Source organism: Phoxinus phoxinus, assembly GCF_949152265.1.
Source record: "Phoxinus phoxinus genome assembly, chromosome: 14".
Classification (NCBI taxonomy): domain Eukaryota; kingdom Metazoa; phylum Chordata; class Actinopteri; order Cypriniformes; family Leuciscidae; genus Phoxinus; species Phoxinus phoxinus.
The window spans coordinates 25,639,959-25,712,047 of NC_136889.1; the positions used below are offsets into that span (position 1 = coordinate 25,639,959).

Genomic DNA, 72,089 nt, shown 5'->3' on the forward strand with positions numbered 1-72,089 from the left:
TTTTCCACAAACTGTGTAGGCCTATGCTTGCAAATTGTATAATATCCAAGGTAAACATTTCTAGTAATTGTGCAGTTAATTCTCATTCGTATTTTCAGAAAGTTTTGGATTATGTAGGCTATCCTCTCCCCAAATTTGTCACTAATAAAACACAAAAATAATTTAAAGAGAAGGCTTATATTGACCTTTTAAGATTTTGTTTGCACCTTGGAAATTAGGTTTTGATGTGGCAGTACAAACTTTATAATCTATCCAAAACCAAATGTTGTCTTTCATATTTCGTCTGTAACATATCGTCTTTTATAATATAGCCTATATTAGGGCATAAATGTTAATTTGCAGTTTAAAATGTTGCTTATACAAAGACATTTTATTTCAACGTATTCAGTCGATTTTTACTCATCTCAGTAGGCAATAGATATTTCATTCACACACACAGACGCGCGAGCTGTAACGTTAGTAAACAAACGCATGCACATGTGCCGTTCATTCATTCAAACACAGAAACGCGATTCAAATTTAAACAGTCTTTTGCGGATTACAGACACCAGTTCATATCGCGATTAGAACAAAGCACTTACTGATGATCTGCAGCTGGATCCGTTGTTAGGCTACTCCAGCACGTTTGAGGTAAAATTTCCAGGATAATCACGATATTATTAGCAGAGCTATTCCTCACAGCGAGTGTGTTGTCCAGCTGTTGTGGGCGTTGACTGGTTTGCATGTGTTGCTTCAGATCATCTGCGTTTGAATAGCGCGCGCACTGTCGATGGGCGTGTCACATTAGCGGAGTAATGAGGTGCCAGAACGATAATGAGCACAGCTGATCTCTCGCTCTTTATATATAGATTACATAAACAGAGAATATTTGTTTTAGTTTTGAATTAGATAATTTAAAACTACACACTTAAATGATTACAGAGATATATAGCTCATGTCTGAGTGAATAGTATTCGCTGAGTTTTGTTTGAGTTTAGAGAAGTGCTTCAGAAAAAAAGTTCACGGAGACGGAGAGGCAGAAAGCACTCCCTGTTTACTTTCTTTATTTTACAAAAGCACAATGTTTTATTTCGATTGTAAGTGGACACATAAAAAAGTAGACATTTAACAGCTTATTTTTCCATATTTCTTAAGTCTGTATGACCAAAACCGACGGAGTATTTTAGGTCTATTTTGCTGCTATGTAAAAAAAAACGAGCAAAACGCGCCCGCGCGTTTGCCGACCTCAGGGGGTTAAGCTTGCACTTCAGAGGCTACGACCTTTGTTCCCTAAGCCACCAAGGTAATTTATTAAGGAACTGATATATTGGGGACCCCACTGCTGGAATGGATCAAGCAGTGTTGAACAAGTTAACCTACTTTTTTTCTTTTCTTTAACCCCCTGAGGTCGGCAAACGCGCGGGCGCGTTTTGCTCGTTTTTTTTTACATAGCAGCAAAATAGACCTAAAATACTCCGTCGGTTTTGGTCATACAGACTTAAGAAATATGAAAAAATTAGCTGTTAAATGTCTACTTTTTTATGTGTCCACTTACAATCGAAATAAAACATTGTGCTTTTGTAAAATAAAGAAAGTAAACAGGGAGTGCTTTATGCCTCTCCGTCTCCGTGAACTTTTTTTCTGAAGCACTTCTCTAAACTCAAATAAAACTCAGCGAATACTATTCACTCAGACATGAGCTATATATCTCTATAATCATTTAAGTGTGTAGTTTTAAATTATCTAATTCAAATCTAAAACAAATATTCTCTGTTTATGTAATCTATATAAAAAGAGCGAGAGATCAGCTGTGCTCATTATCTTTCTGGCACCTCATTACTCCGCTAATGTGACACGCCCATCGAGAGCGCGCGCTATTCAAACACAGATAATCTGGAGCAACACATGCAAACCAGTCAACGCCCACAACAGCTGGACAACACACTCGCTGTGTGGAATAGCTCTGCTAATAATATCGTGATTATCCTGGAAATTTTACCTCAAACGTGCTGGAGTAGCCGAACAACGGACCCAGCTGCAGATCATCAGTAAGTGCTTTGTTCTAATCGCGATATGAACTGGTGTCTGTAATCCGCAAAAGACTGTTTAAATTTGAATCGCGTTTCTGTGTTTGAATGAATGAACGGCACATGTGCATGCGTTTGTTTACTAACGTTACAGCTCGCGCGTGTCTGTGTGTGTGAATGAAATATCTATTGCCTACTGAGATGAGTAAAAATCGACTGAATACGTTGAAATAAAATGTCTTTGTATAAGCAACGTTTTAAACTGCAAATTAACATTTATGCCCTAATATAGGCTATATTATAAAAGACGATATGTTACAGACGAAATATGAAAGAAGTTTGTACTGCCACATCAAAACCTAATTTCCAAGGTGCAAACAAAATCTTAAAAGGTCAATATAAGCCTTCTCTTTAAATTATTTTTGTGTTTTATTAGTGACAAATTTGGGGAGAGGATAGCCTACATAATCCAAAACTTTCTGAAAATACGAATGAGAATTAACTGCACAATTACTAGAAATGTTTACCTTGGATATTATACAATTTGCAAGCATTACACAGTTTGTGGAAAAATACACTTTTTTTTCAAGATGTTTCCAACTCTGAACCAATTCTGTAGATGTGTGTGTGTATGTATGTATGTGTATGTATGTGTATGTATATATATATATATATATATATATATATATATATATATATATATATATATATGTGTGTGTTGTCTTTGCATTCTGTGTGGCTCAGTGACACACTCAGTGAAAGGCTCATTAGTATGCAGCATTAGCAGCTCTTCTTTGTCTTCTCCAGGTGTGAATGAGGACATTATTCATGACCTTCTTGGATCATTCACGCCCCCCTGCATATTGCCTTTCCAAACAAAAAGTGTCTTACAAAATTTAAATCAATCTATTGTTTAATGTGAACGATTAGCCCGGATGATTTTCAGATCATTTTGAAGTAAATACTCTAGCCGACAACATCCATTAGTCAACAGTATTGTGGGAATATGTGAAGTTGGTCGTTTGTGGTCTTATATCAGAACATTTAAGTTTGAGTTTTTTGAATAACCACGCATAAATAATATTCTCTCAAAAATGCAAACATGTACATACATGTTGCTCACATATTATGATAGTCATGTTCGTGCTAAATAGAGTGTAATTACACCTTTGCCATTAATATGTTTATAAGCAACTGAAAAAAATAAAAATATCAGGGCATTTCAAAACATCTCAAGGACCCCAAAAACACCTTAGACTCCAGAGGGTTAAAGGTGCTTCATGGTTGACAAAGACATGAGTGAAATAAATGCTTTGAATGACGTTTTCCCTGAGTCTGATGTTCTTCTTTGCTGGTACCATGTACTCCAAGTAAGACGTTTTTTTTCCCCCTTAAATTTAATGATTCATTATTTTAATGATACTTGTCTAATCCATTACATATGTCATGGTCCACAGGCCGTTGTTCGGTGGTTGATGAAGTCAGATTCCGGTGTTAGTGGGCCACAGAATTCAAGTATCCGGAAAGAAATTATTGATTACTTCAAAAAAATGAAAGCTTGTCCTATGGTATTTGAATTTCAAATTGTAATGGTTGTATTGTAATATGTACATAATATAGAATTTGTATAATTTTTAATAATTGTAATGCTTAATTTTTTTGTCATCATTTACTTACCCTCATGTTGTTCCAACCCTGTATGAGTTTCTTTCATCTGTTCAACACAAAAGAAGATATTTTGAAGAATGTTGGTAATTAAACAATTGATGGACCCTATTGAATTCCATAGTAGAAGAAGAAAAAAATACCAAGAAAGTCAATGGGTGTCGTCAACTGTCTGGTTACCAACTGTCACGGGTATGGTGCGGATGAAGACAAAGGCAAAGGCACAAAGCTCCAATTCAAACTTTTACTATAATAAAGCTTACACAAAACGGAAACACTCACGATACACTGTAACATAATCAAACATTGACCGACAACTGAAGGGAGAAAGACAGGAACTAAATACAGAGGATGACGAGGGTACAACAGGTGAAGACAATGAAGGGTGATTAACTGATTAACTAAACAGGTGACGAAAATGAACTAATGAAAATGACGACAGAGATGACGAAAAACACTGAATGAGAAAAAACAACCTAAAAGTCCATAGAAACAACAGAAAACACATTAACAATGTGACAGAACCCCCCCCTCCCCCCAGGCGCGTCCTCGCGCCGTAAAACATCCAAAGGGGTGGGAGGGTGGGCGCCCTGGAGGCTGATGAACAGGTGGCCGATCTGGAGCAGGAAGCCTCCAGGGCGGAGCAGGACGTGCAGGTGGGCAGGGCGGAGCAGGATGAGGGCGTGGCCATGGCGGAGCAGACGGACCCTCAGGCGTCCATGGTGGTGAGGACCCTTCGGGCGGCCACGGCGGAGACGACCCTTCGGGCGGCCACGGTGGTGAGGACCCTTCGGGCGACCACGGCGGTGAGGACCCTTCGGGCGGCCATGGCGGTGAGGACCCTTCGGGCGGCCATGGCGGTGAGGACCCTTCGGGCGGCCATGGCGGTGAGGACCCTTCGGGCGGCCATGGCGGTGAGGACCCTTCGGGCGGCCATGGCGGTGAGGACCCTTCGGGCGGCCATGGCGGTGAGGACCCTTCGGGCGGCCATGGCGGTGAGGACCCTTCGGGCGGCCATGGCGGTGAGGACCCTTCGGGCGGCCATGGCGGTGAGGACCCTTCGGGCGGCCATGGCGGTGAGGACCCTTCGGGCGGCCATGGCGGTGAGGACCCTTCGGGCGGCCATGGCGACCGTGTCGGCAGGGCCTCCACGATCCCCTCAGAGGGCTTATTGCCCCCCCCCAAAATTTTCTTGGGGAGGTCAGCACTGGACTGGACCCGCGGCGAAGAGGACTCTGAGCTGACCGGGGCCAGCGGCGAAGGCGGTCCTGGGCTGGACGGGACCAGCGGCGAAGGCTCTGGGCTGAACGGGACCAGTGGCGAAGGCCCTGGGCTGGACGGGACCAGCGGTGCAGGAAGCTCTGGGCTGGACGGGACCAGCGGTGCAGGAAGCTCTGGGCTGGACGGGACCAGCGGTGCAGGAAGCTCTGGGCTGGACGGGACCAGCGGTGCAGGAAGCTCTGGGCTGGACGGGACCAGCGGTGCAGGAAGCTCTGGGCTGGACGGGACCAGCGGTGCAGGAAGCTCTGGGCTGGACGGGACCAGCGGTGCAGGAAGCTCAGGGCTGGACGGGACCAGCGGTGCAGGAAGCTCTGGGCTGGACGGGACCAGCGGTGCAGGAAGCTCTGGGCTGGACGGGACCAGCGGTACAGGAAGCTCTGGACTGGACGGAACCAGCGGTGCAGGAAGCTCTGGGCTGGACGGGACCAGCGGTGCAGGAAGCTCTGGGCTGGACGGGACCAGCGGTGCAGGAAGCTCTGGGCTGGACGGGACCAGCGGTGCAGGAAGCTCTGGGCTGGACGGGACCAGCGGTGCAGGAAGCTCTGGGCTGGACGGGACCAGCGGTGCAGGAAGCTCTGGGCTGGACGGGACCAGCGGTGCAGGAAGCTCTGGGCTGGACGGGACCAGCGGTGCAGGAAGCTCTGTGCTGGGCAGCGATGAGGGCTCTGTGCTGGGCAGCGATGAGGGCTCTGTGCTGGGCAGCGATGAGGGCTCTGTGCTGGGTAGCGATGAGGGCTCTGTGCTGGGCAGCGATGAGGGCTCTGTGCTGGGCAGCGATGAGGGCTCTGTGCTGGGCAGCGATGAGGGCTCTGACGCAGGGTCAGCGGGCTCAAGATCTGGCTGGACGCGAAGATCTGGCTGGACGTCTCCCACCGTGAGTGAGGAACCACACACCCAAAGTGCTCTGTCCATAAACTCAATAAAAGGTCTATCTAAGTCCCTGAGCAGCAATATCTGGGCTAGTGGATCATCAAGTCCTCTCCAGAACCGTTGCTTCAAAAACTCCTCCTCCCAGTAAACATCCAGATGAAGATGAAGGTAGACTTCCACAAACTCCTCCAAAGAACTCCCATTCTGATTAAACAGAAATGCTTCCATAGCGTTTTTGGTCGGTCAATCTGTCACGGGTATGGTGCGGATGAAGACAAAGGCAAAGGCACAAAGCTCCAATTCAAACTTTTACTATAATAAAGCTTACACAAAACGGAAACACTCACGATACACTGTAACATAATCAAACATTGACCGACAACTGAAGGGAGAAAGACAGGAACTAAATACAGAGGATGACGAGGGTACAACAGGTGAAGACAATGAAGGGTGATTAACTGATTAACTAAACAGGTGACGAAAATGAACTAATGAAAATGACGACAGAGATGACGAAAAACACTGAATGAGAAAAAACAACCTAAAAGTCCATAGAAACAACAGAAAACACATTAACAATGTGACACCAACATTCTACAAAATATTTTATTTTGTGTTCAACAGAAGAAAGAAACTCATACAGGTTTGGAACAACACAAGGGTGAGTAAATAATGTCAGCATTTTCATTTTTCTGTGAATTATCCCTTTAAGTCTGAAATGTTTGAATGTATACCCTTTGCACCTTCAATTTTTTGACCAAGAGGTTTTTTTTCACTATACATTGTGTACTTTTCCATTCATGTTCATGTTCCATTCATCCAATGTTTTTAAAAAACACAGAAAAGGCAAAATACTATAGATATTATAGAATCCTATAGATATTTTATCATGTATATTACTAAGCTTTTATCTTTGTTGCCTTTTTTGCTTGTAGACTCACCATACCTCTTTTTGTTAATTGCAGAAGGCTGATTTTGACAGAGTGGCAAAACAATTCCTAAAGGAATTTTCTCACTACAAAGGGCTTTGCAATTATTTCCAGAGGTACTGGGAACCAATAAGTCATATATGGGCTGATTATGGACGTTGTTATAACCATGGGAATTCAGAGACCAACAATTTGATAGAAAGGTAGGTTCCACTTTATTTCGATAGTCCACTTTAGACATTCTATTAACTATAATTCTCTCTTTAGAGTATTAGTAGACTGTAGTAGATTGTCAGTAGGCTGTTAGGTTATGGTTAGGTGTTAGGGTTCGGGTCCGGGTTAGAATAAATTGACTTTTAGTTGCCAAGTTACTTATAGCCAGAAGACCATCCCATCCCGACTACCCCATATTGACCATTTCTGTTGGAGGACCATCAAAATAAAGTGTTAGCAGATATTAAGCATACAGTGTACTAATACTCTAATGGGTCCCACTTTATATTAGTGGCTTTAACTACTATGTACTAACATTGAAATTAATAATTTGATACAATGGACTTATTGTGTACATATATGTTTTTACATTGTACTTATATTTTTAAAATACCTGCATGTAATTACAGCGGTAATTAATTTATGTAATTACACTGTTGACCTGTCCCTTACACCTTAAACCACCCTTAAACCTACCCATACCAGCACACCTGTCCCTAACCTTACCCGTATCACACCTCAATAGCAGAAAACGTATTTACAATACAACATGAACACAATAAGTACATTGTACTTATTTTTCGATGTAATTACATAGCCACTTAATATAAAGTGGGACCCTCTAATGACAGTTAGTTGACATGTAGATGCAAAGTTACTCGTTGTTAGTAGAATGTCTAAATTGTTTTTCTTTTATTCAGGTTCTTCCATCGACTGAAATACCAATTCTTATCTGGGATAAGAAATCGACGTTTGGATGACTTGCTTGACGTCCTTCTTTGCAAGACAGAGACTTACTTTCAGGTGATTAAACACTTGCAATCAGCTGGAAGAATGGCAAACTGTGTTGCCATGAAGTTGGAGGAAACATTTAACAAAGCAACTAGAATGATGGAAAAAGGCTGGATTGACCACATTACAAGAGAATCATTGGAAATATATGTGTATAATGTGCCATACGAACAAGACTCCTCACTTTCCTACAGAACCTGCCCAGCAGAGTGTTTCTGCAGTTGCCCTGTGGGTTTGAAAGGTGAAGTATGCAAACATTTGGTGTTGCTAGATATACTCAAAGATAAGGATGATGCATTCCCTGAACTTGCTCTTCAGCTGGAAGCTCACGCAAGAGCTGTACAAGACAAAGGTCACTTCAGTGTCTGTTCTGAGGTAAAGATGGAAATCGACGTCGAAAGCCTTTGTGGGAGAGGAACATATCACACAGATTTGGAAACCTATTCTTGTACCTGTTGCACATTCTCATATCATGGCATATGTCCCTGCCTTATTTTAGCACAACAGTTGTTTGGCATGACCATTAATGAAAACATTTGCTGTTCTGTGAATCAATCTAACAATGCTGATGTGTATTTTGAGAAACAAGACACAAGTTCAGACTTCCGGAGACTAGAAGATGTTCTTGAAATTGTCAAAAGATGGCAGACTGTTCCAGAGAACATCAAAAGCCAAATAAATGATCTCTATGTTAACGTGCAACAAGAAGACAGAAGTCTTTTGGCAAAAAGGCATTGTACCAATGACACTTCAAGAAAGATACAGCACTCTTCCCATGCAATGCAAAAAAAAGAAAAAAGACTTCCAAGGTTTCCAAAAAAACCTGCATTTCTGACACAAATTCAGGAGGGTTTAAAAGAAGAAAGAGACAACCCAAAAAAAGTAGGAAAATGAAAGAAAATGTGAATACAGGATTGGGTGCAGAATATCTTGTATGAAATTTTGGAATCAAACGAAGAGTTGATTTTAGTGTGGCCAAATGTTTTGTTTAACTTGATGTTAATTTCAAAACAATACTGTTTTCGGAAGAATCTGCAAAGCTGTTTTCAATGTGATGCATGTTGTGTGATAAAAAGAGATTCCGTCAATGTACATTTTATAGTTTAGATCTATTATTAATTATTACCGTTACAGTACCATTGCAATGTGGCTATGTTTGTGTTCTTAAGAAGGAATCATACGCCTTTCAACAAATAAAACATTTTTAATTATTCCACATATTAAAGATGTAAGAAATTTATTTTACTTATGCGGATTTGCATTTTTGACAAAATTATTAATATAACACAAATATCAGGGTATTTTACAGAAATAAAAGGCCCCTGATTCAATTAGTCCTCGATTAATTGGGTAAATTTTGAAGAGATGAACCATCTGTATAAACAAAATGTCAAACATAAAAGGTTATTGTCAGATTTAACAACCTAAACATTTCACGAACAGTTTGGTGCTGCATGACATTTCTTTGTTCTGTTTTCATTTTAGACTGTCAGAGATGAAAGCTAACACTCCATCCACTGCCTGCGGACCAAATGTGTGGGTTAATAAACTGAAAGCCGATCTAGAATCCAGGCTTGATTGCAAGTTGGCACGTACACTAGCCAGAGTTGTCCTTTAATGAAAAGAAAAAGATGAAACAGTTAATAAAATTACATCAAATATCACCAATACAGTATCTCTGGATTTTAAAAAAAAGTACTGTACCTGGTTACTTCTGCATTGTGGTCACTTATGTCTTTACGTACCAACTTTGGACTGACATTTTGACACAGGCTTTTAGTTAAACCAGTGGCTAGGTCTGAAGCCTCTCCTTCTGTTAGGGCACTAAAAATGCTTGTCTTAGTCTTCATTTTCTTGGGAAGATTGAGGACTAATTCAGGCAGATTTGTTTTGCGCCCCTTAAGAAAAATGAACAGTGGTGCATTAGGACTAAAATAAAACTAATAGAGAGATGAAAACAAATATAAAACACAACTGATAACTTAATATATCTACCCAATCAATTTAAAAATGAACTTACTCCTAGCAGATCTCTGAAAACATTAGAGGACATATTTTCCCCTTCTATTCTGCGCTGAATTTCTTCATTACTGACGGCATACAGGGACTTTCTCTGACCAGTGAGGGCTAAGCGTCCAAAAACTTTGATGCCTTCAATGTCGTCTGTGGGGTTATTCAAAGGACAATCTCCACTGTCTCTTGCCTCAATTTCCTCATTTTTAAAACCTGCATCCTTGTCAGTGTCAAAATTTTGTGGCTGTCCTTCTTCCTTGCTGTCTTGCTTTTTTTCCCTATCTGATGCATCACTTGCCTTTCTTTTTGTACCCTTTGATTGTTTTTTTTTTCCTTCCACTTTTTCTGTGTTGTGAGTTTCCCTTTTCTCTTCTTCCTCTTGTTTCTTCTCGACCTCTGGAGGTCTTGTTCTTTCCTCTGTCTGCTTACTTTCTCTTTGCAGATGATCGAAGATATTGTTTCCCTCACCTGCTAATTGAAGCATCAGCATAAACAGCAATGCCATTCTAATCTCAGGAGGACTAATTATTACCTCTATAGAAAACATTAAAATAGGTGTACAACTAAACTTGTACTGGGATACATCATCCTCTATACTGTACATCTACAATTTGTGGACTCTACCAAGAGTTATGAAGTCATACATAAGGAACAGACCCAAACATATTATTAACTAATAACATTCCCCTCTTGCCTCTGCGAAACATACCCTTGTAACTTTCTGAGACTTTCTGAGTCTAAATACATAAAAAATATTTTCCCCTAAGACAAGAGCTATGATGTAAAAAGATAGCATGCACACAAAATTTGTAATGAAAAAAAGTGCATTACCAGAGGTCAAATACCTTCAGTAGTTGAAGCACTATTAGACTATTAAAAAGACCGTTCCAAAAACAAACTGTACAGCACTGCATAACATGCATATAACATACCCTTATTCAAACTACCCATTTAATAAAAAAAAAAAATCCTTAAATTTGCTTTGAAATATAGCATGTAACATTATATACTTGTTTTGATTTTTGTGGGAGTTTTACTACCGTTTGCACAACTTGCCCTTTTAGCCTATACATTTTATACAGTGTGTTGAATAGCTGTTTGTTCTTGGAATTGAAATTACTTACAAATTACACAGATGCCACATGGTGTTCGCTGACATCTTAAATGGCTGTGTGCACCGCATTCCTGACAGCACACCTAAAAGTGAAACAATGCTTGTTTTATTTTATTTTATTAATTACAGTATTAAATAGATTCTTCCATTTACCTTCTCTTTCACCAGGACCCTCCAGCACACTGTGCACTTTACACCTCTCTCTGCAGGGAAAAAAATTATGATCAAAATATTATATGCAAATCATATATTAAGAATCAAATGAGTAGTTTTGTCTTGGCCATGAGATATTAATTTGTCCATGAGGCGTGACATTCTTATTGTCACGAGTTGACAAGGAAGAGGAGAAGCAATGATCCAAAACCGTTCGGTCTGTGCAGTGCTGCTTCACTTTGAACATAATGTAGACATGATCTTGTTGTCATGACATATCACATTCCCACTAATTATGTAATTAATATTAATTAATTAACCCTTGCCGCTGTCGCTTCTCGCCACTGGCTTGCTTAGATGGGAACACTTGATATTAAACAATATTATTGATCTGCCTGCATTGACACCATTGATTGAGAACTGAAGTGAGCTGGATGATGACATCACTGTTTCTCCAGACCTGCTGTATAGATAAATGAACTAAATTAATAACTAATGATTTTTTTACAACAGAATGAATCAATACTGATCTTATTCAAGCTGGACACTTTTTTCTTCAACAGCTGCTGTACAGCCAAAATTATGTTCCCTCTATCAATGTAAAGCTGCTTTGACACAATCTGCATTGTAAAATAATGTAATGTAAAAGCGCTATATAAATAAAGTTGACTTGACTTGATCTAATAACTCATGGTCACGACCAAACTAAGTGAACCGAACATGTCCCCCCAAATGTATAATTTGTATGTTTTGCTTTAGTTTTTATGAAAGGGAGCACCTAAAGAGGAGAACAGAATTTTGCAGAACTGTGCCCTCAGCTGGGGTATATCCACAGAGGCATATCCATCCACGAAACCTTTTCCCTCAAGCAGGGCCTGAGCAAACTAAAATATATATTACTTTTAATGTGAATTTTAAATACTTGATCAGAATGCATAAAAATAAAAGTACATCGACAAATTTTAGAAAATTAGAAAAAAATTACCATTAGCACATGGACCCCACAAGAATGTCCATCCTCTTGTCGTGGGTGGGGCACATCATTCCATGTCCATTTCAGGGCACATCCTTTAGCTTGGGCAAAAGAACTGAAAAAATAAAGCTTAATTTTAGGTATTTGTTCTGAATTTTAAGCATCATTCAATATTGTTGAGACAGTAAAGACATCATTTTCAAAACCATGCACTTTGAAATCCGTTTTCAAAAGCTTGTGTTTTCAGGCTCCCAAAAAGCTGTTGTCATGTAACTGCACGGACAAATGGACTAAATGATTACAGCCTTGAAATATAGGGATACTATCAAAATCTTACTGTTATTTATTGTTAATCTACTACCTCCAATTCTTCAGAATCCTGTTTTTCTTGCCATTGGTTTCACCAAATGGATCCATGTGACTTCTTGCTTTGTGAGGTCACAGAACGTCTCGGGTTACGACTGTAACCCTTGTTCCCTGAGGAGGGAACGAGACACTGCGTCGTTGAAAACGACTCTTTGGGGACGCTCCCTTAGCGTGCGTCTCTGAAATATGAATGAAACTAATCCAATCCTGATTGGTGTTGTGTCGTGACGTAACATGTGACGGCATAACCGGATGTATAAAGTCACGCCGGCACACACACACATTAGCCTCGCGATGAAGCAAGTCGCTCACAGGCGTTTAAAGGGCGTGGCAAAACGACGCAGTGTCTCGTTCCCTCCTCAGGGAACAAGGGTTACAGTCGTAACCCGAGACGTTCCCTTTCGTAGGGAACTCGCACTGCGTCGTTGAAAACGACTCTTTGGGGATCGAATACCCACTAGGCCACGCACCGAAAAAAGGCCTGCCCTAGAGTGAAACTGATCTCAGGCACTTAGCTAGGACGAGAGCACATGTGCGCCAGGCGTACTAGGGAGGTGCAGACTATAAAATCTGATAAAAGTGTGTGGGGTAGCCCAACCGGCTGCCTCACAGATCTCCTGGAGGGGCACTCCCGAGAGGAGGGCCCTAGAGGACGCAATGCCTCTAGTAGAATGAGCCCTTACGGCCAAAGGTGAAGGCAAATTGCGCACCTTGTAGGCCGAAGTAATAGCCTGAACAATCCAATTGCTCACAGTTTGTTTGGATGCCGGGAGCCCCTTTTTAGGTGACCCAAAACACACTAACAGTTGGTCCGACCTCCTCCAAGAAGAGGACCTCTCAAGGTAAACACTCAAGGCTCTAACCGGGCAGAGCAAGTGAAGCCTCTCCTCTTCTGCCGACACATGAGGTGGAGGATGAAAGGCTTGCAGGACCGTGGACCGTGCTACGTTAGAAGGCACTTTAGGCACGTAGCCAGGTCTCGGGTGCAAGATGGCCTTAACTCCGCCTGGGGCAAACTCCAAGCAGGCTGGCGTTACTGCCAGGGCTTGAAGATCTCCCACCCTCTTAAGAGAAGTAATAGCTAAAAGAAAGGCCATCTTGAATGTAAGGTCCTTGGGCGAAGCCGACTGAAGGGGTTCGAAGGGAGCCAGGGATAGCCCTTCGAGAACCACTGCCAGGTCCCAGGATGGAACCCTGGACCTGATTGTCGGTCTCATCCTCCAAGTACCACGGAGAAAACGTACGACCAGTTGGTGCCTCCCCAGAGGCCCATCACTCAGTGGTGCATGGAAAGCCGCAATGGCAGCCACGTACACCTTCAGTGTGGACGGGGAGAGACCCGCGGAGAAACGATCTTGGAGAAACTCCAGAACTGAAGCCACTGGGCAGTTAACTGGATCTAACTCATGTTCTCTACACCAAGTGGAAAAGACATTCCACTTGAGGCCATATAATCTCCTAGTAGACGGAGCCCTAGAGCTAAGTATGGTTTCAACCACCCCAGCTGATAGACCAGCATCTAGGTACTGAGCCCCCTCAGGGGCCAGACCCACAATTTCCACAGCTCCGGCCGAGGGTGGAATATTGTTCCCTCCGCCTGAGACAACAGATCCCTCCTCAGAGGAATCTGCCATGGCGGAGCTATCAGGAGTGAAATTATATCTGAAAACCATACTCGGGCCGGCCACAACGGGGTTACCAGAAGAAGACTGATGCCCTCCTGACGGACCCTCTCCAGGACTCCCGGGAGCAGAGCGATCGGGGGAAAAGCGTACAGGCGAAGCCTCGGCCAGGCCTGTACCATGGCATCCAACCCCAGTGGGGCTGGATGAGTGAGGGAGAACCAAAGTGGACAGTGGGACGTCTCTCGAGACGCAAACAGATCCACTTCCATTGGTCCAAACCTCTGCCATATCAACTTCACCACCTCTGGGTGAAGTCTCCATTCCCCGGGCCTCAGCCCCTGCCTCGACAGGATGTCTGCTCCCTGATTCTGAACCCCTGGGATATATATTGCTCTGATAGATAATATTTTCCCCTGGGACCATAGAATAATCTGATGCGCCAGTCTGGATAGAGGGCGCGATCTGAGTCCCCCTTGTCGGTTCAGATAAGCTACCACTGATGTATTGTCTGAACGTATCAGGACGTGGTAACCCTTGATGTCTGGGAGGAAGCTCCTCAGAGCCCTGAACACAGCCAACATTTCTAGGCAATTTATATGCCAAGAAAGATGATGGTCCTGCCACAGACCCCTGGCAAAGCGGCCGTCCATGACCGCGCCCCAGCCAGTGAGGGAAGCGTCTGTCGAAACGGATTTCCGGCGACATGACGCTCCTAACACTGGCCCTTGGGACAGGAACCAAGGTTTCTTCCATATAGATAGGGAACGAAGGCATCTGCGCGTAACCCTGATTATACGGAACGGATTCCCCTTCGGGGAAAACCCTTTGGTTTTCAGCCACCACTGAAGGGGCCTCATGTGTAGAAGGCCCAAAGGAATTATGTTGGATGCCGCTGCCATGAGGCCCAGCAGTCTTTGAAATCGCTTTACAGTGATGGCCTGGCCTAGCTTCATCCCCGACACCATGGCCAGGATTGATTCGACACGCGCGGGAGACATATGTGCCCGCATCGTAACCGAATCCCATACCACGCCCAGAAACATCGTTTTCTGAGCTGGTTCCAACACGCTTTTCTTCGTGTTGAGCCTTAACCCCAGGTTCTGAATGTGGCCAAGGACGACATCTCGATGTCGAACTGCCATTTCCCGAGACTGGGCCAATATGAGCCAGTCGTCGATGTAATTCAGTATACGAATGCCCTGAAGCCTCAGTGGAGCCAGAGCTGCATCCATACACTTGGTGAACGTGCGGGGAGAGAGTGCTAGGCCGAACGGAAGAACCCGATATTGGTACGCTTCGCCCCCGAAAGCGAACCTCAGGAACCTCCTGTGACATGGAAGGATGGAGACATGAAAATAGGCGTCTTTTAGATCTATCGTGACAAACCAATCCTCGGATCTGATTTGATTCACGATGATGGGAATAGTGAGCATCTTGAACCTGAATCTCCTCAGAGAGCGATTCAACTGCCTTAGATCTAAAATCGGCCTCAGCCCGCCATCCTTCTTGGGAACTATAAAGTACCGGCTGTAAAACCCTGACTCCTTGTCTGGTAGGGGAACACTTTCTATGGCCCCTTTCACCAGTAGAGTCTGTACCTCTTGTTCCATAACCCGAGCCTGTTCTGGAACCACTGCAGTCAGTACCACCCCAGCGAACTTGGGGGGTCGGTGACCGAACTGCAGTCTGTACCCATTTTTTATTATATTCAGGACCCACATAGATATATTCGGAAGGCGTTGCCATTCTTCTACAAAATCTACTAAGGGAACCAGCCCCTCGGGACTGGCCTCGGGTGTTTTTCGAGCACTGTTCTCGACCTCCTGAAACGGAGGACCGGCAGGAAGAAGTCGAGAAGGATTTTGTGACCATAGTCGATGCTCTCTTGCAAGCTTTCTGGGCGAACGCCACGGTGTGCGTTCGCTGGAAATCGATGCGGCCCGAAGCGTCCAGGACGGCGGGAGAACATCTTTTTCCAGAGGGCCCCGCTGTGAGAACAACCTCGATTGCGCCACAGCGGGGGGGGGCAGCCCTCCGAGGTCCTACCACTCCGGTTAGGACCTCTTTCCCGAAGCCCTCTTCGCCTGAAGGACGGCCCTCAGGTCGCCCTTCTGGTTAGAGGACTTCGATTGAGAGCGTTTCCTCTGTTGCCAAGCTCCCGGAGGAGGGGCTCTAGAAGAAACGCTCTCTCTCTGATCCTGGCGGTGGGAGCTAGTTGACGGCTGGGGCTGGCCACCTGAGCCAGCCCTCCTAGACCCAGATTTCGAGCGGCGAGGGAGATACTGCTGAAACGCCGCTGATTGTTTTTTCACGGGCTTCTGCGCCGTGAGCGAGCGCTACAGAACCTTCAGATGAAGAACGAGAAAGTGCCGCAGCAGTCTCGTTCCCCTCTGAAAGATCCTTTTGCGATCCCCACGATCTAAGCCGCCGCGCCGCCTCAACGGACGCGGGACCCGAACCGCGGGGATCGCGAGCCTGGCCATCATCATTGAAAATGGCCAAGCGGGAGCGCAGCACTCTAATGGGAAGTGCTTCACAGTGTTCACAGGCAGCTCCCTCGAGAGCTGCCTGTGCATGCTGCGCTCCCAAACAATATACACACATTAAATGCGTGTCCCCACCCGTGAGAAAACGAGGGCAGGGGTGCACACACTTTGTATATTGTTCACTCGCCATGACAGGGATTTTTGTAACAGACAAACAACACCAAATAAGACAGACAGTTTTCACAAAGAACGCTTGCTGAAGAGCGAAAGCTAATGTGTGTGTGTGCCGGCGTGACTTTATACATCCGGTTATGCCGTCACATGTTACGTCACGACACAACACCAATCAGGATTGGATTAGTTTCATTCATATTTCAGAGACGCACGCTAAGGGAGCGTCCCCAAAGAGTCGTTTTCAACGACGCAGTGCGAGTTCCCTACGAAAGGGAACTACAAAATAAGATCAGAAAATTAGGAGATTAAAGATTAAAAAAGGAGATTAAAATAATTATCTAATACAAATCCTCATGTGATATATATAAATATATATATATATATATATATATATATATATATATATATATATATATATATTTTACAGTTTTCACAAGGTAACAGTCAATTGTAAGAAATATTAGTTATATTGTATTTAGTCTGGTATGGTTTCCTACCGAACCAAGCCTGGCGTATTCAGAACGTTATAATTTGGCCCATACTTACAAAAAGGGTCCAGTGATTTTCATTTTCCAGGAGGGCACCTATAACTTTAGTGTAGGTTTTAAATAGGTCTTTCTGGAAAGATATAATTATTAATTCAATCAAAAGTAACCAGTTTTATGTGGAACATCATGTGTGCTTTTTTAAAGGGGCTCTAGGAAGTGAATGGGCTCTGTGGCCATGAAGTGAACTCCAGCCAGCAACTTATTGCTTGTGCTTGCGGTCTTGCACGCAATCCATAGTGATTCGAGCAAGCCTTGGCCAAAACAGTAGCCGATATCACGTCGACAGATGACGTTCATTAAAATTACACTTAAGATTTTCCCGGCAAAACCGCCCTGAGTCGTTAAAATCAGAATAGAGACTTTCATATACAACCTGAAGTAGGGAAAGGTCTCTTTTTTTATTTATTTTTAAGTTTCACTAAAATCTGTTCACAATAAAAATAAAATAAACAAAATGATTAAAACATGAAAATTATTACGTATAGCCCCTTTAAATAATATAAGGCTGAAGGTTGTAACTTTTTCAAAGTTAAAACATTCTCCTTTTGCAGCAAAATATGCAGAGACAATTTAGTATGCAAACCATCTGTGTGTTGATTCTGATGTAAACAATTACATAAACATTATTATAAAATAGTAATATTCACAAATAAATGGAATATGGTCAAAGACAAAATACTTTGTCCCATAATGTTTAATAGTGCAGCTTCCATATTTCTTTTTTGCACTCCATATAAGGGTGAACCTTGGTAAATTCAGACTGTATGTCATTGCTATGAACATTTACAGTGCCTCATTAGGTAAGCAATGTATCAGTAGTGCACAGCATAAATTAGTAAATCCCCTCTGAACAATACAAAAGATGTATTTTCTTAATGACTGCTAATATAACTTGAAATGTATTAAAGATATGCTTTCTAAAGAAATAGAAAAATAAGTTATTAATATCCGTAAAATAATAAAATTAGCCAATTTTGTGCAGAAAGGAGGAGTACACCCTAGATTTAATTCCACAAATGTATAATATAGTAGTACTTAGTATGTCTTCCTTAATTTTAAATAAACTGCTCAGACACTTTTTGGAACAGAGTGAACATGATCATGACAAATTATCACATCTCTCCTGTTTAAATCCTAGATGAGGAACTCCTTAAATGCTCTGATCTTTAATGAGGAGTGTTGCTAAACTTGTCTCTACAAAATCCCTCACAGGTGCTTAAGTGTGTTAAGATTGGGTGAAATACATGTCCACAGAAGGTTTTCACCTTGGGAGAATGTTACGTCATTGTCATGTTGAAAAAATGCCCAACAACGCAGGGAATAGGCAATGAGGAGAGGGTAGCATCTTATGTTTCAAGCTTTTGTATTACATCACACTGAGATGTGATTTCATGACAGCATTGATAAAGCACAGCTCACTCACACCTTCAGAACTCATGCATCCCTATATAAGAGCTTTACTACCACTGAACTTCACTGTGGGAACCAGACACTTCTCACTGTACTCCTCCTCTAGCAACAGCATAATATTTTGGATGCTGTTAGATGCAAAATTATTGACTTGGTCTCATGAGACCTGAATAAGGATTCACAGAAGTCTATATTTTCTAAATATGGTCCTTGGAAAAGGCTAATTGACTTTATTTGTGTTTTAGCTACAGTAAGTCCAGTGTGGACAATAACCATACATGTACTGTAATTTCCTCAGGCTGCATCTAAATCTGTGAGATAAAGACACACTCTTTGTGGCAGTTCTCCCGTTATTAGACATTCTCTGCTAAAACTTTAGTTTTTACAATAGTTGCATGTCAAATTAACAAAATTGTTTTGTTATGAGTATTACAGCATTTCTCTGTTTTTGATACCAATATTTGTAGTTTTAACCAAAAAAATTGATTATAATCACATTTTTTTGTTGTAAATATAACAAAATATTCTGTTTATTAGTTTACAAAAGTTCACTGTGATTTAAACAAAAAATATGTTTTGGGGTTTACAATACTTTTCTGTAGGGATTTTACAGTTTTTCTGTAAATTTCACGGTAATTTTTTACAGTGAAGAATATGCAGCTTAAATATTTAGATGGGCAAATGTCTTTGATTGCATTTTATATGTTAGATAATATATTCTTAGGTATGTAAATATTTACTGCACCTTGCAGAAGTAGTGGCTTTTAACCCGCTGCGATCCAGACAGAATCTTAGTCATGGATTGTGTACAAATATTGTACACATCCTTGAATTTCTTAAGGAGAAAAGGAAAAGCCGATAAATACATATATATATATATATATATATATATACAGACATACATTATATATTACATACCTTGCAGGTGATACTCATGAGAGCATCCATTACCTATTGATAATAACTTTAGTTAGAACCCGAAAAAATCATAAAATTCTGAAAGGTACCTGCATTTAATAATACACTAATGACTCACCGAATCTGGTATATAGCCTGGCTCATACAGTGCTTTTAAATGGGCAGCTGAAATGCTATTTGGCCCAACACAGCCCACTAAGGACTCCCAAGGTTGTATATCTGTATAGGGTATGTATATAAAAGTCATTAACACAAATTTAAAAGGGCATGCATGTATATGAGATGGAATGTGCACCCTTACTAGTCATGTTGAATCATACGTTGAAAGCTGGAAAACAAGAATGTCACAGTTCATTAGGAAGTATTTCTATAAACAATTTAAAGGGGCTATATGTAAGAATTTTCATATATTAATCACTTTTTTATTGCCAATGTTTACTATGATGCTTAAAAAACAAGACCTTCCCTGACTTCCTAGGTTGTCTGTGGAAGCATGTAGAATAACATGGGTTAGTGAATTCCACATACTTCAAGAATAAAATAGAAATGTGGGTTAAGCTAATTAATTATATAAATGAAGGCAAAAGTATCCAAAACACTGTAAAATGTGACTACAGTGCAGGGTGCAGCATAGCTAAGTTATTTATCCTTAAACTAAGTATTAAGATTTATAGTTACAATTGCAGTAGCGCTTCCTACAATACAAAATAGTAGATTTATTTAATCCAACACTGTAATAAATAAAAAACACAAAGATTTCAATTAACTTATAATTTGACCGTAACTACAGTAGAAATGTTGAAGAATTTGCTTACCATGCTAATTTATGGGAATAATGACAGATTTGGGTAATTTAATACAAATTATTATTTAATTATGACACTATAATAAAATGATCATGATAGTCCTGGAACAACATTGGCGAAACAAACCCCATATTGAACTGGCCATGATGGTCCTGGATCAACATTAGCGAATCTACCCCATATTGAACTGACCATGATGGTCCTGGAACAACATTAGCGAATCTACCCCATATTGAATTGACCATGATGGTCCTGGAACAACATTAGCGAATCTACCCCGTATTGAAATGGTCATGATGGTCCTGGAAAAACATTAGCGAATCTACCCCATATTGAAATGACCATGATGGTCCTGGATCAACATTAGCGAATCTACCCCCTATTGAAATGGTCATGATGGTCCTGGATCAACATTAGCGAATCTACCCCATATTGAACTGACCATGATGGTCCTGGATCAAAATTAGCGAATCTACCCCCTATTGAACTGACCATGATGGTCCTGGATCAAAATTAGCGAATCTACCCCCTATTGAAATGGTCATGATGGTCCTGGATCAAAATTAGCGAATCTACCCCCTATTGAAATAGTCATGATGGTCCTGGATCAACATTAGCGAATCTACCCCATATTGAACTGACCATGATGGTCCTGGAACAACATCGGCGAATCTACCCCCTATTGAAATGGTCATGATGGTCCTGGATCAACATTAGCGAATCTACCCCATATTGAAATGACAATGATGGTCCTGGATCAACATCAGCGAATCTACCCCCTATTGAAATGGTCATGATGGTCCTGGATCAACATTAGCGAATCTACCCCATATTGAAATGACAATGATGGTCCTGGATCAACATTAACGAATCTACCCCATATTGAAATGGTCATGATGGTCCTGGATCAACATTAGCGAATCTACCCCATATTGAAATGACCATGATGGTCCTGGAACAACATTAGCGAATCTACCCCATATTGAACTGACCATGATGGTCCTGGAACAACATCAGCGAATCTACCCCCTATTGAAATGGTCATGATGGTCCTGGATCAACATTAGCGAATCTACCCCATATTGAAATGACAATGATGGTCCTGGATCAACATCAGCGAATCTACCCCCTATTGAAATGGTCATGATGGTCCTGGATCAACATTAGCGAATCTACCCCATATTGAAATGACAATGATGGTCCTGGATCAACATTAACGAATCTACCCCATATTGAAATGGTCATGATGGTCCTGGATCAACATTATCGAATATACCCCATATTGAACTGACCATGATGGTCCTGGAACAACATCAGCGAATCTACCCCCTATTGAAATGACCATGATGGTCCTGGAACAACATCAGCGAATCTACCCCCTATTGAAATGGTCATGATGGTCCTGGATCAACATAAGCGAATCTACCCCATATTGAAATGACAATGGTCCTGGATCAACATTAGCGAATCTACCCCATATTGAAATGGTCATGATGGTCCTGGGTGAACATTAGCGAATCTACCCCGTATTGAAATGGTCATGATGGTCCTGGGTGAACATTAGCGAATCTACCCTTCATTGAAATGGTCATGATGGTCCTGGGTGAACATTAGCGAATCTACCCCGTATTGAAATGGTCATGATGGTCCTGGATCAACATTAGCGAATCTACCCCCTATTGAAATGGTCATGATGGTCCTGGATCAACATTAGCGAATCTATCCCGTATTGAAATGACAATGATGGTCCTGGATCAACATTAGCGAATCTATCCCGTATTGAAATGACAATGATGGTCCTGGATCAACATTAGCGAATCTACCCCATATTGAAATGGTCATGATGGTCCTGGGTGAACATTAGCGAATCTACCCCGTATTGAAATGGTCATGATGGTCCTGGATCAACATTAGCGAATCTATCCCGTATTGAAATGACAATGATGGTCCTGGATCAACATTAGCGAATCTATCCCGTATTGAAATGACAATGGTCCTGGATCAACATTAGCGAATCTACCCCATATTGAAATGACAATGATGGTCCTGGATCAACATTAGCGAATCTATCCCGTATTGAAATGACAATGGTCCTGGATCAACATTAGCGAATCTACCCCATATTGAAATGGTCATGATGGTCCTGGGTGAACATTAGCGAATCTACCCCGTATTGAAATGGTCATGATGGTCCTGGGTGAACATTAGCGAATCTACCCCGTATTGAAATGGTCATGATGGTCCTGGATCAACATTAGCGAATCTACCCCATATTGAAATGGTCATGATGGTCCTGGATCAACATTAGCGAATCTACCCCATATTGAAATGACAATGATGGTCCTGGATCAACATTAGCGAATCTACCCCATATTGAAATGGTCATGATGGTCCTGGATCAACATTAGCGAATCTACCCCGTATTGAAATGGTCATGATGGTCCTGAATCAACATTAGCGAATCTACCCCCTATTGAAATGGTCATGATGGTCCTGGGTGAACATTAGCGAATCTACCCCGTATTGAAATGGTCATGATGGTCCTGGATCAACATTAGCGAATCTACCCCATATTGAAATGGTCATGAATGTCCTGGATCAACATTAGCGAATCTACCCCGTATTGAAATGGTCATGATGGTCCTGGATCAACATTAGCGAATCTACCCCGTATTGAAATGGTCATGATGGTCCTGGATCAACATTAGCGAATCTACCCCCTATTGAAATGGTCATGATGGTCCTGGGTGAACATTAGCGAATCTACCCCGTATTGAAATGGTCATGATGGTCCTGGATCAACATTAGCGAATCTACCCCATATTGAAATGGTCATGATGGTCCTGGATCAACATTAGCGAATCTACCCCGTATTGAAATGGTCATGATGGTCCTGGATCAACATTAGCGAATCTACCCCCTATTGAAATGACAATGATGGTCCTGGATCAACATTAGCGAATCTACCCCATATTGAAATTACGATAGCAATGATCAAAATATAGATTACGATCAGTTTCAAAAATAAATTATTCTACTGTTTTTTTAAATGTCATATACTTTTTGCCATACACACTTTATTCTGACTAAAATCATAGCAATCTGTTTTAAAGACCTGGAATTTATTTAAATTTTTAAACATTAATATACCATTTTATTAAATATTAAACATGTATGTGTATAAAGGTATGAGAGAAACTAGACTTTTAGGGGTTATGGAGTAAAGTAAGCTTAGCTATTAGCTAAACGGCACATGGCTGTTGTATGTATGTTCAGAGTTACATTACATTATGCCATTTAAGTGTTCTATTTCAGGATTTTTTAGTGAATAAATACTTTTACAAAGTCAGATTTTTAGTTGCAGAGAGGGTCAAAGAAAGAGGACAAAGAAAATAACTTACCTTTTGTCGGTCAGCCGAGGCAAGAGAGGAGGGAAGGTTCAAAATTGAGTGATGGGATTTGGGCGGCACACACTGATGACATCAGAGTCTTGTGATTGGTTGATTAAATGTTGATCCAGGATCAACAAAATTTGTTGATCCAGGAACACATCTTACTTGGCAAAATCACGGTGACCATGCGTCGACCATGCACTCGCTGAGTGTAGGTTCCGCAGTCGGTGATCAGGAGTCTCAGTTGTTCTCTCGGTGGCAGCTGTCCTCTGGATGGCTGACAGCACAGCATGACGACCCACAGCAGCAACCTGGTACAGATGACAGGGAGAGAGAGAGAGAAAGGGAAGGAAGAGGCAAACGAGGGTTGTCTTTGGTTGGGCAGGGCAGTTCTTTTACTTTGTGGGTGGCAGCTAGGTTTAGCTCGCCTTGGCCCCCGTTTTGTCACATCTTTCTGCCAGCCGGTCGCTTGCTTCAATGTCTCGTCAGTGACTCTGGTGCTGTGTTGTGCCGCACATGATGCGTCATAGATAAACATTGGCATGACCCCCCTTTTGCAACTGTTCATCACAAGCTTTTGCGCTGTGATGTCAACAGGTGCAGAACCCGTAATGTTGTCTGCATGCAGCGTGTGCATGTCATGCAGCGGTTTGAGGCACTGGCTGTCAGTGAGTTTAGACGGCGTGCAAGGGTGGCAGGAGGGGTATAAGTGGAGGCAATGCAAAGTCTTTGTTGTGGTGTCAGAAGCCCGCATGTCCGCTATGTTGGGTGTTGCAGACAGCGGAGCCCGCGTAAGCGGCACAGGGTTAGGCAGTGTAGCCTGTAAAAGTCTTATGCAGTGTGTAGTCGCTGCAACTGTGAGGGCGGGTGGGTGGGTCGGGTGTGACCCCTGCTTTCTGTTTAGTGCGCCAGGCTTGGCGCGGGCATGAGTTTGGTCATGTAGCTGCAGGTCAGTCTTGACCTTGGGACAGCAGTTGTTAAAGTCTTTTGTGAGCTGGAAGGTGCAGGGTAGCGAACTTGAAACTTGACCTGGTGCTAAGTCTGTGTCGTTGTGACTGGCTGTGGGAGTTCCCATGAACTGTGTGACCTGACAGTCTGGCTCTGTGGAAAGTCTCGTGACCTCTGTGATCTGACAGTCTGGCTCGGGTGGCCTGTGTGACTGGATGGGGAGAGGTTCTGGCACTTGAGCCCAAAGAGTTCGCTTTTTGAAGTCCAGTAAGGGCTCGAAACGATCCAGCAGGTCTTTGCCAATGATGAGTGGATGAGTGTTCATTGGTGAAACGTACACAGGGTGAGTCAGCGACATAAAACCTATTGACAGGTGGATTAGCGTTAGCTGTTCAAACCGGATGCTATTTTGGCTGTATGAATGCACATTTAGTTCACAAGTGTGAGATTCAAGAGTTCGATTCTGTCTCTTAGCTTCGACTTTGAGTCTTTTGAAAAGTTGAGATGAGATCACAGTGAGGTCTGCTCCTGTGTCTATCAAGGCTTCAAGTTTCACTTCCTTCTCCAAAGTGCAGGCTAGGTAGGGTTTCCTGGCCACCCCCCTTTCAAGAAGGTGTCCCAGAAACTGTGGCATCGGGGCTGTTGTTGTCAACCGGAGTGAATGGCAGGTGTTGTCAGTATGTGATGCAACAATGAGTTCACTAGTTGGTGACTGGCAAACAGTGTTCTGGGGGGCAGTCGCATGGAGGGAGTGAGTAGAGCTGCTATGTGGTGATGTAACAGCAAGGTTCATGGGTTGCGATTTGATAACAATGTCTGGTGGGTCGCCCCCGGGAGGGACGTGTGGCTTGCTGCGGGGGCAGCTAGCCGGAACAGCACTTCCTGGGACTTTGTGATGTTGGTCCCAGGTGTGATGTGTTGTGCTGTTTCGTGTGGGGTGTGCAGCTGTCAGCTGTGGTGCTGGAGTGGAGCTGTCACTTTGTGGTGTGACAGCTAACTCGGTAGTCTGTGGGGGACGAGCAGTGTTCGTGGTGCTTGGCTCAGGCAGATGGCAGTCAGACAGGATGTTGGTTTCAGTTCTTATGCTTAGACATAAGATGTCTGGTTCGTCCTTGTCTCTCTTGCGATGTTTCTTGTGAAGAAACTCTTTCAGCATCCTCACGATCTCTGCTGTCTCCGACGTGGCTGCACTGTGTTTTTCTGGTGTGCGATGAGGCTTGGGCTTACCAGTAGCATGTTGAGAGGGGTTCCAGGGCCGGCTTTCGGGGCTTGGAGTTCTGGACAGCAGGTGATGCTGGTCCCAGAATCTCTTAGAGCGCTCGCTCCGATGCTTTGAGCGAGCACCGTCACGGTTGTGCTGCCCTCCGCTGGCTTGGAACGGTCTTGACTCTCTGTGGTAAAGTCTGTGACTGTGGTGCTGTTGGGCACCCTCTGTGTCTAGGTCTGAGCAGTGCTCAGAGACAGAGTCGATTGTGGGGTCTTTTACAGTCTTTTTGGAAATAGTCTTTTGCTTGGTGTAAGCTTTGTGGACCAAGTCTCGTAGCTGTTGGGTGGACATGCGACGTGGACAGGCCAGAACGCCTAAGTGATGACTCACTGTGGGATGCAGATTTCGGAGGAACAGCGTCCTGAAGTTGACATCTTCTTCCATACCGGGCTCGTTTCGTGCTCCGAAGTAGGCGTGTCGGAGTCGGCCGTAGTAGGTCTGTGGGTGTTCAGGTCGGGCCTGTTTGATGTCCATGGCGGTGAAGACCCCTTGTTCTGATTCTGGATCAGAGAATTCACGGATCAAAGCTTGTCGCAGCTGCAGGTATTCCGTTTTGACAGTCTCTGGTTGACGGTCTAGGAAGCTGCGCACGTCACGGCTAGACGTAATTCTGAGCAGGTAAAACTTGTCCCAAGCTGTCACGTTGGCGACAGTTTGCAGGTGAAAGTCAATGTCTTGAAGGTAAGCATGTACATCATGGCCTCCTGCAAGGTTTGGAGTGAACGTGGGGATGTTTCTGGCCAACTTGTCAAAGTCTGTGGGGGAAGAGCTGTTGCTGGGGGCCCAATCCGTCTGGGGGGGATTCTGACCCTTTTCAGCTCCTCCCCCTTCAGCTTTGGGAGCCGTGCCGCGTTGAGCGGTAAGTGTTCTCTGTGAGGGCTCCCCCCTTTCTGCTGACAGGGGTTTCTGTTGGCTGGCTGGTGTGTTAGGGGAAACTTTGTGGTGTGTGTTTCCCCTACCCGGTCACTGTTAAGTCTGTAAGAATGGCTCAGTTCTCTGTGAACAATGTCAAGTTCGTCTCTGAGATCATGTCTCTGCAGAGTAAGCTCATGGATTTCAGCTCTGGCCACCTGTAAGTGTTTTTCACAGGCTGTGGCTTTATCGTTTTTGTCTCTTAGTTCAGTCTTTGCTCTCTCGAGGAGAGCGTCACTTTGTTGGAGTCTTTCGTCGAGGTCTTTACGGGTTTCTTTCTCCGACTGTTCTCTTTGGTCTGTGTCGAGGCGAAGATCTTGCAGGGCCTTTCGAAGTCTTTCTACTTCTTTCTGTAGCTCCGGATCTGTGGCGTTCTCTTTCACGGTCTGGAGAAGAAGCTGGTCAAGATGACTTTGGGTGTGGGCCTGGTTCCTCCGGGCCTCCTCTGCTTGAAGCTTTAGCGCTGCTGCTTCCTGCTCCAGGTTGATGTGGCTCCTTTCGCTGAGCCGTGCCTGGGCGACGAGTTTGTGTGCGAGGCTTCCGACGATCTTGGCCCAGTCCTTGTAGTTGTAGCTCTGTGTCGGATCGTGGGTCATCAGTTCGACCAGGTCGGTGTCCAGCTGTTCTCGGCTCAGGGGCTCTGTGTCAGCGGCGTCTCTTGGCAGGAAGTCGGTCGTCATGGCTCTCAACCACAACTCGAGTTCGTCCCACTGGGCAGCCATACTGGACGGGCGTGACCTTGGCACACTGTGGGCGAGAGAGAACACAGAACACACACACAAAGAGACCAATGCAAGTTCGTTTTAAGGTTAACGCTATGATCATACGGCTATGCCGTTTATGAGAATTTTGGGGCTAACTGATGCCAACAGTTAGTTCGCGGAGCCAATTAACTTGGGTCGTCTGAGGACCTGCACTAGAGGTTGTGACGAGCAGTAGCCTGGCGGGTCACGTGGTGGCCCCGGCTGCTGGTGGTCACTCTACTGCTTAGATTTCTTGATGGCTCTCTCAGATTACTGTTTCTAGGTGAAATGAAAGAAACAAATCACAACAGAACAAAGGATAGAACAGATCAAAGTGAAATAAGATCAAACAATAGTAACACGGTATGTGTCAGAGAGAATAAGGAGGCCTAAGCCTATTACCACTGCCAGAGTTTACGATAGGGCCTACAGGTGAGTGGGGGCTATCGGGGTAGAAAACCTAGGAGGATGGTGAGGCTTGGAGAAAAGGATATAGGCCAAACACTTAAATGACCGGGGAATATCTAATATTCTGTGGCTTATACTAAGTGTATGGGTTTTACCTTATTTAGTTTGTCTGGGGTGAAATGAGGTCACTCAGGTGGGAGCCGGCGGCGCGGTCAACCTTCTCGATGGTCCCAAACACTCGACCGCAGTGGACCCGGGCCCTCTGTTACTCTGTGTACCACGGTGCGACCTTCTCAAACAACTTGCGACCTTAAGCACAACCTGGCAACGCCAAGGTGTCAACTGCCAGACAGCATGACAAAATTGGGTTTTCCCCGGAACCCTGCCCCTGCAGCAGGCCCTGGTTCAGGTAATTGCCCCGAAATTGCCTTGTGTGTCAGCTGGCGTGGTTGACTTTACCCTTGGAGTGCTAAATTGCTGATGTAGCAGTTGCGTGCCGCCCCAATGGTAAGAGACAGAAGAGTCCGAGACTCACGCACGGCCGGTGTCGGTCGTGACGACCAGGTGACCCCGCTCGCTGGAAACCAACCAGAGATGACTGTCAAATCACCACAGCGCCCTAGGGAGAACTACACATAAACACACAAAAAGGGGTAAACAGGTGAAAGTTAAAGTCAATTAAGGGTAAACAGGTGAAAGTTAAAGTCAATTAAGGCTTTCTTGTTTACCCAAGTTTAGTAATTATGTATGTAGAAATAAAGGCAAAGGCTTTGAAATAATGGTAAAACAAAAAGGGAATTATGATAATGTTGGTGATTATCAGAATAACCTAACCAAAAAGAGAGATAAGAAAAATTAGGAATAAAAAGTAATAATAAATTATTATTAAAAAAAAAAAAAAAAAAATAATAATAAATTTTTTTTTAATAAAATAAAATAATGAAAAGACAGGATGACCCCAGAAGAAGAGACAGGCCGCAGTAGTGGGTCTGTCCCACAAAAGGGGCGTACCTCCTCTCAGCGGTCACCCTGTTTGAACAGACAAACTCATTCAAATTAAATTCAAACTGGTTTAAATTCAAATTTAAATAAGCCTGTGCAGAAATGTAAAAATCAGGGTGATATTTTATAATAATCCAGATAACGTTGAAGTATCAGTAATTATTATGAAATAATCAGAAGGGAAATACGAAATAAGTACACACTTCAAAAGAGTGAAGGGAGGAAAAGAGTGGCACCGACTTAGTATCCACAAGGCCACGCGGTGGCGCTGTTTCCTTCTAGTGGATGACAGTGGCTGACAGCCAAACACAATTTAAATCCAAAATTTAAATCTGGTTTACCTCGATCTGGTTTAACTTAGATAAGCGTGTAAGGGGATTGAGAAATCAGAATGATATTGTACAATAATTAAGATGCATTAAAGTATCAGTAATTATTATAAAATAATCAGACGAGAAAACAGAAATAAAGCAATTCACACAGAATTGGAAACAGAAAAGCGAGTTGAATGAACCGCTTTAGCGGGAGGCGGCCACTGGGTGGCGGACTTCCCTCTAACTGGGCTCTCAATGGCTGGGCTGGGATTTAATATAAGTTTTAATTCAACTTGTTTGAACCAAACTCAAAGTAAATGTACCAGTCATAAGCAGAAAAATTGTCTAACACAAAATAATATTCGCACGAGCAAAGCTGGAAATGCCAATAATTATTGAGAATTTAGACATAAGCTAATTCACTATTCATCATAGAACACTTGAATTTAGCAGTACAAGAGCCTTATCTGAAACGGCCACGAGATGGCGTAGTTGCGCTCATGCAGGCTGACGTCAGTGGGAGGCTGTGCTCACGCAGGGTGACGTCGGTGGGGCGCGTATTTTCAACCCTATCTCACGGCGAATTCGTACTAATTTGCACGAATTAACCAAGTGGCTAAATCGTACGAAATCATACGAGCTGGCTCGTACGAAATCGTACGATTTGTTCATCACCCCTATGTAACAGCGACATCACCCCTATGTAAGAGCGAATTCGTATTAAATCATACGAATGGATTAAATCGTACTATATCTTACGATTTTGCTCATCGCATTTAGGAAGCGTGACCAAATTCTCGTTCGCACAACATCGCGATATTTATCAGCAGTTACACGCCACATCTCGGTGAGTAGTAGGCTATATATTAGACGGTGTCTTGGTGTTCGATATAAAGTTCATTATATGTTCTTTATTAATCCACATCGGCTTCTAAATGTTCTCTGAATTGTATTGGTCATCTATATTACATTCTTTTTGTTCAAAATAATTTTAACCCAACACGTTATACTGGCGGGAGATAATCATAACGTGATTATGATTCATAACGTGACAGATCTTCGATCATTTTATTATTCATATTTTTGGAATTAATGGAAGTAGTAACTATCACTGTACTTCTACTGTGGCATTTTATGTTTATAGTACACTTACCATGTTTTACCGCAGTTAGCCTACTACTGTGGTATTTTGTAGTAACGTTACAGCAAACCTTACCATGCTTTTACCACAGTACTGTAACGTTAACTGTAGTTTAGCCTTGTTATACATAGTAAAAACACAGTTACAACAACACTTAACATGCTTTTAATACATTTGATGTACAATCCAGAAATCTTGAGACTTTGAGATCCACAGTTTTATTTTATTTTCTTGTCATATTATTTATTTTAGTTATTTTTATTTAGTCTTATGATTGTGGGCGGGTCGTGGGATTTTTTATTTTTGTAAATAGTTATACACATGTTTAATACATAAAGAATCACAATAAAATATCCAAAAGTTGTAATTCACTTTTTTTTGTCTTGCAGTTACTTCACATACATCTCATACTCCTCCATCTACTACACACTCCACAACCTTTAATCCAACGGCTCTTTTAAGAGCCATCACTTTCAAAAGCTCTCCTACTCTGTCACTCTCTTACACACACACACACACACACACACACACACACACACACACACACACACACACACTCTCTCTCTCTCTCTCTCTCTCTCTCTCTCTCTCTCTCTCTCTCTCTCATGGCACCTGGATCCACAACACGCCAGTGTAGTACTTGCTACAAAGAAATCGCCAGTGCCTCCAAAACCTGCAAACATTGTGGAATAAAGATTATTCAAAAGAAAAACCTGAATGCCCAAAAAGTAAAATTTGACGATCAGTGGGCAGCCAAATTGAAAAAAGATGGCAATTCTTGCAAAATCATGAATAGTGTGGACTTGCTTGTAAGTTTAATTTCATTTCAATATAATGAAATAAACAATTATTTTACATTATTATTATAATTATTACAACTACAATTCAGTTAACATACAATTCTTCATTTGAGTAGATAGTGGATAAGAGCATAGTTTTTAATTTGACTGTGTACTCATGCTTAAAACATTCTGTTCTTTCTTCTCAGCTTCATAAGTTGGAATTACTGGGCTTCTCACCAGTGCTCTTTATTACAACACAGAGAGGCCAGCATCGCTCTACAAAAGTTTTAGTAAAAAACGTCAACGTTCGGAGCCATCCCTCAGTACCAGTCATGCAGAGACTTTATGAGGCTGTTGTAAGAGGTATTTATAATGGTCCTTTTTCACAGACAGTGATGACGCATTTCCACAGTTATTAACATGGTAAATCTAACAATATATATTTATATGAAGAGTTTTTTTAAATAGGGGGGGGTATGGGTTGTGTCTGAGATGGTCTGATTATAATTTCACCAACAGTAATTCTGGATTGCCTTCACCAACAAGTAAATAGGAAATAAGCGAATCTCAGAGAGAAACACTAGTGGTTCACGCTTGCGCACATACTGCTTGTTTGGCGGCGCAGTGTTCTGATTAGCTTATTTCCTATTTACTTGTTGGTGGAGGCAATCCAGAATTACTGTTGGTGAAATTATAATCAGACCATCTCAGACACAACGAGGGCTTCGATTACCTCTCTCTTTTTTGACCATACGTGTGTTTGCACCCCTGTAATATTGTGTTGGTCCCCCTTTTGCTGCCAAATCAGCCATGACCCGTCGAGGCATGGACTCCACTAGACCTGTGAGACCTCCCAGCAGAACATTGCCCAAAGCATCACACTTCCTTTAGCTCAAATTGCTCAAGAAGTTAATGCAGGTTCTGATAGAAAGGTGTCAGAATACACAGTGGTGCCCATGCTGACCCCTGTCCATCACCGAAAGCGCCAACGTGATTAATCAGACCAGGCCACCTTCTTCCATTGCTCCGTCGTCCAGTTCTGATGCTCACTGTTGGCGCTTTCGGTGATGATAGTTGATAGATGATAGATACTGACCACTGCAGTCCCAGAACACCCCACAAGAGCTGCAGTTTTGGAGATGCTCTGACCCAGTTATCTCTAGCCATCACAAATATTCACTTGCTATATCCCACACACTAACAGGTGCTGTGATGAAGAGATAATCAGTATCAGTGGTCATAAAGTTATGCCTGATCGGTGTATATACTCTGTAATATTTGTAGTATTACCTTGCAATGAAATTTCAAAAAAATAGTTAACACTGCTGTGTGAGTATTTCTAATACAACGGCTGAGGGAGAGATGGCAAATTAAGACATCTTCCTCTCTTCTGACCAACATAATCAGAATATTTTTTTCCTCTTATGGAAAGTCATAGAAATGCTAACATGGATTTTTTATTTTGCTATTGGAGCAAATGGAAAAGCAATATATATATTGCTTCTGAGAACCCCATACATGTGAAAAGGTTCCATAACTACTAATTTACTCTTTGTCCAGAAGTTTGTTGTTATGATGCCATACTCAATATATTTGTATAGAGTGCATGCAGTGGCATAATTACTGGCAGTCCAGATGTTTTATTTTTTATTATTAAACAAAACATAACTTGCTGTAAAAAATAAGTATAATTTCTCATTACACATTAATTCAGGTTTATTTGTATAGCACCTTTTACAATACATATTATTTCAAATTATGTTGCAATTAGGAAATATTCTGTTATCAGCCATGGGTGATTGTGTCAAAGTAATGTATGGCAAATGGAAGGAATATTCAGCCATATTATATATTTTGTTAGCCTTCTAGTCAGAATGTGAGTCTGATACTGCTCCATAGAGCTTTGATTATGAGGCATGTCTTAACCAAACCAGGAAAAAAAAAACTCTGCACTCAATTGGAAAAGCCCGCCCTGGCAATTTGATTGGCTCGGTCTTCTGGGAGTCGAGCATAATTACTCCTCAACGGATCGAGTCCAGACCGAACTTCCCGACCAAAAATGTTGTGGGCGGGGTTTGGGCTGGCACCCAGGCTAATGTTTTGTGGTTAGTAAACATCATGTATTCAGTTAAGCCAACACCATGCTGAAGGTGCTTGAAACTATTAAATCACTGCTACGATAACAATTTTATAATGACTAACACTTTAATGATTTTCTAAAAAGAATGTTTTTTTTCCCCTGGAACAACTCAGCCTCTGCCGCCAATGACTCCTCCTGTGTGGTCGTGGACCCCGCCTCTGCCGCCAACGACTCCTCCTGTGTGGTCGTGGACCCCGCCTCTGTGGCCAACGACTCCTCCTGTGTGGTCGCGGACCCCGCATCTGTGGCCAACGACTCCTCCTGTGTGGTCGTGGACCCCGCCTCTGCCGCCAACGACTCCTCCTGTGTGGTCGCGGACCCCGCATCTGTGGCCAACGACTCCTCCTGTGTGGTCGTGGACCCCGCCTCTGCCGCCAACGACTCCTCCTGTGTGGTCGTGGACCCCGCATCTGTGGCCAACGACTCCTCCTGTGTGGTCGCGGACCCCGCATCTGTGGCCAACGACTCCTCCTGTGTGGTCGTGGACCCCGCCTCTGTGGCCAACGACTCCTCCTGTGTGGTCGTGGACCCCGCCTCTGTGGCCAACGACTCCTCCTGTGTGGTCGTGGACCCCGCCTCTGTGGCCAACGACTCCTCCTGTGTGGTCGCGGACCCCGCCTCTGTGGCCAACGACTCCTCCTGTGTGGTCGCGGACCCCGCATCTGTGGCCAACGACTCCTCCTGTGTGGCCGTGGACCCCGCCTCTGCCGCCAACGACTCCTCCTGTGTGGCCGTGGACCCCGCATCTGTGGCCAACGACTCCTCCTGTGTGGCCGTGGACCCCGCCTCTGTGGCCAAGAACTCTGCTTCTATGACCGATGACTCCTCTGCAGCCCTGAACCCGTACTGTAAAAAGTTTTGTAATATGTGTAATTGTAATAAATGTATATATAATATTTTTAATTATAAATGTAACCGTTTTTTCTAAGAATGTTTTTTCCCTAAATCTCTACAGCCAACAACTCTGCCTCTGCTGCCAACGACTCCGCCTCTGCTGCCAATGACTCCGCCTCTGCTGCCAATGACTCCGCCTCTGCTGCCAATGACTCCGCCTCTGCTGCCAACAACTCTGCCTCTGCTGCCAATGTGTTCTACATGCCAACACAAAGAAAGCGTAGACAAATACATAATGCTAATGGTAATTATTTTTCCATCTAATGCTGATAATTGTTAAATAAACTACACTCAGCCCTTTTGACAAATTATTTTTTAGATTGTTTAAAGTTGTTTCAATGTTATTTGTTAGTTTCTTTTTGTTGTTGTTTAATTCAATTGTAATTACACATGTGTATTGTTGCATTGCAGAATGCTCACACAACAGCCAGGATGTGTACCATGGAGAGGTTGTGAGGGAGAGAGTTAGGGAGGTTGGTCAGAATCAAGAAAGAAAAAAGCCACTTCATTACTACAGATTATTCCTCTTTAGAACCCTCAAAATAATTACAATATTACATTGTAATTATTAAATTATATAAAACAATATTAAATTGTAATTAGGAAAATCCCTAATTATCCATATTTTTGTATTATTGTTAGTTAGACAAGAGACAAGGTAGATGGAGTAATGTAATTTTACCACAGGACGTCTGTAATATTAATGGCCAATTCGCACGGGATCATCTTTCTCAGTAAAACTAGCAGAAGTGGGAGAGTAACTCGATTTGCGCATCGCCGTCACCCTCCTGTCGCCATGTGTGTATTACGTTGCTTCCTGATATCACGTGCGCAAAAACATATAAACAGTCCTACAGTATATTTATATATAAAATAAAATAAAAATATATAAAACAATCAAATATATATATAAATGTCCAGTCGAATAATGTATTAATTAACTTCAGATTGGATTGTGTTGGTAATAGGCACTTATCTAACGCTAAAATATGTTTCGTGCCTCTAAGTGCTTTCGATCTTCTTTCTGATCTGAATGGTGTGTGGAAAACACCTGAGTTTTGCCACAGACTTGACGTCCCAGCGTCTGGAACGCGACTGAATGCTTTATCAAGCGTCTCCATACTTGAAAAACCACGGAAAACCACTTTTAAACAGAAAATGACAGAATATTTACAGCGGGTCTATTTTTACGGGATTACTATTACCTGAGGTAATTTTTCCAGAAGGTAAAAGTCGCCGTAATCTTTACTGACATTGTCTGTAATGATCACTGAGATGGCACATTCGGACGGGACTAAAATTACAGAGAAGCTCTGTTAATTATTACTTTACCCCACCTCTCCATGTTAAGTACCTAGTCCCATCCGAAAATATAAGTAGCATAAATCAGTTCCTTTTATTTCTTATGCTGTATATGTCACAGGTCGGGGGGGTCAAGCCAGACTGCACCCACCCCTGAAACCCAGGATCACCTCGAGGAGCGTACCAGGAAAATCAGACAGACGCGAGAGTAAAAATTTACAAGGTTTATTTTGTTAAAATTAATTAAAAGTCTCAATGTTGGTTCTGTGTCTCCCAACCAGAACGGGATCGGACCGCGGACGCCGGGAAGGCGTGGAGTTCCCTTCGGCAGCTCGTGCCTGTGCGTGGCCGGTCGGGGAAAAGAGGAGTCGGCCACCCGTCCACGGAGTGGGGGAGTATCCTGGTAAGTAGAACTTGTAGCTGCTTTATTCAAGACGATGCAAGGAATATTTCATATGTCCACCTCTTTCCACAGCGACATCACATACGGCGTGGGCCAGGAGGATCCTTCAATCTGCACAGCAGAGTAAGTAGTTCAACAACAGGTATATGTTCTTGGAATGAGTGATGGGGCTTACGGCTGGAAGATGCTTCGGTCCAGACGAGGAAAGGAATAACTATGGTGTCCACCTCTCTTCACAGCGGCATCACATACGGCGCTTGGCCAGGAGGATCCTTCAATCTGCACAGCAGAGTAAGTAGTTCAACAACAGGTATATGTTCTTAGAACGAGTGAGGGGGCTTACGGCTGGAAGATGCTTCGGTCCAGACGAGGAAAGGAATAACTATGGTGTCCACCTCTCTTCACAGCGGCATCACATACGGCGCTTGGCCAGGAGGATCCTTCAATCTGCACAGCAGAGTAAGTAGTTCAACAACAGGTATATGTTCTTGGAATGAGTGATGGGGCTTACGGCTGGAAGATGCTTCGGTCCAGACGAGGAAAGGAATAACTATGGCGTCCACCTCTCTTCACAGCGGCATCACATACGGCGCTTGTCTAGGAGGATCCTTCAATCTGCACAGCAGAGTAAGTAGTTCAACAACAGGTATATGTTCTTAGAACGAGTGAGGGGGCTTACGGCTGGAAGATGCTTCGGTCCAGACGAGGAAAGGAATAACGTCTCGGTTACGGATGTAACCCTCGTTCCCTGAGTAGGGAACGGAGACGTTACGTCGAAATGACGACGAATGGGGTTCGCTTAGAAGCCTATCCTCTCCGAATATTAATAAAACGAGCCAATGGCAAGCAAATGCCATGGGTCTGCTGAATTTGCATAGCGTAACTCCGCCCCACAGTGTGGGTATATAAGGAAGTGAGCCGGCAACATGCAGATATGTTTCTTCGCTGAAGGAGCCAAGCTGAACTCAGGCTGTTCCAGCGGTACAGCGGAAGTGGCAGGAAGACGTAACGTCTCCGTTCCCTACTCAGGGAACGAGGGTTACATCCGTAACCGAGACGTTCCCTTTCGTTGTCACTTCGAGTTACGTCGAAATGACGACGAATGGGGTTCCCAGTCCAATCACGCCACCTCGGCTGTCTTCCAGTGCCCTGCGTAAGTCTGAGCTCCCTGTCGTGAGACTAGCACGGACGAAGGACTCCTACTTAACACAGGAATACCAAGGTACACTGGGAAGCATATCACAGTGGAAATATGCAATCAGTGCCCGCCCGAAGGGGGGGGACTTAAGAAAACACATATGACCCGGAGGGGGGAGCATACGGAGAACACTGGGGTGTCCAGCCCGTAGGGTGGAGTATTTCAACCCCAGGGGTGGCAGACTGGCTTGCCAAGGGAAAGACACATGCTCGAAGGAGGCTTACAGTGGAAATACACACGTGGGGGTCGCCCAGCGGGGGAACCATGCACATGGTGGCACCTAGCCAACGCGAAAGCTGCCGGAGGCATAACTCTGGCGTTGACGTCAACAGCGCTGGAGGAACTCAGGGCTTATCAGGCTCACCTGAGGAGAATATCGCACGTATCCAGTCCGTGGAGTGGAATGGCGAGCAAGCGAAGACACCTGAGCGGGTCCTAGCACCGGCTGGTTGAAGCGAGTACTCGGGAGGACACTGGCTCCACTCGGAGATTGTAGAATCTGGCGAATGTGTTGGGTGTCGCCCAGCCTGCAGCTCTGCAGATGTCTGTTAGCGAGGCGCCATGCGCTAGAGCCCAAGAGGAGGCCACACTCCGGGTGGAGTGGGCCGTCACACCAAGGGGGCACGGTCGACCTTGCTGCTGGTAAGCCAAAGCAATGGCGTCCACTATCCAGTGAGACAACCTTTGCTTGGAGAGAGCCCTTCCCTTCAGCTTCCCACCATAACAGACAAAGAGCTGGTCTGAGGTCCTGAAACATTGCGTTCTGTCTACGTAAGCACGGAGGGCGCGTACTGGACAGAGCAATGCCAAGGCTGGGTCTGCCTCCTCCAGGGGCAGCGCTTGCAGGTTCACCACCTGGTCCCGGAAGGGAGTGGTGGGAACCTTGGGCACATATCCAGGCCGGGGTCTCAGGATCACGTGAGAAAAGGCCGGCCCGAATTCCAGGCACGCTTCGTCTACAGAAAATGCGTGCAGGTCCCCTACCCTCTTGATGGAGGCCAAAGCAACCAGGAGCGCTGTCTTAACGGACAGGAACTTAAGCTCCACTGATTGCAGAGGCTCAAAGGGAGCACTCTGCAGGGCAGTTAGTACCACTGAGAGGTCCCAAGAGGGCACGAGAGGAGGGCGAGGAGGCTGTAGTCTCCTCGCTCCTCTCAGGAACCTGATGACCAGGTCGTGCTTTCCCACGGACTTACCATCAACTGCATCGTGATGTGCGGCGATAGCGGCAACATATACTTTCAGGGTGGAGGGAGACAGCCTTCGCTCCAACCCATCCTGCAGGAAGGAAAGCACGACACTGATCGGGCATGATCTGGGGTCTTCTGAGTGAGAAGAGCACCAAGAGACGAAGAGGTTCCACTTCAACGCGTAGGCATGTCTAGTGGACGACGCTCTAGCGGAAGTGATGGTAGCCACCACCGCTGGTGGTAGGGTACTCAAACCTGCCTCGTCCCGTCCAGGAGCCACACGTGGAGGTTCCAGAGATCGGGACGAGGGTGCCAAAGGGTGCCCCGTCCCTGAGAAAGGAGGTCCTTCCTCAGAGGAATTGGCCAGGGAGGTGCTGTCGCGAGGAGTACAAGTTCGGAGAACCAGGTTCGGGTGGGCCAGTGCGGCGCAACCAATATGACCTGCTCCTCGTCCTCCCTGATCTTGCACAGGGTCTGTGCAAGAAGGCTCACTGGGGGAAACGCATACTTGCGGAGGCCCCGGGGCCAGCTGTGCGCCAGAGCGTCCGTGCCGAGCGTGCCCTCGGTCAGGGAGTAAAACTGGGCGCAGTGGGACGAGTCGTGGGAGGCAAACAGGTCTACCTGTGCGTCCCCGAACTGATCCCAAATCAGCTGGACCGCCTGGGGATGGAGTCTCCATTCTCCCGGAAGAGGCTGAAGCCGTGAGAGCTCGTCGGCCGCACAGTTCAGGTCTCCCGGAATATAAATGGCTCGAAGCGACCTCAGATGCTTCTGACTCCATAAGAGGAGGTGGCGGGCGAGTTGCGACATACGGCGGGAGCGTAGACCACCCTGTCGGTTGATGTACGCTACTGTCGCGGTATTGTCTGAGCGGACTAGTACGTGCTGGTTCTTGAGCAGCGCCCGGAAGCGGTGCAGAGCGAGACGTACTGCCAGCAACTCGAGGCAATTGACATGCCATAGGCGGTGGGGTCCTGTCCAGGAGCCCGCGGCAGCATGTCCATTGCACATGGCACCCCAGCCCGTGGAGGAGGCATCCGTTGACACAACAACATGCCTGGAAACTCGTTCTAAGGGCACTCCGGCCCGTAGAAAGCTGAGGTTCGTCCACGGGGAGAAGGTCTGACGGCAGGTCGGAGTAACTGGTACTCGGAGCTTGCCCTGGTGCCATGCCCACCTCGGGACTCGATCGTGAAGCCAGTGCTGAAGCGGTCTCATATGAAGTAATCCGAGCGGCGTTACCGCGGCTGCAGATGCCATATGCCCCAGGAGCCTCTGAAAAAGTTTCAGTGGAACCGCACTCTTGCCCTCGATTTGTCTCAGGCAAGTCAGCAGTGACTGCGCACGCTCGCTCGTAAGCTGCGCGCACATGGCGACCGAGTCGATTTCCATACCGAGAAAAGAGATCCTCTGCACGGGGCAAAGTTTGCTCTTCTCCCAGTTGACCCGAAGGCCCAGACGAGCTAGGTGCCGGAGCACTAGGTCCCTGTGTTCGCAAACCTGGTCCCGAGAGTGAGCTAGGATTAGCCAGTCGTCGAGATAATTCAGGATGCGAACCCCGTGTTGCCGTAGCGGCACAAGGGCTGCCTCGACGACCTTCGTGAAGACGCGAGGAGACAGGGCCAGCCCGAATGGGAGAACCGCGTACTGGTATGCCTGCCCCTCGAAAGCAAACCGTAGGAACGGTCTGTGTCGAGGAAGAATGGAGACATGAAAGTAGGCGTCCTTCAGGTCGATCGCTGCAAACCAATCCTGTGGCTGCACACATTCGAAAATGCGCTTGGCCGTGAGCATCTTGAACGGAAGCCTGTGAAGGGAACGGTTCAAGACGCGCAGATCCAGGATTGGCCGTAACCCACCGGTTTTCTTGGGGACAATGAAGTAGGGGCTGTAGAAGCCGGACCTCATTGCGGCTGGAGGGACGGTCTCGATCGCACCCTTCGCCAGCAGGGTGGCGACCTCCGCTCTCATGACAGGGGCATTGCCACCGACCATAGTGAAGCGGACTCCCCTGAAGCGGGGAGGAGACCGCGCGAACTGAATCGCATAGCCGAGCCTGATGGTCCGCGCGAGCCAGCGGGACAGGTTGGGAAGCTCTAACCAGGCTCCCAAGGACTGTGCCAGCGGGGTCATGCGGACGACAGACGTCCCCGCGGGGGTGCAGCGAAGCGGAATGACCGGCCCGGACGTGGGTGGCATAGCGGCCCGGTGTGGGGGCACGGTCATTAGCCGCGTCCTGCCAGAGGAGGCCAGGGAAGGACCAGCGTTCCACGGGGGCGTGCTCTGGCAGGGGTCTGGCGACAGAAGGGGATGAGAGCGGCGGGGCCCGTGGGCGGCGCGCACTGTCATTCCCTTCTGGGGGCTCAGAGATGGGGATATCAGTTCTTTCTTTAACCACATTAGGGTGCTGCCCACCCGTGGGTGAGCAGCGGGGAGTGGAGAACAAAAGATTCTCCCCCGGCCCTCCACCGGGGGAAGGAATGGTCCTGCTACCATCTCCTGCGAAGAACTGGTCGCCATCTCTGAGCAGCCCGTCTCAGGAGCGCCGCTTGGCCTGGCGTTTAGCGGGGCGCGGGGCTGGAGAGGGCTGAGGCGCCTGCCTGCGGCGTCCTCCACGACGCGGCCCGGGTGAAGGCTGCTGCTGGGGCCGTGCGGGAGGGGCGGGAGCCGCGGGAGGGCGCCCTCGGCGGCGAGCAGGCTGAGGCGTCTGAACCGACGGCTGGGTGGAGGCAGCAGCGGGCCGTCGGGGCAGAATGTGTTTAATAGCCTCAGTCTGCTTCTGGGCGGTTGAAAACTGTTGGGCAAAATCTTCAACCGCTCCGCCGAAGAGGCCAGCCTGGGATATGGGGGCGTCAAGCAGACGAGTCCGCTCAGCGTCCCTCATATCGGCCAGGTTGAGCCAGAGGTGTCTCTCCTGGACCACACTAGTGGACATCACCTGGCCCAGGGAGCGTGCGGTCACTTTCGTCGCCCGGAGAGCGAGGTCAGTGGCGGCACGCAGCTCATTGAAGAGCCCTGGGTCAGTCCTCCCCTCGTGCATGTCCCTGAGCATCTGGGCCTGGTAGACCTGCAGAGTGGCCATGGCATGCAAAGAGGCGGCTGCCTGCCCCGCAGCTCTATAGGTCTTCGCCACCAGGGTCGACGAAAACCTACAGGCCTTGGAGGGGTGCTTAGGATCACCACGGGAAGAAGCACTCTGTGGACACAGTTGCATCGCAACAGAGCGTTCAACCATAGGTACCCCAGTGTACCCGTAAACAGCCGCCTGATCGAGAGGAGGAAAGGCGGAGGAGGTCGCCGAGCGATCACGGGAAGACAAGGGTGCCTTCCAGGACCTCGAGACCTCCTCATGCACATCCGGGAAGAAAGGCATTGGGGTTGGACGCCGACGTGAATCGGCGGCCGCGCCCAAAAACCAATCGTCCAGACGCGAGCGCTCGGGGCAGGGTGGCGGATTGCACTCTAACCCGATGCTCGCGGCTGCCCGGGAAAGCATGGCCGTCAGCTCGGGATCAGGATCGGGCAATGCTGACGCGCCCGGAGGCGGCAGCACAGCCGACCCCTCATCTCCCGAGGACTCCTGCCCACCTTGTGATGCTGTGATCGACATAGCATCGTCATTAGGAGCGCCAGACGGCGCGCTCGGTCCGCCGCCGACCGTTGGCCGGGACTGATCGAGCGCATCATCTGGTCGGCTCGCGGGTTGCGGCACTTGAGAGGGGGATGTGGCCCGAGGACGAATCGTCGGTTGTTGTTGCCACACCGTCACCCTCAGGTCACCCTGGCCACCAGCCGAAGTACCAGCTCTATTTGCACTAGAGCTGGTAGATCGGGGTGTGGATGAGGGGACTCTCACTCTTTCGAGATCACTGAGTCTCGACCGTAGTGTCGCGATGGTCATGTTTCCGCAATGAAAACATGAGTCATCCACAAGCGCTGCTTTGGCGTGCTCTAAGCCCAAACACGCAAAACAGCGATTGTGCCCATCTAAATCAGACAGCCAGTGACCACAACCAGAAGGGCACGGGCGATGCATCTTTAAAAAGACGTGCCACGCGCTTTGCTCTTTTAGAGAGAAGGAGAAATCCCCGCAGATGCTGAAGCGACCAGGGAGAGAACACACACACACTGGCAGATCACTGCTCAGATCGCAGGGAATGTGCACTCGCTGGAACTCGCTGTCACACCAACACCTGGAGGGAAGCTCGTCTCGAAGAGGAATAAAGAGATGATACTCAGGATGGCTTGTGGAGTGAAGGATTAACTTGGCTCCGAAAGCGAAAACATATCTGCATGTTGCCGGCTCACTTCCTTATATACCCACACTGTGGGGCGGAGTTACGCTATGCAAATTCAGCAGACCCATGGCATTTGCTTGCCATTGGCTCGTTTTATTAATATTCGGAGAGGATAGGCTTCTAAGCGAACCCCATTCGTCGTCATTTCGACGTAACTCGAAGTGACAACGAAAGGGAACTATGGTGTCCACCTCTCTTCACAGCGACATCACATACGGCGCTTGGCCAGGAGGATCCTTCAATCTGCACAGCAGAGTAAGTTAACACATGTACACACAATCGTCCAGCAGGTAAGGAGAATCTTCACACTGAACGCCTGGGTTGTTTTTGTTACGGTGACAGTGGTGGGCTTTCGAAATGGTGAGCATACGGCATTAACTCTGTATATATTCCCCACACCCTGTAACTTCACTTCAAGCAATTTCTTGTGTAAACACACCACTTCAGACACTGCATATCCACTCGTAGTGAAAATAGAGCCAGCACTCACCCAACGATCGCTCCTTCCACTGACAGGCTGGATCGAGTCCCACCCAATAGCGAAAGAGCGAGAATACCTCCTCACTGACCCGGGGACCAAGCGTTTCCTTGCCCACACTCGGAGGAGAAGACGAGAGTTCAACGGATCCCTTAATCCATACACTCTCCGGTGACACAACCCTCGTGATCAATCCACTTCACAACGTTATATCAATCTCAGTGCAGGTACATGCATTCAATCAAATTCCACGATCATATTACTTATCTTCTCTCAGATGATAATGGCGCGGCTTGGTCTGCACTTGGTCCTCGTAACTCACTCTCTTTCCGTCCTCAGTATCTCCACTCGATCGCTGTTATATCTGCCGCACAGCCGAACGGCCAAACCCCACAATAATCCTCAGATACCTTCGCACGCCAGCCCAAACGTCAAAAGGGATCCACTTCTCTCAGGGGAACACAGTCAAAGGAGAGGACAACCAGGAAGAACGACCGGGAGAACGAACAACCCGTGGGAATCACCCCGTGAGAATCACCAACTTCCTGGTCTCTGAACTTCCTTTTTATATGGTTCCTCCGCCTTCATAATCCTCGCGCAGATCCCGGCGTTTAATCCTCCGCACCAGATGTCAATCCGTCATTAGCGTTGTTATGGTGACATAACGCGCAACCCGGAAGTGGGCCGGTGTTACCGTAACACCGGTCCGGCCGGAACATAATTCCCGCGGGAACTTAGTTCCGCTTCCTTTTCGTCACCCCGTGACACCCCCCTGCCAAACCGTTCTAGTCCCTAGAACGCCTTGCAGTCGCCCATTCTCCATAGCGTGCCGGGGGCTGGCCTCGGTTCTCCCTCTGGGACCGTCGTGGTGGCGAAACAGGGTCGATGTCCACAGGCATATCCATCGGGTCTCTGGGGGCCATTTCTGCGGGGACATTCACCCGTTCTCCTGGGATCACGGCCCATCCTGCTATCCACGGGGCTACAGCTTCAGGCTCCGTTGGTGCCTCCTCTACGGGGCTGGGATAGTTCGGACAGGGGCGGATCATGTTCCGATGGACCACTCTAGCAGGCCCGGCTTTTCCTTCGGGCCGAATCGTATAAACTGGCTGTCCAGGCCGCTGCTGGCCCTCGACCACATATGGTGTAGTCTCCCATCGGTCACTGAGCTTCCCCTTTCCCTGTCGCCGGTTGTCCCTTATCAGAACCCTTTCTCCTGGAAGGAGGGGGGCCTCTCGAGCCGTCCGGTCATAGAGCCTCTTGTTTTTCTTCCCAGCCGCTCGGATCCGTCTCGAGACTTGCTCGTATGCAAAATGGAGGCGTTGGTGGTGGCGCCCTACCCACTCGGTTACGTTCCCCTCCTCCTCGGTTGCTGCCGTCCCCAGCAATAAGTCGGTGGGCATCCGCACATGCCTGCCAAACATCAAATAAGTGGGGGCGTAGCCCGTGGTACTGTGCGTGCTGTTATTGTATGCCTGAATCAGATTTGGTAACGCACTCACCCAGTCGCTCTGATGTTCTTGATCTAGCGTGCCGAGCAAGTTCAATAGGGTCTGATTGAACCGCTCGCATCCGCCATTTCCCTGGGGGTGGTAAGTAGTGGTATGGGTCTTGGTGCAGCCATACAATTTACACAGCTCTCTGATCACCCGAGACTCGAAGTTCGGCCCTTGGTCTGAGTGTAGAAACTCGGGGCAACCGAACGGCTGGAAGACAGCTCTCCACAGAGCAGTGGCGGTGGTGTTTGCCGTCTGGTCCAAGGTAGGAATGGCCCAGGAGTACTTGGTGAACAGGTCGGTAATGACAAGGATGTTCTGGTAGCGGTCCGCCGGCCGACCCAAGGTCAAGAAGTCCATTGCGACTATGTGGAGAGGGGCCTTTGCCTGGATGGGGACCATCGGTGCTCGTGCTTCCTTCCTGGCTTTGAACAGGGTGCAACGAGGACAGGCCTGCACGAAGATACGTGCCGTTGCCTCTAGGTTGGGCCAATAGAAGTGTCGCCTCAAGAGAGATACCGTTTTCTCGTGCCCTTGATGGCCCAGTTGATCATGGTACGCTGCCAAGAGCTCTTGTACCTGGCCTTCGGGGACAACGATCTGTCGGAGTTCCTCGTCCAGCCCCGGATCTCGGACAGACCTGCATAGTACTCCCTCCTTCACCTGTAGTCTGGCCCATTGTCCCAACAGCTTCCTTCCTGCTCCCCCTTGGGCCCGTTGTTCGGCCAACGTCGGTTTTCGCCCCCGTTCCAGCCATCGCATCAAGCCACTGATCTCCCTGTCGGCCTGCTGTCGCTCCTTCCAGCGGCAGGGGTCCCATCCCCAACTCACAGGCATCGCCTCACGTTGAGTCCCCGGCGCCTCCACAATGCCCACCATATACTCCTCTCCCTCGGGATCTGGCATGGGTTCCGGTGGGTCCCTCGGACCGTGAGCTTCCGGGAGTCGGGACAGGGCATCAGCGTTGGTGTTCTCCCGACCTGGCCGGTACCGGAGCTGGTATTTGTAGTTGGCCAACTGGGCCACCCAACGCTGTTCTACTGCCCCCAACTTCGCCGTCTGTAGGTGTACTAATGGGTTGTTGTCGGTTACTACCGTCACCTGGGCACCCCACAGATAATCTTTAACCTGTTAGCCTTCAGCGCCATTTTTGAAAAATCCCCAGAAATTGCATTCTGAACCTAAAACAGATTCAGTTAATTGACCCTTTGTCCTAAAAGCACAAGCATGATCTCATTTGAAAGCTGACACCTGGCACTTTATTGGAAATGTAGAATGAATTATTGTCATAATGAAAAAAAAATTATGAATAGCTTCAAAGTTGTGTAAGTTATTAGAAATTTATTTTTATGAAACATCTTCATGAAAATTAAATTGAAGTTGGCCCGTCAGCACTCTAGAAATGCACTCCAGCTAAAGCCACATGTCTGACCATGTTATATTTAAAATTTGAAGGTGATAAGTCTAAAACTCTGTATTTTGTTAAATGTTTTTCAAGATCATCTCAAATGACTTTATTTTGAATTGACTCTAAAATGCAAACTTGTGTTTATTGTCATCTATTAGCATCTATTCAGTCTATTGTCTCTATTTTTTTGTGGTGCAAACGAGCCCCATTCAGTGTCAGTCTCTCCTGCACTCATTCACACCTCTCCAGCCGGCTTATGGCCATAAATATGCTTTTCCCTTGTCTCCATTATAATGGCTAACGATCTGGCTATTCACGCCGTTTCACCCCCTAATTTCTTTCATAGTTCTCACCTTTCACATTTATAACTGTATCAAATGCCTTTCTTAAATAAATAAATATTTCAGTAAGCATTCCGATTTAGAAAAAAATCATAAAAAATAACAGCTAGATGGCAGGTGCAACTAGAGAGCTAGCTAGCATGTTAGCTTAGCACACCATCAATACACGACAATTTATGAGATTAAAACCGTTTTTGTGCTCCAAACTTACTTTAAAGCGCAAGTCGAGTGTTTTAAATAATCTTCTATGAGCTTATTTGGCTTCAGAAAAGAAAATCAGACAGAAAATAAATGAGTTTATGTTATTCTGCACTATTGTAAAGTCTATATAGATTAGCATTACATTATACATATAATATATTATTATAAAAATACCTGACATGGCTCGAAGAACACAGGTAAATCAAATATCATTGCAATCATGTTTATTGTCTTCAAAACATCTTTATCTGCATGTTACAACGATCTCTGAAAGCTAGCTGTGTTTATGTAAGTGACGTCCTGGAAGGTCACATGGTATGGCTCTTCTTCATGTGCAGTGCATCCGTATATGGATTATTCTGTGTATCTCTGGCGCCCTCAGTCTTCTGTATGGTTTGAAAACACAGTACATCAGAGTATCCAGCGCGCATATGATTACATGGACGCATTTTGATATAAATTCAATAAATATTATTCCTGTCTATAGAAATCTGATGTAAACCTATGAGAATATATCAATATTTCTCCAAATCTGCACATTTTTGAGCCAAAATCCCTGAGGAACGTTGTTTTGTCACGCGTTCTCATGACAACACCACCGGAGTTTTTTTTATGAATGGACGCGCTGATGCTCATAATTCACATTAAAGGTATCGACTCATTTTTTCATTACATAAATCCTGACACAAATTAAGACATAACTGTCACTATAAGTTTCTCAGAATACAATAGTGGTCAAATACTGAAACGTGAGACTTATATATTTTTAATGATGTATAGTTTGTCAAGGTAATAACATTAAATCTGATAGTAACTTTGAACTATTTAAAAAAAAAAACGCTTCAGAGCGTCCTCGCTCTGGTGAAGGCTAACAGGTTAAACTTCTCGCTGAGTGCCCATTTCAGCGCCAGCAGTTCCAGCTTGAAGGAGCTGTAGTTGGCGTCATTCCTCTCGGCTGGATGAAGGCTCCGGCTTGCGTAGGCTACGACCCGCTCTACGCCGTCTTGTTGCTGGGCCAACACGGCCCCTAAGCCCAGGTTGCTGGCGTCCGTGTACAGGACAAAGGGCTTGGAAAAGTCGGCATACGCCAGAATCGGTGCCTGTAGCAACTCTTGTTTCAGTCGCTGGAACGCAGCCTCACACTCGGGGCTCCACAGGATAGACGGTGATCCACGACCTCGGGGGCGTCCTGTCCCAGCCAGCAACTGATTTAGGGGCTTTGCGATCTTGGAGAAGTCCTTGATAAAGCGACGGTAGTACCCCACGAAGCCCAGGAATGACCGGACCTGCTTCACCATCTGCGGGGCAGCCCACTCTCGCACCGCCGACACCTTCTCCGGGTCGACCGAAACTCCCGCCGCACCCACACAATGTCCCAAGAATTTGACTTCCCGCCGTAACAGATGACATTTGTCCGGCTGGAGCTTCAGCCCATATTTCTCCATGGCCCTGAAGACCTGCTCCAGGTGTTGTAAGTGGGAGTCGAAATCTGGGGAATAGACAATCACATCGTCCAGGTATACCAAAGCGGACTCCATCAGCTGGCCTCCCAGGCACCGCTGCATCAGCCTCTGGAAGGTGGCAGGAGCGTTGCAGAGGCCGAAAGGCATCCGGTCCCATTCAAAGAGACCGAACGGGGTGGTAAAGGCGGTCTTCTCCCGGTCCGCCTCGTCCACTTGCACCTGCCAGTAGCCACTTGCCAAGTCCAGCGTAGAGTACCATGCCGAGCGTGTCAAGCCAGCCAGGGAGTCCTCGATCCGGGGTAGGGGGAACGCGTCCTTCTTAGTGACCAGGTTCAGCTTACGGTAGTCAATGCAGAACCTCCATGCGCCCGTCTTCTTTTGCACCAACACGATGGGAGCTGCCCACGGGCTGCTGCTCTCTCTGACCACCCCTCGATCGAGCATACCCTGTAGCAGTGTGCGGACCTCTGTATACAGGGTAGGTGGAACGGGTCGATACCTTTCTCTACTGGGCTCTGCCTCTCCGGTGGGGATCCGATGTTGCACGACGTTGGTGCAGCCGTAGTCCTCTTCGTGTGCCGAGAAGACATGTTGCCACTTGCTCAGCAGATCCCGCAGCTTCCTGGCCTGTGCAGGTCCCAGCTCCTCCCCTTGCAGGGAATTTCCCTTCAAGTGGCCGGGCACCTCCTCTCCTAGACTCTGGGGCGACGAGCTCGCTTGGGTAAGGGCCACTTCCACCACCGCAGGGTGTACTTGGCGAAAGCTCACATCCTTGTCCTCCCGCACCTGATGGGGTTCTACCGGCGTCACCTTGACCAGCCGCTGGTGTTTGTATAAGTGCACGACATGGGGCGTCCCGTTCCGAACTCTCACCGGGATCCGTCCTCTTCGTGCCACGGCCAAACCTCTGGCGACTTCTACCTGCTGGCCATCCCAGTGGGGCTCCACCAGCACCCATTCTTCCGGTCCCACGTCCCGCTGGGGGACTCGTACCCACACTAGGGCCTCGCTGTTCGCTGGCACGGACAGGGCATACCGGCACGCTACCCGACCAGTCCCTTCGCGGCCTTGCCGGGCCCGGGACATCTGGATCCGTCGGCAGTCAGCGGCGACACGTTCCCATTCCTGTCGTTCGGCCGGCGAGACCCCTCGATCGGGCTTTGCCCGAAACAATTCTTCCCAACATGCAGATAATACATTCATACCTAGTAGGGCCCGGTGACTCCCCAAGCAGTGGTCCTGTACGATGATCACTCCTTTCTGGGGCACGATAACTCCGTGGATCTCCAAGTCCGTCAGCCTGTAGCCAATGTAGGGGATGTCCAGACCGTTTGCTCCTTTCAGGGAGAGCCAGGGAGCCTCCGTCCCATGCATCCTCTGGTTTCCGAACAGCTCTTGCGACAGGCTTTCCGCGAATAGGGTCACCTGGGATCCGGTGTCGATGAGACAGGGCACCTTCACACCGCACACCTGTACCTCCACCACTGGGCTATGCCCAACCAGCCTGTCCTTGGAGCCTGCTCCGACGGGTGGGTCATCTAAGGGGGTCCCGACCACACGACCCACTGTGGCCGGTCGACCTAAAAACCCCCCTCCGAACCTCTTCGAGGGCCACACTGTCGGCTGTAATGGCCTGGTTGGCCACAGCGGTTGCAGATAGGTCGTCCTTGCTCGTCCCATTCGAACTGGGGCCGGTTGGGCCGATTAAGTCGCCTCCCTGAGTCCCTGTTCCCGTCCGAGTACGCCCGGTCCCGCGAGATGGGCCTCACCTCTTGCCTGGTAGCCCCGGGACGCAGCTCGTCCACGAGCGTCTTAGTTAGCTCTGCCATCTGCTCCCGGACATCCTTTAGGAGTTCGAGCTTCAGGGCCTGTTTCCACTCTGCCATGTCGGGGACAGCCACTGCGGAGCTACTTACGGCCGCACACACAGGGGGCTCTCTCACCTCAACCTGATCGATCTCCAATGCCACCGCTTCTTTCTTTAGGTCTTCAAAGGTAAGTTCAGGGTCCCTTCTGAATTGTACTCTAAGGCCCTGGCGTACTGGGCCTTCCCTTAGCCCCAGCAGGAATTGGTCCCTCAACAGGGTCTCACCCTCTCCGAGACCATGGTCTGGGCGTCCCTGCAGCCTGGTAACTTGCTCCCGTAGTTGGAGGGCGAAAGCTCTGACGGATTGGCGGGGGCCCTGCTTGCTGCTGAAGAACTGAGCCCGGAGAACCGCAGTTGGAGTGGCGTCACCATATCTTTCCGTCAGGAATCTGAACACAGACTGGGCGGTGGCTCGGACAGCTTCGGGGGCGGCTTGGACTTCCCGCCGTGCTTCCCCTTCAAGGGAGTTGAGGGCAAACTGTAGCTGTTGGGTCGCACTTAGTCCCTGTAGCCCGGCCAGATACTCGATCTGGGCCCGCCATTCGGAAAGGCGCACCTCTGACTCGCTTCCTCCATATTTCTGGACCCAGGGGTTTCCCATGAACACTGGCATAACTCGGGGTGGGGCCCCTAGTGCCTCGTCGTCGGCCATCCGAGAATCCCTGGTCGCTCAACCCGAGGTGAAACCCTGCCGACTTACGCCAAAATCTGTCACAGGTCGGGGGGGTCAAGCCAGACTGCACCCACCCCTGAAACCCAGGATCACCTCGAGGAGCGTACCAGGAAAATCAGACAGACGCGAGAGTAAAAATTTACAAGGTTTATTTTGTTAAAATTAATTAAAAGTCTCAATGTTGGTTCTGTGTCTCCCAACCAGAACGGGATCGGACCGCGGACGCCGGGAAGGCGTGGAGTTCCCTTCGGCAGCTCGTGCCTGTGCGTGGCCGGTCGGGGAAAAGAGGAGTCGGCCACCCGTCCACGGAGTGGGGGAGTATCCTGGTAAGTAGAACTTGTAGCTGCTTTAGTCAAGACGATGCAAGGAATATTTCATATGTCCACCTCTTTCCACAGCGACATCACATACGGCGTGGGCCAGGAGGATCCTTCAATCTGCACAGCAGAGTAAGTAGTTCAACAACAGGTATATGTTCTTGGAATGAGTGATGGGGCTTACGGCTGGAAGATGCTTCGGTCCAGACGAGGAAAGGAATAACTATGGTTTCCACCTCTCTTCACAGCGGCATCACATACGGCGCTTGGCCAGGAGGATCCTTCAATCTGCACAGCAGAGTAAGTAGTTCAACAACAGGTATATGTTCTTAGAACGAGTGAGGGGGCTTACGGCTGGAAGATGCTTCGGTCCAGACGAGGAAAGGAATAACTATGGTGTCCACCTCTCTTCACAGCGGCATCACATACGGCGCTTGGCCAGGAGGATCCTTCAATCTGCACAGCAGAGTAAGTAGTTCAACAACAGGTATATGTTCTTGGAATGAGTGATGGGGCTTACGGCTGGAAGATGCTTCGGTCCAGACGAGGAAAGGAATAACTATGGCGTCCACCTCTCTTCACAGCGGCATCACATACGGCGCTTGTCTAGGAGGATCCTTCAATCTGCACAGCAGAGTAAGTAGTTCAACAACAGGTATATGTTCTTAGAACGAGTGAGGGGGCTTACGGCTGGAAGATGCTTCGGTCCAGACGAGGAAAGGAATAACTATGGTGTCCACCTCTCTTCACAGCGACATCACATACGGCGCTTGGCCAGGAGGATCCTTCAATCTGCACAGCAGAGTAAGTTAACACATGTACACACAATCGTCCAGCAGGTAAGGAGAATCTTCACACTGAACGCCTGGGTTGTTTTTGTTACGGTGACAGTGGTGGGCTTTCGAAATGGTGAGCATACGGCATTAACTCTGTATATATTCCCCACACCCTGTAACTTCACTTCAAGCAATTTCTTGTGTAAACACACCACTTCAGACACTGCATATCCACTCGTAGTGAAAATAGAGCCAGCACTCACCCAACGATCGCTCCTTCCACTGACAGGCTGGATCGAGTCCCACCCAATAGCGAAAGAGCGAGAATACCTCCTCACTGACCCGGGGACCAAGCGTTTCCTTGCCCACACTCGGAGGAGAAGACGAGAGTTCAACGGATCCCTTAATCCATACACTCTCCGGTGACACAACCCTCGTGATCAATCCACTTCACAACGTTATATCAATCTCAGTGCAGGTACATGCATTCAATCAAATTCCACGATCATATTACTTATCTTCTCTCAGATGATAATGGCGCGGCTTGGTCTGCACTTGGTCCTCGTAACTCACTCTCTTTCCGTCCTCAGTATCTCCACTCGATCGCTGTTATATCTGCCGCACAGCCGAACGGCCAAACCCCACAATAATCCTCAGATACCTTCGCACGCCAGCCCAAACGTCAAAAGGGATCCACTTCTCTCAGGGGAACACAGTCAAAGGAGAGGACAACCAGGAAGAACGACCGGGAGAACGAACAACCCGTGGGAATCACCCCGTGAGAATCACCAACTTCCTGGTCTCTGAACTTCCTTTTTATATGGTTCCTCCGCCTTCATAATCCTCGCGCAGATCCCGGCGTTTAATCCTCCGCACCAGATGTCAATCCGTCATTAGCGTTGTTATGGTGACATAACGCGCAACCCGGAAGTGGGCCGGTGTTACCGTAACACCGGTCCGGCCGGAACATAATTCCCGCGGGAACTTAGTTCCGCTTCCTTTTCGTCACCCCGTGACATATACCCTGAAAAGGGCTTCAATTTGATTATATAACAGATGTTGATAAATTTTTGTCTATCTGTTCTTTAAAGGGAAGAAAAGAATTTCTTTTCCGATGGCAGCCTTGCACATCCTGGTCAGTATACACATATATATTTAGTATCTTCATTTAATAATTAAAAACCTTATTATTCACCTAAGCAACTACCCTTCCATGATCCTTAGGGTAATTTTGACCTAGATGTTTATCACTTTCTCTCTTTCAAAAAAATTAATGTTTTGTAAATGATGAGAAGTAGTCCCTCTTAACACTGATTTTTTTATGGTTCCTAAATGTATTTTGGTATTCAAAATATACTGATGGAGTATTGAAATAACACATAATTAGTGCTTCTGCAACTTGCACAACATCTTCGCATCACATGAGATTGCAAACCATCATGCTGACACAGAGTTTTGTATATTGTTTATTATTATTTTTATATTTATATTTAATAATATTAATTGTGACTTTTATCCAATGTGAAGGAACTACTTTCATTGCATTAATCAGTGGAAACACACATTGAACTACTTAAAAATCATAACATGTTATTAAATATAAAACTAGCCTACTACAAACTCCGTGTCAGCATACTGTAGCCTTTTGCTTGCGATGTCTTGTGCATCATACTTGCAAGCAACGCTTGGCAAGTCGCAGCAGCACTAATTATGTGCCTGGCAACATATTCCTTCTTCTAATGACCAGCAAGTTGTGATTTACGACAATATTTTCTTAAAGTGTAAACACATTGGCACTCACTTGTGCTGAACTTCGTAGTTGAGTTTTCATAATTGATTCTGCTATTTTCCTGTTAATCACTATCAAGCTGCTTTGACACAATCTGTATTGTATAAAGTCGTGATACACACATAAAGGTGACTTGACTTGCCAGTGCCGTACCATCTCCCATTTGCCTGAGAGAATTCATGCTGTAGAGAACATGGAGCAGTTTGACCAATTTTTTTCATTATAAAAAACAAAGCAAAAACAAGGTGTCTTTTCTTTTGTCATTGTTACTTTCCAAATAGGAAATTAAATGGTCAAAGCATACACAAACTGTGTGGACACACCTTTTGGCAAAGGTGATTTCATAATATCACTTCTGTCTGTATTTTTTTCTCCATAGTGGCAAGAAATGGAGGAGTACCTGGGTGTCCGAGGAAGCTATGCAGTAGTTACTGTTGCACTACTGTTTGTTTAAATTCATATTCAAATATGGCAAAAGAAATAAACAAAGTACAGTACTTAGCATATGTGACCATTATTATTTAGCATGCTAAAGAGGAATAAAAACACATCTTTTGGAAATTGATCTTAATGCCGTAATTAAAAAAATTAGGAAAACTCCAACCAATAAAGCTCCCTTGGCCTCTGGAATTAAAATAGCCCGACATCATCACATACCCTTCACCATACCTAGAGATTGGCATGGTTTTATTTCAGTTCGTACCAGCCTAATAGCTGGTTTGATTTGCATTGAGATATGATCTTATGTAAAGTACCCAATGCCAATCTCTTGGTATGGTGAATCAATTTTCAAAAGATGATTTTTATTTCTCTTTTTAGTCAACTTTAACATGGGTGTGTTCACTTATGCTATGCACTGTGTACTAATTGTGATTCTATTTGGTTAGCATTATTTAATCAATGTGTGTATCATAGTGTATCTACAATAAAGTTCTGTTAAGTGTATGTAAGTGTGGTGAATCTTTTTTTTCCTTGATTGATTTAAAAAATAATAAATAAATATATATATATATATATATTTATTTATTATTTTTTAAATAATAAATACGTTTAAATATATATAAACGTTTACCATGATTTTTTTTTACTTGGGACAATAATGCACCAACATTTTATAACAAACATGCTGTGGCAAATACAGTAAATATGATAAATTTCAGTTACATGAAGGGAAGACTGAAAGGTGCTTAAAATGACACTTTTGGCACAACTTGAATGATCAACATGGATCCTATACAATCAAGAGCATGCATATTACTGATGTCCAGCACTTGAGGAAGAGCATGAAGATGGAGAGGTATTTTTGTAAATCAGTTCAAATTGCTGAATTTTACACAGTTATTGAAATTAATTTAGCCGAATAATGGAACATTGTTAGAGCTGCTTTACAGCAGAATTTGAATTAGTCTCATATTTGAACAGCAGTATTGTTATTAGTTTATTACTGCAAGAGTGATAAATTCTATATCTATATTGATTTTTACAAAATAAAAATTGGGTTAGAAATTCCCTCTTACATTCTCATGATTTAAGGTAGCAGGTGTCTGTCCCACACACCACAAATGTTATCCTGTTCAATCTTTTATCCTCAGGTTGACCCCACTCTGGGTTGGGGCCGTTCTGTTCCCTATGACCACTATAACTTAGAATAACTAATAATCTCTAGTGCCCCAATAACCTGCTGCACAGTAGTAACCAGGCAAATAAATAGGTTCCAGACAATGCCTTTGACATGCTTTAATTCATGACCAGGGGTATCTCAGACAAATAAAAGAGAGAATAAAACTCACGGCATGTATTTATGTATGTAAAACATATCAGATAGAAATGTTAATTCTGCAAAGTTAAAGGAATGTTAGTTTTGATTTTTTAATAACAATCAGATGGTCTCAAAATACACATCAAAAACTGAAACATAAGCAATGTAACAATAGAAAAATGGGGGAAATATAAAATTGTTCAATATAAATGTGATTTAACAGTTTCTTGTACACGATGAGTACAATACATCTATGTCGGTTTTAGTGCTCTTCTATCCCTGGGGGCCCAGTAGCGCCCCATGGAAGAGACAAAAAAAATCACTTTTTAACTGGTTGTAAATCAAAGTCTGATTAGAGTATTTAAACGAAATTTGGCAGGTCAACTACTTATACTATGCTTACTAAATAATGTTGGACACAGTTGCCAGACATATATGGAAAGGTTGTATAAATGTGTTTTAAAAAGTGTGCACAGTAAAATACTAAATTTCAGCATACATCTCATATTATGTCACAGAGGTTTGTCCAATTAACATAATTATGTAAATAAGTTCTTCATAAAGGATATAGTTTATTTAATTGAATCCCTATTTTTTTTAAACTACCTTACCCATAAGCCTCTGTCATTCTACCACTAGAACGGGAAAACATTGCGCAGAGATTTGTAGTTCTTTGAAGTGTGTGGTTAGGCTTAGGGTTAGGATCTCGGTAAAGGGATCATTTCCTTAAACATAACAACGCATTATTGTTAACTGACCATATTATTGACGTAATAATAACAGCAACCCGTACTTTGCAGCACGAAGCGCTTTTTAAAAGTGGTTTAAAGACAATCCAACAAGAAAGAGTCATGCCGGTACTGGGCAACCAATGACAACCCAGTTTAACTGTGACGCCACACTTCCTTATCCATATATGGTCATTTTTGACAGGATCTACCGGCTTTATATGAACTTATAGGTTTCTGGTTTCTATAACATATAGAATTATATAAATGTATAACACATATAAATGTATATATATGGTAACACTTTACAATAAGGTTCATTATTTAATGTATTAACTAACATTTACTAAACATGAGCAATACATTTGTTACTGTATTTGTTCATCTTTGTTAACGTTAGTTAATAGAAATAGAGCTGTTCATTGTTTGTTCATGTTAGTTCACAGTGCATTAACTAATGTTAACAAGATTTTAATAAAGTATTAATAAATGTTAAAATTAACACGAACAAAGATTAATAAATGCTTTACACGTGCAGTTCATTATTAGTTCATGTCAACTGATGTAGTTAACTAACAAACCTTATTTGAGTGTTACCAAATATATATATATATATATATATATATATATATATATATATATATATATATATATATATATAATTTTTCAGGTTAAATATATTTCTTTCCATTAAATATAAACATTTTAAAATGATAAATCCCTTTTTGTGTTTAACATGATGTAGAAATAAGCTTATGTTGCCCCCACTCCCCCTCATGCATTTTTAGAATCATTTATCAGAGAATATGAATATGAATCAGAGAATATGAATATACAATGAAATGTGGGAAATACATTGTCCAGAGGGTCATGAATTGTAGATTACATATTTTCTTTTACATCAAAAAGCTATTTAATAAATGGTAAATGGACTGCATTTATATAGCGCTTTCACAGACCTATGGCCACCAAAGAGCTTTACAATTTGCCTCACATTCACCCATTCACTCACACATTCATACATCGACTTAAAAGCTATTTAATTGATTAAAATAACAATAGTGAGTGCAATACTAGGAGTTTTACAGTGTCAATTATGAATTTTAATATACAAACATAAGAACTTAACTGTAGTAATTACATATTTGCACACATTGTCAGTGTTTCATCAAGTAACAAAGACAGTAGAGATTTAATGGAAATGAAATGACAGTATATTCTTGATGTTCAGGGTGTGCTAAGGGTATCATGTGTTAGCCACATTCTAGCAAAACATGATAAGAGAAAACAGGTTTTAAATCATCAATAAACAGCCAACATCACCTGATTTAATTTTCTCAAGGCTTTTTAAAGTGGTTTAGACGTCAACATGACTTTCATTTTCAACCAAAGTCTGACTGACGTTGGATTAGTTGGAGTCCAACATCTTCCTGACGTCACATTGTACTGTGTTTGCTGGGTTGCATCGATTTGAAGTCTGGACAAGTTGACGCTAAAAAAAGTCCTCTTCGTCTTCATCCTCATCCTCATCCTCCACACCATACTGGATATCCTCCTCATCCATGCAATCATCTTCTTTCAACTCACAATTGTCTAGTAAACTACTGTACAGCTGACGAACCGAGGAGATGTGACTTCTGAGGTAGTATAGTCTTTTCATAAGTAGAGAGTGAAGTCCTAGAATTCCACTTTCAGAAAATCCACAGTCCTGTTCTGCAAGTAACACAAAAACCACAAAATGAATTATGTAATTTTAAGGAAGTAGTGTTCTGCTGAATTTACAGCATCAATTAATTTATTCACCAGAACAGAGCAGCAATTATGAACCACAGATTCAGTTAAAGAGCATAATGTTGTGGATATACTGTATTGATGTTATTATTGCTTACACAAGATGAACAGGAATTTATGTAGTACTTACTGTTCTTTTTTATTTCAGTAGCAATATGGCTTGAATGATCATTTAAAACAGAATGTTCTCTTTTGAGGCTTTTCCAGTGATTTTTGATCTCTTTTAGGACAATGCACTCCTCTTCGGTAAGCCGATTCAGGAGCATCAGTTGGTCAAAAGGCCTTTTTTTTGGTGACAAGATTATCTGTGAAGATGTTTTAAAAATAATGCAAGAAATAGTGTATCCATTTACTTTGTACAAAGTCTGTTAAATATATTAATTATAAATAATTTAACAAATATTTTGACACTTGCATGTATAAACAGAAACAATTCTAATGGATACAAATGAGTTTTAGTGAATGTATTACATTTCATTAATGACAACATTCAAAATAAGTTTTTAGTATATTGATTGATATTATGGATATAAGTTATATTGGGTAAGTTACTGTATTTGTACTTGGGGGACTAGATATGTTTACACTGCTGCAGAGCAAGTGATAACTTGGTACAGCTGAGAAAAAAGTTGATGCACAATAGGCATAAACAATATCCACTGTAAGCTGATAGGTCGATACATATATCAGAATTAACAAGAGTTAATAAGAGTTAAGTAACAAGACATACCACGTTCATCCAGTAGCCATGGCCATGCATAACTCTCAGATGCCAGAATTGCATCAGCTGACTCCAGTTTTTCAGGCGCTGCCCTGTTGTATTCATCTAGAGCCGCACTAAGTTTGGCTTTTTCATCCAAAATTTTTCTGCGGAGTTTGTGTCTTCTCTTGTTCCCATCTAAAAAGACAAAAGCATGCCATAATATGTTCTATTTAAGACTTTTCTAAAATAAAAGTTATATAAAGACAAAAAAAAAAGTATGAATTTAAATATGTATTTTGCATAATGCTTTCTCATAATGAATGTTTAAAAATATATAACACATTTATTTCTACGGCCAAAGTTCTTGAGTTTAGTGCTATCCAGGGTCTCACTATTATAAAACAATCTACTAATAATGTTAAAATTGTTAAAAGCTTTAAAATGATTTAATTTTTTTATGTGCTCTAACCTGTTTGACGGTAAAGGTTTTGCTTCCTCTGCCTGATGCTCACATAAAGTGTCTCAATCAACTTCTGCAGCCCCTGTTGACTGCCTGTGTTCTCCTCACTTGTTGCTAAATTATTGATAAGATATGCAGTAGAAAAGTCAGTGAAAAGTAAAAAATTATAAAAATAAAAAAGTATAGTGCTAACGTAATCTAAAACATGATTACCTGTATCAGCCCACTGCTTGATTTCACTGATCCAGCCTTGAAGTTCATCATCTGTTACTGCCAAATCGGTCTTCATTGCATCAAGGTTTAAGGACTCCTCCTGAATTTTTGCTTTTGTCTAATGAATAACAAAACACCATTAAGTGCATTTATTAAAACATACAAACTACTGACAGATGCATACATGATGAAAAAACATGGGCTTGGAAAACAGCATAAAACAATTTTATAAGTAACAATTCAGTTTTTACTTTCTAGTGTTTGTTCTATACCACTTACCTACTTGTTTGCACTGCAAACTACAATATACATAATTAAACAATTAAAAAATAGCTTTCACCTGTAAAAGAGAAGGGCAATTTAGAAATATACCTTCATTAATCTTCGCGACAGCACTTTTGCAAGGTTCTCAATTTTGCGTTGGTTCCATGCCATGGCCTGGATAGTAATCATGTCTGTTCTAGCTAACCTGTTAGCCTTCAGCGCCACTTTTGAAAAATCCCCAGAAATAGCATACCCAACCTAAAAAAGATTCAATTAATTTACCCTTTGTCCTAAAAGCTCAAGTATGGTCTCATTTGAAAGCTGACACCTGCCACTTTATTGGAAATGTAGAATGAATTATTGTCATAATGAAAAAAAAATTATGAATAGCTTCAAAGTTGTGTAAGTTATTAGAAATTTATTTTTATGAAACATCTTCATGAAAATTAAATTGAAGTTGGCCCGTCAGCACTCTAGAAATGCACTCCAGCTAAAGACACATGTCTGACCATGTTATATTTAAAATTTGAAGGTGATAAGTCTAAAACTCTGTATTTTGTTAAATGTTTTTCAAGATCATCTTAAATGACTTTATTTTGAATTGACTCTAAAATGCAAACTTGTGTTTATTGTCATCTATTAGCATCTATTCAGTCTATTGTCTCTATTGTTTTGTGGTGCAAACGAGCCCCATTCAGTGTCACTCTCTCCTGCACACATTTACACATCTCCAGCCGGCTTATGGCCATAAATATTATTTTCCTTTGTCTCCATTATAATCGCTAACGACTGGCTAATCACGGTGTTTCACCCCCTAATTTCTTTCATAATCTTCACTTCACATTTGAAACTGTATCAAATGCCTTTCTTAAATAAAGAAATATTTCAGTAAGCATTCCGATTTAGAAAAAAAAATCATAAAAAATAACAGCTAGATGGCAGGTGCAACTAGAGAGCTAGCTAGCATGTTAGCTTAGCACACCATCAATACACGACAATTTATGAGATTAAAACCCTGTTTGAGCTCCAAACTTACTTTATAGTGCAAGTCGAGTGTTTTAAATAATCTTCTATGAGCTTATTTGGCTTCAGAAAAGAAAATCAGACAGAAAATATATGATTTGATATTATTCTGCACTATTGTAAAGTCTATACCGATTAGCACTGCTACATTATACATATAATCTATTATTATAAAAATACCTGACATGGCTCGAAGAACACAGGTAAATCAAATATCATTGCAATCATGTTTATTGTCTTCAAAACATCTTTATCTGCATGTTATAGCGATCTCTGAAAGCTAACGTTAGCTGTTTATGTCAGTGACGTCCTGGAAGGTCACAGGTTATTTCTTCTTCGTGAGCTTTCATATTTGGAAAAAACTGTGCAAATGGCGCCCTCAGCCTGCTGTATGGATTGAAAACACAGTACATCAGAGTATCTAGCGCTCTTTATGTATACATCGACGCATTTGGATATAAATTCAATAAATATTATTCCTGTCTATAGAAATATGATGTAAACCTATGATAATATATCAATATTTCTCCAAATCTGCACATTTTTGAGCCAAAAGCCCTGAGGAACGTTGTTTTGTCACGCGTTCTCAAGACAACAGCACCGGAGTTTTTTTCTGAATGGAGCAGCTGACGCTCATAATTCATATTAAAGGTATCGACTCATTTTTTCATTACATAAATCCTGACACAAATTAAGACATAACTGTCACTATAAGTTTCTCAGAATACAATAGTGGTCAAATACTGAAACGTGAGACTTATATATTTTTAATGATGTATAGTTTGTCAAGGTAATAACATTAAATCTGATAGTAACTTTGAACTATTTAAAAAAAAAAACGCTTCAGAGCGTCCTCGCTCTGGTGAAGGTTAACAGGCTAAACAATACATGAAAAAAATCTTTAGTGTTAAAAAAATCTATTAATGTAACTTGTCTTATTTATTATTGTATGTTTACAGCATACACTTACCTCCTTTGGTCATGTATTTGCTGCATATAGCAGTTCTTGACAAGAAGCTGTTCACTTGTTCGACCTCTTCACCCAGGGTGGTGCCTGCTTCATCTTGGTTTCGACCACCCCACTTAATCTTGTGCATGGATCAAATATTTAACAGGGTTAAAATAATCCCAACAATGTGTTTTAGAATATAAGCAGCAATTACTGAAAATAAATACAGAAGTCACAAATTGGTATTTTTATTTTCTGGAAAACAGTTTACCTCACATTTCCAAGAGTGGGCCTTTGCATGCATCACTGACAGGAATGGCTTCATTTCCAGGAGAGGAGAGAGCTCTGGACAATGATTAACAACTCTCTGCAGGTATGGCCAGTACTTGCAGATAACATCAGTGCACATGAACTGCACATTCCTTGGAGTCAACTCCTTTTGAAGAAACATAGGATATGCAAATATTTCTCCCCTCATCATGTTGAGACTCCTCAGAAGCACACCATGTCGACAGACAGCCACCTCCATGCCCTCCTCATCCAACTTGTTGTTTTTCGTTGGGACGGACTCCCGTGCTGCAGTCCACTGACTCGATCCACAAACACCTTTTCTAACTGACTATCAAGATGAGAACAAAGTGAAAGAAAAACAATGTGATGATTTAACAACACAGTATTAAATGACCTATATGGATAACTGTCTAAATAAATGTGTAAAGATATGTCAGTCTTTTAGCATTTTTCACACATTTCAAATTACTACATGTGAATATTAGCTTTACTACAATTTCAAGCCAAACAAGATGGCAAGATTTTACAATTCAAAGCATTGTTCTTACTTTTGCTATTGTAGTTAAGTAAAAAAAATGAATTCCTATTTTTTATTTAGGATATACAATTTCAAAGATAATTTAGACAAAACAGCAATACAACTTACATGCTTTGTCGTATCATTAATGTAGTCCACAAACTCGGAAACATCTTCATCCTCACAGACAAAGACACCCTTAAACAAGCCAGGATGTTCATCCCTTGAAAATAATTAGAAAAACTTACTGGAATAAAATATTATTTTGAAATGCTTTTTGAAAGACAGATATATAACTTCCCCTACCCTCTTTTGAAGCGATACATTTTCCTGTTACCATCTACTGCCACAGCTAGCATAAATGGAGAACAGGCTGGACAGTCAAACACTTTCAGTCCACAGAGCTGATCAATTTCGAACTGGCAGTATCTCCATTCGAAAAAACTTCTTTGAAAAGCATCTGCGCATATCTTTCCATTCTATATAAAAAAATAATTAAAAACCATATAAGAAATAGCTCACTCCCAAAAAAGAAAAGATGAAAAAGAAATAATTTGGTAATGAATTCAATGAATACTCGGCCAAAGAACTCTGTCCGCTGTTCTAGTAAACTGGCGAAGGACTGTCTAGACATTCCAGGAGCAGTGAGTTTCAGATGGTCATAGGACACAAACACATCTATTTTATATAATGTTTCACAGCTTGCTGTGGCAGGCCAGTAACCAGACTTGATCAGTTGCGGGATGCTGGTTGTTCTGCTCACAAGACATTTTGGACATGTGAAGTGTGGCAAGCTGACATTGTAGCGACCTATTGACATAATAACAATGTATTTGTAATATAAAAAAACAAACAATCATTAAAATATTTGTTTTTGTTTGTTTGTTTTACAATGGACTCACCATCGATTCCTATGAGAATGGCCCTTTTACCTTCTGACACCTCAATGGAATTAGTGGCACATTGGCAAATTTGTTCAGGTGCCTCAAGAGGCAAAAGGCAAGCTAGAAAAAAAAAATTAAGTTACCATAAATAACATTGTTTCATTATTATTATGACTACATGGAAATTCGTATGATATATTCTAAGGTTTTATAATTCTGAAAAAAAAAAAGAACTACATACTTTTTTCTTCAAATTCGAATTGGCCTTCAATATCCACCTTCACCAAAGTTGTTGGGGATAGCGGCTGAAAGAATCCTTTCACATCCGTCTCTCGGTTGTGAAGTTTCCTTTCATGGGCCAATATATCACAGTCTGCACAGTACAGTTGTTTAGGAATGCAGTCCTTACAGCGGATAATAGACCGCTTCAGTCTGCAGTGTTGGCACTGCTTGATCTCTGTATATTCGGCTGTTAATAAAGACTCCACAATCTCTGGCCTCAAAGCTGCCCACTTCTTTTTACTCTGAGCCATGCGAATAGACCAAGTGTTTGAGGAAGTTGGATTTACATACTGAATGTCTTCACTATCAGCTAGCAGATCCTCTACCTCTTGATGAAGAGTTTCTGTAAAAGAAAAAACTCAACACAATTATAGTGTACATGGCAGTTGGTAGGATTGAAAATTACAAAGCAGTAATGACACAGTAATACACACCTATATCTTCAAAAGCTGGCAAAACAGTGTGAGCAGACAGTGATGGACTTTCACCTGATAACAATGAGACATAAATCATTAATAATAACTCTGCATGATTTGTGAAAATTGTTGGTGTTATTACTCAATTCAATTCAATTCAAATTTGTATAGCGCTTTTCACAATACTCACCATGATCAATGTCTCCTTGCCCAGACTCCAAAGATGATGTACTAATTGAATTGTTTATCTTTGTAGCTATAAATAGAGATTTATTAGAGATTACAGTAATAGAAATATACAGTACAGGCAAATGATGGTGCAACACATTATCAGAAGAGAAAACTGTATGAGCTGCTAGAATACATTGTGCAAATTATAGCAGACATACCATTTAATTTTTTTGCCTTTGTAGATTTTGACCTTCTCCGTTTAGGCACAAGATGCCCATACTCATCCCTCTCCACAAAAGAGACCGGCTTGAGAAGAGTGCCATGGGCTCGTTTGGTCTTCTTTTTCAGCTGAGAAAAAAATAAATAATAGAAAATTGGAAATAAACAGGTTGAAATAAATTGCTAAAAGTGATGGAAAGCAAGGACTTGGAAATCTATTAACAGATATACATTAATTAAAGCAACTTAATGTAAAAAAGAAGAAAGAAGAAAACTGAAATGTAATTAACATTACCAGCGGAGGATTGAACGTTTGTAGAATTTGTTCAGCCTCCCTGGTAGCTGCTTCAAGTTCAGCACTGTCAGCTTTGATTTCAAGATCCCTTGAAATAATTGCTGCTTCCTGACATAATTGGTCAAAACCTGATGAATTTTGACAATATGCCATATTGTAGAAAAGAAGATAAAGAATGCAAAGAGAAATAGGTAAAGAAAAATTGAAAGACAGACAGAGTAGGATAGGGTGAGTGTGTGTATGAGAGAGAGTATGAGAGAGAGAGAGAGAGAGAGAGAGAGAGAGTGTGTGTGTGTGTGTGTGTGGGTGTGTGTGTGTGTGTGTGTAAGAGAGTGACAGAGTAGGAGAGCTTTTGAAAGTGATGGCTCTTAAAAGAGCCGTTGGATCAAAGGTTGTGGAGCGTGTAGTAGATGGAGGAGTATGAGATGTATGTGAAGTAACTGCAAGACAAAAAAAAGTGAATTACAACTTTTGGATATTTTATTGTGATTCTTTATGTATTAAACATGTGTATAACTATTTACAAAAATAAAAAATCCCACGACCCGCCCACAATCATAAGACTAAATAAAAATAACTAAAATAAATAATATGACAAGAAAATAAAATAAAACTGTGGATCTCAAAGTCTCAAGATTTCTGGATTGTACATCAAATGTATTAAAAGCATGTTAAGTGTTGTTGTAACTGTGTTTTTACTATGTATAACAAGGCTAAACTACAGTTAACGTTACAGTACTGTGGTAAAAGCATGGTAAGGTTTGCTGTAACGTTACTACAAAATACCACAGTAGTAGGCTAACTGCGGTAAAACATGGTAAGTGTACTATAAACATAAAATGCCACAGTAGAAGTACAGTGATAGTTACTACTTCCATTAATTCCAAAAATATGAATAATAAAATGATCGAAGATCTGTCACGTTATGAATCATAATCACGTTATGATTATCTCCCGCCAGTATAACGTGTTGGGTTAAAATTATTTTGAACAAAAAGAATGTAATATAGATGACCAATAGAATTCAGAGAACATTTAGAAGCCGATGTGGATTAATAAAGAACATATAATGAACTTTATATCGAACACCAAGACACCGTCTAATATATAGCCTACTACTCACCGAGATGTGGCGTGTAACTGCTGATAAATATCGCGATGTTGTGCGAACGAGAATTGGGTCACGCTTCCTAAATGCGATGAGCAAAATCGTAAGATATAGTACGATTTAATCCATTCGTATGATTTAATACGAGTCGAATTCGCTCTTACATAGGGGTGATGTCGCTGTTACATAGGGGTGATGAACAAATCGTACGATTTCGTACGAGCCAGCTCGTATGATTTCGTACGATTTAGCCACTTGGTTAATTCGTGCAAATTAGTACGAATTCGCCGTGAGATAGGGTTGGTATTTTGAGGCTTAAACCCCTAAAGGACCTCTGGTGTTTAGTCCGCGGAATTACAACCAATTTTAAATGTGACTCTCGGTCACGCGCTGATTTTCTGCAATAAAAATCACAAAGGAACAAGGATCTGCGGATCTTTTGGTGCTATTTAATACTGCACAAGAGAGAACGTGTCAGGACTTCTTCACTGCACTTATTACTCAAGTGTGAACAACAGGAATTTTCATCTGTTGTTGGGCTCCCGTACACATTTAACCACAATAGCACTTATGATTTAAAAATGTCTTAGGTTTACAAAATGGGTAGCTAATCCAATTTTCGACCAGGAGTTATCGTTATTTTAACGATCTAATATTATTATTAGGCCTATTATCGAAACAGAGGAGACTCGCTCTGTTCCAATCTACCGCGTGAACAAAGAAACTCGTTTGATTTCAAGCGGGCTAAAGCAATATTAATTACAGGCTGAACAGAGATTCTTTCCTCTAGGACATTCATTGCCACTTCCAGCGTCTGTTAATATGCTTGAGCTGAGCTGGCTCTGCGCCAGTCAGTTCTTCAGTGAGCGCGCGTGGGTTCGCACTAGGGCGCGCGCGTTTCCTCACTGGGCCGCGTGGGCTCTCGCTGGAGCGCGCGCGTGGGTAACACAATATTAAGAATGTACGGACTGTACAGAGATTCTGTTCTCTTTACCGAAACAATATTAATATAATACATCAAAGTTTATTTTAGCAATTAACAGGGGCTGAAAATGTTAAACATACCTAGCAGGGGTCAATTTGCTTTGACTGAGATCGGCTTCGTGTCTTCTAACAGTCCTTCAGTGAGCGCGCGTGGTTTTACCCCGCTAGGGCGCGCTTGTTTCCTCAATGGGAGCGCGTGGGCTCTCGCTGGAGCGTGCGCGTTACATTAATACACAATATAGACAGATTGAAACTGATTTGCTCGTAAAACACAAAGTTTGAGATTGCACGTAATTTTCTCCACCAATAAATGTAGACCTTATGCCTCGGACTCTTGGTCCGTATGAATTAGCTCAAATGATCCATAGGGAATTTTAATAACTAATCATGAATATGATTAATATTTTGCATATTACAGTTACATTAAATTGTCGAAAGTGAAAGTGGATTATATGAATATATGAATAATCAATCACAACGAATTATAATTCCTCATTCATATATCAATAATCTTACTTAACTTCGATTATGAGATAATCCTTAAGGGAAATTAATGTAATTATCAAATCGTTGTTCGTCCAGCGACCAACCGTCAGATTAAGTGATTAATTTCTCAATAAAGCTATCCTTTCTTATAAACTCCAAGAAATATTAACCTTCTGGCCTTGAACATTAATTTCCTTGTGTTTATAAAATCAAAGCTACTTAATGTAGTAAATATTGAGCGCGGTAGCTCGGATCGTGAACCTCATTGACGTTTGTATTTTTACAAGCACTTTCCCAGAAACAGTTGAATATATTGTTTTAATAAATGCAATCTACAGAATATAACGGACTACACATATTGATTATACACCGATTATATCTATGTACATAATTTACAGTAAACAATACAAGACAACGAATAACAGATGAGAGAGAGAAGGTGAGAGAGATAAAGTTCGGAGGAGGGGCGCGCGCTCGTTTTGAGTGTGAGAGAGAGAGAGGGAGAGAGAATGGTCACGAGTGACCAACCATATAACAACCACATCACAGAAACCTTGAGAGAGCCAACAGAATGCATCGAACCTTAAAACATTAAAACTCGTTAGAGTTTGATACTTGCAAAGTTCGTTTGTGTGCACGAGCTGTGTCCAGCCTGCACGTGTTCTCGGAGCAGAGCGCGCGTTCTCGTGCTGAGGCGCGTTCTCTCGTGAAGCTTCGGAGCAAGGCGCGTGCTCGTTGCCAGAGCACGTTTTCGCGGGAGCTTTGAAGGCTGGTTGAAAGTGAAGTTGCTGAAGGAATTCAGGCTTCGTTCGTTTCACTCTTGGGTAGAAGCGAACCAAGGAGAATTTGAAAATGAAACAAAAGAAACTTTATAAAGAAAAATAAAAGTGGAGGGAACTCCTGGAAGGAGTTCAGGATCGGAGACTTTACATGCTGACGACGGCAGGAAGAGCAGGACGCGAGAGAACAGAGAGCGCTCTGAGGAGGGGCTTGGCTCTTTAAAGAATGTATGGGTCACGCCTTCTTTTGCGCGCGTGGCCAATAATCTGCCGAGATGTGGAAGCGGGAGTTTTTCTTTGTTTGCTGGGAACATCCCTCTGGCTCGGATTACCAAAGCGTTTGACTTAAAACTTTTCGGCCCCAGAAATATGAAATGTGTAAAACAATGTACGTTACTACATTCTGCTATCGGAATTCGACTCCGTTAGATTTAAAGATTTAAAATGGTATCAAACACATTCAGGTTACGGTTACAGGAATACAACGTTTGATTATTATACATTAGTCTAGACATTTTAAAGTTTGATTCATACATACTGATATTGAAATCAATTCCACATCGGTCGTGACACATAAATGGCAACACAAAAATATCAAGTCCATTTGTTGAGGTCTTAAGTATGATTCTGTTGAATAAAGTCTCTTGGTGTGTGTGTGTGCTTATCTCTCTGGAGACACGTGGGTGTCCGGTGTGAGGAATTTTTGGGTGTCATGTTACGAGTCTCTTTGTGTGTGTTGTAATGGAGAAAGAGACAAAGACCTCTTGTCTTGTTCAGGCAAATTAATGAAGTGTTCGGAGAATCACGATTCATTAATTTGAATAAGCAGCTGTCATTGTCAATGTTGCTACACACCTGAATCAATCATTGATCAATACAAAGATATGAAGCATGGACATGGTTAGACAAAGGAGCCACAGTGGATTCATCCGGCTGCTAGACCAAAGGGGGAAAGTATATCGCTCCTGAATCACTGTTGCCATATTTGGCTCAACAAGTACACAGTTTGGGTCACAGTGGTCCAGCAACGATGAATCATAGGTTCTCAAATCAATGGTGGAATCCAAAATTCAGAAATGTAGCCACGGAAACTGCCAAGAGGTGTGTTACATGTCAGAAAAATAATGATGTACCAGCAGCCACTACACCAGCAGCACATACCCCAGCTCTAACATGACCCTTTCATCACCTGCAAGTTGATTACATATCGTTGCCTCGTTGTAATGGAATAACTGACGTTTTGGTAGTAATAGACAAGTTTTCAAGATGGGTAGAAGCTTATCCAACAGGGCGTGCTACAGCTACACATACTGCTAAATGTCTGGTCACTGACTTCATTCCCAGATGGGGATTACCAGATTGCATTTACTCAGATCAAGGTACACACTTCACATGACAGGTAGTCAAGGAAGTGTCTAGAATGTTGAAGATTAAGTGGAATCTACATTGCCCATATAGGTCACAAGCATCAGGATAGGTTGAACGGGCAAACAAAACAATCAAAACCAGGCTAAGCAAAATGCGTCAGGAAGGAGTATCATGGGTTGAAGCGCTGCCAGCTGTACTGTGTAGTATGAGAGCGTCACCTAACAGTAACAGATCAATAGGACTGAGCCCTCATGAGATTATTACAGGACGCCCAATGCAGATGCCAGGTGTGATTGATCTTAGAAATGCTTATGTTCACATTGCCTCAGATGCCATAATCTTTTACTGTGAACACCTTACAAAGGCAATACAGAGTGCCAGAGAGAGAGTTGAGTTGTGTTGGCCGACTCCACCAGAGGGTGGACACACAATCATCCCAGGTCAGTGGGTCATGATAAAATCATTCAGACACAAGCCGTTAGAACCTAAGTGGCACGGACCACATCAAGTAATGTTGATTACAGCAGCTGCAGTGTTGTGTCAGGGAAAGAAAACTTGGACTCGTGTCACACTCCAAAGTTGTTCCCCCACCTACAGGGATATGATAGGACACGGACCAGTGAAGAGCCCAGGGAAGAACCGAATGCAACAGGCTTCGGGGGCCAACCCTGCGGTGAAGGCCTCATAGGCCTTCCCCATCCACTAGTCCATCCTTTCCTCACTGTTCTTTTTAGGTGTCTCATGAATTAAGAATTAGGGAAAGAAGGAACAACAAATTGCAGACTCAGATCGAACAGAGGATACAACCCTAATGTTTGCAGTCTTTACAACGAATACTGCTCTGTTGCCGTTGTTCTTTTGTTTTCTTTCTTCCTCTGTGCAGATACCACTTGATGGCTGTCCAGAGAACCATATGCACCAACCTCCTCACCTGCGTATGAAGCCACAACCTCTAGAAAACATCTAGACCCACTGCTGAGCCAACTATCACAAAGAAAAATAAAAAAATACACAACGCAGAGACTCACCTACGGGAACTTCAGTCATCCATCAACATGATCAAGATTGTTGTACTACTAACAATCATGGACATCGCACAAAGTGTGGACTCCAGAAACAACATATTCTTAGAGCTGATGAATATGTCAAAGAATGCCTTGTTTGCTGGAAAGAACGTTTGCATGCCACACGCACATTTAGTAGGAGCAGGAATCCCATGGGTGGCACACCCTATCTCCAAATGGGACACGTGTACCTTATTCGATCATCATACCAGTGGATTATACAACAAGGATACATGCAACAAGGATACATCCTCCAGCTTCTCCGTGTTGCATTCCTGGACTACCATCCTGCAACCTAACTTCAGCTACTCCCATCATGACAGATCTACTCCTGCCAATGATGTTCTATTTGTGCATGGAAAATTATACCCCAGCATCGACTCCACTGGGTGAAATTCCTTGTGAACGTTGCAGCTTTGTGATTGAAAGAGGAACAGAATCCCATGTGTACGTTACTACAACAGATAAGAAAGAGGCAAATGACTTGAACGAGTGTCTCTCCAGGAACCAATCCCTAACGAATTTTTTTGCAATAAATCAGTTGTGTATGATTCCTCCACCAACTGGCACTTTTTGGTTATGTGGAACTTCTGTCTACAGCATCCTGCCCAGCCAATTCAACGGCAGGTGCACCCTGGTTTATGTTCTACCAGCCATCAGAGAAAATACATACTCCACCCCAAGCTCTCCACAGTTACATAATTCAGCTCCTTCTACCAACAAAGAAAATGGCTGCATTCCAGGACTCACTTCTGCACAAACATTGTGGTCAAGAACTCTTGGAGCATTAATCCCATCATATGGTTTCAGGCAGGCTCTCGATCAAGTCAGAAGCCTGTCGGATTCTGTACAGAAATATACAGAAAAAGATTATTACCCGTAAGATACTTCACAGACCCTAATTGCATGTTTGTTTCTGTGTTATCATGCAATTACAGAAAATCATCACAGATCATGTGCTATGTGCCTGTAATGATCACAAGTTACAAGAATGAACTTAAGTGTCTAAATTTGTATTTTGTGGGAGTTATTAGAACTCCCAAAGGGGGAAATGTAGGATTACAAATGTTTTAAATGTTTAATATAGGAAACTGCAAAAGTGAAGAGACTAAATGTTTAGATCAGCTGCAAAACTTACAGAAAGAGAGTCCGGTCAGTCCTGTTTTCTGTCATTGTTAGATTACTGAAAACTGGCTCTTGGAACTCCTGTTTCAGCAAGAGAATCTTGGGTAACACTTTATTTTACGGTTCCCGTGATACAGAGTAATTACATAATTAAGTACTTAGTAGTAGATGTTGTAATAACATGTAACTACATGTACTTAACATGTAATTAAGTTATAGAACAGCCTGTACTTACACATTGTAATTACACACATGTAATAGGCAGCTACTGTTACACATACCGTAAAACTTCAAATAATAGCCCGGGCTTTTATTTTCCCAAATCGCCGAACTGCACCGACTTGTATTGGAGACAGGCGTCTATATGAGACAGGCCTTTAATTTAGTGTTGAGACTTCACCCTGCGCTGCAATATACATTTAGCTTTACATTCATTTACAGAAATCAGCTGGTTGAATGAAAATTGCTGATGCTATCGGATTTTCAGATGATTCTCAATTCAGTTAACGGACGCTCTGAGGTAAAGTGAATTCAGACTGTAGTGTAGACTAAGCAACGATTGTATTTAATTGTACAGTACAATCATAACATAGACATGATCTTAATTCCATAATGTCCTTAAACATAACAGTATTGCTGGCCATAAACTGACAAAGTGCGCGTCCGATAACTCGAGTTGTCATAAACGCCGCTCGCGCGCGCTTCTCGTCCGGTGTGCGATAACT

General features: G+C 43.9%; 2 protein-coding genes and 3 long non-coding RNA genes across 5 annotated transcripts; 2 read left to right on the top strand and 3 right to left on the bottom strand.

Annotated features, from left to right (window-relative positions):
* The first annotated feature begins 3,469 nt into the window (after positions 1-3,469).
* Positions 3,470-7,756, top strand: LOC307010467. Its single transcript, XR_013800198.1, has 3 exons — positions 3,470-3,574; positions 6,788-6,954; positions 7,666-7,756. It is a non-coding gene; the product is annotated as an uncharacterized lncRNA (long non-coding RNA).
* Positions 7,757-9,020: 1,264 nt separating this feature from the next.
* Positions 9,021-12,455, bottom strand: LOC307010764 (uncharacterized protein). Its single transcript, XM_079635746.1, has 8 exons — positions 12,371-12,455; positions 12,022-12,124; positions 11,815-11,920; positions 11,037-11,086; positions 10,894-10,966; positions 9,777-10,237; positions 9,461-9,654; positions 9,021-9,368 (listed from the first exon to the last, which is right to left on the bottom strand). The coding sequence occupies exons 1-8, from the start codon at positions 12,424-12,426 to the stop codon at positions 9,233-9,235; spliced, it is 1,179 nt and encodes a 392-aa protein (XP_079491872.1). The 5' UTR covers positions 12,427-12,455; the 3' UTR covers positions 9,021-9,232.
* Positions 12,456-17,236: 4,781 nt separating this feature from the next.
* Positions 17,237-19,858, bottom strand: LOC307010671. The gene is made up of 4 exons (XR_013800238.1): positions 19,655-19,858; positions 19,537-19,569; positions 19,364-19,453; positions 17,237-17,278 (listed from the first exon to the last, which is right to left on the bottom strand). It is a non-coding gene; the product is annotated as an uncharacterized lncRNA (long non-coding RNA).
* Positions 19,859-34,157: 14,299 nt separating this feature from the next.
* LOC307010597 lies at positions 34,158-54,417 on the top strand. The gene is made up of 3 exons (XR_013800220.1): positions 34,158-34,529; positions 52,788-52,831; positions 53,865-54,417. It is a non-coding gene; the product is annotated as an uncharacterized lncRNA (long non-coding RNA).
* Positions 54,418-56,626: 2,209 nt separating this feature from the next.
* Positions 56,627-64,687, bottom strand: LOC307010953 (uncharacterized protein). The gene is made up of 17 exons (XM_079636114.1): positions 64,451-64,687; positions 64,155-64,284; positions 63,956-64,021; positions 63,784-63,837; positions 63,309-63,692; positions 63,086-63,187; positions 62,761-62,993; positions 62,490-62,662; positions 62,313-62,406; positions 61,647-61,994; positions 61,397-61,514; positions 59,512-59,603; positions 59,140-59,257; positions 58,936-59,040; positions 58,494-58,661; positions 57,894-58,068; positions 56,627-57,685 (listed from the first exon to the last, which is right to left on the bottom strand). The coding sequence occupies exons 1-16, from the start codon at positions 64,601-64,603 to the stop codon at positions 58,037-58,039; spliced, it is 2,370 nt and encodes a 789-aa protein (XP_079492240.1). The 5' UTR covers positions 64,604-64,687; the 3' UTR covers positions 56,627-57,685; positions 57,894-58,036.
* Between the last annotated feature and the right edge of the window lie 7,402 nt (positions 64,688-72,089).

Coding starts and splice junctions, on each gene's coding strand:
- LOC307010953 (XM_079636114.1), bottom strand. CDS start 64,603: ATGGCATATTGTCAAAATTCATCAGGTTTTGACCAATTATGTCAGGAA. Junction 63,838..63,955: donor GCAAGGAGACATTGATCATG/GTGAGTATTGTG, acceptor CATTGTTATCAG/GTGAAAGTCCATCACTGTCT. Junction 61,515..61,646: donor CCCACTCTTGGAAATGTGAG/GTAAACTGTTTT, acceptor TCCATGCACAAG/ATTAAGTGGGGTGGTCGAAA.
- LOC307010764 (XM_079635746.1), bottom strand. CDS start 12,426: ATGGATCCATTTGGTGAAACCAATGGCAAGAAAAACAGGATTCTGAAG. Junction 10,967..11,036: donor GGGTCCTGGTGAAAGAGAAG/GTAAATGGAAGA, acceptor TTTCACTTTTAG/GTGTGCTGTCAGGAATGCGG. Junction 9,655..9,776: donor TTTTCAGAGATCTGCTAGGA/GTAAGTTCATTT, acceptor ATTTTTCTTAAG/GGGCGCAAAACAAATCTGCC.